The sequence below is a fragment of the Pipistrellus kuhlii genome, unplaced genomic scaffold (genome assembly GCF_014108245.1).
Source record: "Pipistrellus kuhlii isolate mPipKuh1 unplaced genomic scaffold, mPipKuh1.p scaffold_m20_p_52, whole genome shotgun sequence".
Taxonomy (NCBI): Eukaryota; Metazoa; Chordata; class Mammalia; order Chiroptera; family Vespertilionidae; genus Pipistrellus; species Pipistrellus kuhlii.
Genome location: NW_023425554.1, coordinates 191,489 through 263,577, shown reverse-complemented (window position 1 = coordinate 263,577; position 72,089 = coordinate 191,489). Strand labels below are relative to the sequence as shown.

Below are 72,089 nucleotides of genomic sequence, written 5' to 3'. Positions count from 1 at the left end.
CACCTTTGTATTTTCACAAATGTATGTGACTATATGTGCACTTATATAGGAAATAAAAGGAATATATGTTTCATGAACCACTGTTGCAAGGTAATATTTGAAACAAATATATTGGATAAGGATCTTTCTCATCAATATGGATAGGTAGTGGAATAAACCTCATGATAAAAATGCCTTCATTTGCCGGGACCGGTTTGGCTCAGTGGATACAGAGTCGGCCTGAGAACTGAAGGGTCCCGGGTTCGATTCCTGTCAAGAGCATGTACCTTGGCTGCGGGCACATCCCCAATGAGGGGTGTGCAGGAGGCAGCTGGTGGATGTTTCTCTCTCATCGACGTTTCTAGCTCTCTGTCCCTCTCAATTCCTCTCTGTGTAAAATCTATAAAATATATATATATTTTTTTTAAAAAAATGCCTTCATTTTACTAGACATTTCCCTATATCTAGCACTCTATTTTCCTACTTCCTTTTAATTGCAAAACTCATTGTACAGTGGTGCCTCACACAACGAACTTAATTCGTTCCAGGAGCAAGTTTGTTATGCGAAAAGTTCGTTATGTGAAACGCGTTTTCCCATAACAATACATGTTAAAAAAAATAATTCGTTCTGTAGCATAAAATATACTAAGATGACATAAAAAAAGATAAATTTTTTGTTGTTATTTTTATTTAGATACATCTAAAAACATAATTTTTAAAAAAAAAACATTTTTTTAATTTTAAGACAGACTAAGTAGAGTCTACCGAATCTTGCACATCTTCATCCATTTTCTGCTTTTTGGCCGATGATTTCATGAAAAACCTGTCCAAAGTCGTTTGTTTTTCTCTTTTCTCCAACATCTGCCGGAAATAACGGACAAGAGTATCAGAGTAAAGATCGTTGATCCTGTTTGCTTCAGCTGAATCCGGATAGTGGGCATTGGTAAACTCCTGAACTGCTTTCCATTTGACCAGGATGTTCTTGATGTCAGCAGTTGGGATTGGTTGATTGTTTGATTGTTGCTCCTCGTTATCAGATGACGCTTCCCTTTGAGCATTGTCCTGTTGCTGGACCAGAAGTGCTTGGAGCTCTTCAGTTGTCAGCTCTTCTTCGTGTTCCTCAATAAGCTCCTCTACATCCTCTTCCTCTACCTCTAATTCCAACCTTTGGGCCACTGTGATGATGTCCTTCACCACTTCTGTGTCATCAACTACTGTTTCTTCCTGGGTCCACGAAGGCACAAGCATCTTCCAAGCAGAAATGAGGGTCCTTTGTGACACTTCTTCCCAGGCCTTCTGTATAAGTCGTATTGCCATAAGGACATCAAATTTCTCCTTCCAAAACTTTCGGACAGTCATATTGTCTCCACCAAACTCGCATTCTTCAAACACCTTATTAAAGAGGGCTCTAGTGTAGAGTTTTTTAAAGTTCGCAATAACTTGCTGATCCATTGGCTGAAGAATGGATGTGGTGTTTGGTGGCAAATACTGCACCTTGATAAAAGGATAATTTTCCTGCAATATTTCCTCTAGGTCTTTTGGGTGAGAAGGGGCATTGTCAAGTATCAGAAGGGCTTTGAGCGGCAGTTCTTTTTCCAGCAAGAATTTCTTCACAGCAGGAGCAAAGGTTTCCAGAATCCATTCGTTGAAGATAACTTGGGTCATCCAGGCTTTTTGATTGGACTTCCAATGGACGGGCAGTTTGGACTTAATAACGTTATTTTTCTTGAAAATTCTTGGATTTTCAGAGTGATAAACCAATAGAGGTTTGATCTTGAGGTCTCCGCTGGCATTAGACGAAAACATAAGGGTAAGTCTGTCCTTCATGGCTTTGTGTCCTGGCAATTTCTTCTCCTCTTTTGTAATGAAGGTTCTGCTCAGCATTCTTTTCCAGAAAAGACCCGTTTCATCGGCATTGAACACTTGTTGTGGGCAGTATCCTTCATCCTTAATACATTTTTGAAAGTTAATAGAGAACTTTTCTGCTTCTTTCTTGTCAGCACTGCCAGCCTCACCATGCATAGTAACGCTGTGGATTCCACACCTTTTCTTAAATCTAAAAAACCACCCCCTGCTGGCTTTGAATTCTTCTTCATTATCTTGATTGCTGCTACTTCCAGGGACGTTTTTCTTTAGATCGTCATAAATTCTCTTGGCTTTGTGACAGATAATATCTTGGGTTGTTACGTCACTTTTCACCTGCCTGTCCTTAATCCAAATCGCTAATCTCCATTTCCTCGTGGATTGAAGACCTATGTTTTTCATGAAATAGTTTTGATACTCCTTTGGCTACTTTGGCTGATTTGATTGCATCCTTATTTGTCAAAATGGTGAAAATGGTGATCTTGCTGAGGCCAAACTCTTTGACGAGGTCACACTGTTTTACCCCACATTCACTCCTTCTAATTATTTCCTGTTTCATTTCAACAGAAATCACCTTCCTGCTTTTTTTAGAAGCCATGATATAAAAAAAATATTGAGTTTAACTTAAAAGGACGACTGCCGTGATACGTGCGTGATTTAATTCATAATGAAGAACGATTGCCGCGATAAGTGCTTAAGTTAAGTGCAGTGACCAACGACTGCCTGCAGTGCCTGCGCGGAAGGATGCAATACATCGGCAGCGATCGTGGAAGCTCGGGCGAAGCAGTCATGGAAGCTCGGGCAAAGCAGTCGTGGAAGCTCGGGCGACTTCGTTGTGTGAAACGAAGTTCGTTGTATGAATCATGAAATGAAGTTCGTTGTGTGCAGCGTTCGCTGTGTGAGGCGTTCTTTATGCGAGGCACCACTGTATATGTTCTACTTTTACTTGAAATACCTTATGCCTCCCATTGCCACCTTTAATTGGGCTTCCATCAGTTAATTGTCAACAATTATGCCTGTGTTACTGAGTTCCACGTTCACTTCTTTTTAGCACAATATATTAATCATTAATTAGTTGAACAGGCAAACAAACTACCATAGGCTGATGCCTGTCAAGAGACCTCAGGTACATGCTTGGCTTTGACCCTCTCTGACCCTTTCCTGTAGTACCTACTGGACTTCTGGACTCACCTGATTGGGAACTCTGAGGAGAAGGTCTTCAAGGAAAAGTCCAACCTCTTGAATGGCTGATGATGGAGACTGAAGCTCACTGCCCAGACAAGACAGCAGGAAAAGAGGCAAGCACATGTCTCTTACACAAACTTAGGATTCCAAAACCAAAAACAGGTCCCATCCAGCCCAAGGTCACACATGCTGAGAGACTGGAGATGAGGAGATATTTACAGCTCCCTATGTCTGTTCATTAGGTGCATTTCTGTCTTGTTACTCCAACTCCTAATCACCTGATTTCCCTGTGGGTCTGGACAGAAGAGAATGTTTTCCTGTAGATTCTGTGTTCCCAAATGACCATCTTAGAAGTCAAGTTAATCCAGTGTCTACTAGTTCTTCCTCATAAAACCTGTTGGCTTCCAGAGGACTATTCTCCCAGCACCTTATCCAAACATTGATTCAACATATTCTAGTCTGGATTAGAAAACTCTAATCTCCACATACTGGCTTTATGGCAAGGACACAGGCCCTGATATTTACATAAAATTCTATTTTTCTTTTTAACAAGGGGAAAAACCAACTTTCTTTGCTATAAACTTTGGGTGTTACTCAAGGGACTTCATGACACATTAGCCAAAACACCTCAGGTAAATGCCTTTACATTTAAACCTTATATTACAAGTTGAGAGCTGTCATTTAGTCCCTCACTACCAAATATTTGTTAATTTTTAAAAATACCAGAGGCCTGGTGCACAAATTTGTGCATCAGTGGGGTCCCTTGAGCTAGCATATGAGATCAGGCTGAAACCGGCTTTCCGACATCCTCTGAGGGGTTCTGGATTGCAAGAGAAATGCGGGCCAGGCTAAGGAACCCCACAGGTGCATGATCAGGGCCAGGGAAGGACTGCAGGAGGGCTCTAGGAAGTGTCCAGCCCATCTGGCTCAGTTCCAATCAGCCAGACTCCAGCAGCAAGCTAACCTAATGGTCAGAAAGTCTGTCCCCTGGTGGTCAGTGCATGTCATAGTGAGCTGTTGAGCAGCCTTAGCATATTATTAGCATATCGTGGTTTGATTGGTTGAACAGACAACAGGACGGCTGGACACTTAGCATATTAGGATTTTATTTTATAGGATACTTAGAATTTTTGCACCATAATCTAAGCTTGGAGTTGAAAAGTAAATAGATTCTTCCCTGTAGCTTTCAGAAGAAACCTGACCGTGCAAACATCTTGATTTTAGACCACTGTGTCCCATTTCCTATTTCTGACATCAGGAATTGTAAGAACACGAACAAGTTTGTTTTAAACCATTCAGGTGGTAACTTTACATTAGCATTGAACATAGACTTTTATTCAATAAAATTTTGTTGGGGACTGAGATTAAGTGTCTCAATTCATTCATTTTGCCTCCTCTGGGTAAAAGCATTGTGTGTCTTAATCCCCCCTTAAGTAGAAGAAATTTGTAATCATTTTGGAGATACTCATCCTTTTTAGCTGGTAGAGAATTTCTTATTGTATGAATTTAAATGTGCTTCAGATTTGATGCATTTGAAGTATTAATATAGAAAAAGTAATTCATCATTTAAATTCATGTCTACCATTTATTTGAAATCTCCATGTCTAATTAAAAAAAAAAAATTGGAAATTGGGGCCTGGTGGAAGCCCAAGGAAGGACTCTGCTTTGCTCTGGCCTTGCCATTCCTTTTTTTCAGGTTTGGGACACACTCATAGCCCTTAGGCAGGCAATTCCAGTAATAGCTCTGTGATCATCTAGGATTTACATAAGACTAAAAGGTGGAAGTTGCTTCAGCTACCTTTGACTCAACTAGACAGTGGGTGTATGGCTCTGACCTTTGTCAGAGCTCAAGGTCTCCAGCCTTCCTGGTTCCTCATCCACACCTCTCTGCTAGTGAAGACAATGGGCAGCTTCCCTCATTTCTTTTCCTTAAAAAATCTTGAAAAGTGAATGCTGCCTGAAGGGTGTCAGTCCTTTTAAGACTCTTCATTCTGCACCTGCAGACTAGAAATAAACATTTGAGAATAAAAATGAGACAAGCAATAGTGGTTATGCTGAGAGGCAAATGAATCAACCTGTAGTAAGTTTCTTTCTGGGCCAGTTTTTTGAGTCCCAATTTCAATATTTAACAGTTCCTTATGTATACATGCCAGCAATGATATGCAAGTTCTGATTTGTTCCTAGGCCACCTGCAGCAACATACAGCTGCTGTCTGCTAGTATGGCAAGGCGTCTTCACCATCTTCCATCTCTGGACTATTTCTCCTCTTTTCTTTGTGGCCTGAGCAAGCTGGTTAGTTTCTCTCTGGGGTCTATTGTTGCAGGAACCCACCCAGGCTTGGAGGAGTTTTATGGAAATATACAAACTTATTCTCAACCAAAGGTTAATAAAGGAATCTTTTCTGTAAACTAAACTTGGGATCCTTCCTTTTCATTATGCCCAAACCATTTTCCATTGACTTATTTTGACACCATGTGTGTTTTCAGGGTGTCTTGTCTTCAGCATTACAAGTGTAAAATAATTTTTAAAGTAAAAATTTTTCTTTATATAATTCACAGGGGATTATTCCACTATCCCCCTTCTGTTTTTGATTTAAATAATATTAAGAGGCTTTTGAAAATTTTGCAATGCAGTCTTGATAACTTTTTAATTTTGATTTTTTTTGTACAGAAATATGACTGCTTTGGATTCATTGCATGTTAAGCAGTTTTTGAACTATGAAATAAAGCATTACTAAAATTTAGTTAATGCTTCTGCCCAGTACAACAAAGTTTTTATGATTATTAATTTATTTTAATTAGCTAATTTAAATCAATCTGAAATAAGGTTTATTTTTTAACTTTGCATGTCCTACGTCAGTGGTTGGCAAACCTCGGCTCGTGAGGCACATGCAGCTCTTTGGCCCTTGAGTGTTCTGAGGCCACTTCTTCAAAATATAGTAGATTTGCCCAGGCTGAAAACAGACTTCTGCGCATGGGCTACAAAGTTTCAATCACACTGTACATGTGTGTCCCCACGTGGTATTTTGTGGAAAAGACACACTCAAGGGGCCAAAGAGCTGCATGTGGCTCATGAGCTGAGGTTTGCCGATCACTGTCCTAGGTTATGGACAGCAAATAATATAGCTTAATTCATTGACTTTTTAATTACTTTTTCCAGACTTTTGAAGGAAATCTCTTTATTTCCTTCCAGAATAATTTCTAGGCCAGCTTTTAGAGAGTTTTAATCTTTTGTCTTTCTTTTTTCTTTTTCTTTCTTTTCTTTTCTTTTCTTTTTTTATTTTTACTATTTTATTTTATTTTTTTTATACCACGCAACTTATAGGGCTCCTGCTAGGATACTGACTTATGCAGCTGAATAGTTATACTACAATGACTCTTTGTACATTATGTTGACTATTTATGATCAGATTTAAGGCTTAAATAATAATTTTTAGTTTATTCTGTATATATTAATAAAAGAGATTTCAAAAATTTAAAATTCCTCATTTTTATTAAGCTTAGAATTATATATATATTATTTTTAAATATATATATTTTACTGATTTTTTACAGAGAGGAAGAGAGAAGGATAGAGAGTTAGAAACATGAATGAGAGAGAAACATTGATTAGCTGCATCCTGCTCTATTAGAGATGTACCCACAACCAAGGTACATGCCCTTCACTGGAATCGAACCTGGGCTCAGTGCATGAAATTTTTGCACAGGGGTGGGGATTCCCTCAGCCTGGCCTGCACCCTCTGACAATCCAGGACCCCATAGGGGATGTCCATAGGGGATCCCTACAAGATTGGGCTTAAACTGGCAGTCTGACATACCTCTTGCATTCTGCTGGCTCCTACCTGCTCACCTGCCTGCCTGATCACTCCTAGTCACTCACCTGCCTGCCTGGTTGCCCCTAACCACTTGCCTATCTGCCTGATCACCCTTAACCATTCACCTGCCTGCCTGATCACCCATAAATGCTCTACATCCCAGTGTGATGCCCCTAACTGCTCACCTTCCTGCCTGATCCCTTCTAACCATTTGCCTACCAGCCTGATTTCTCCTAACCACTCTGCCTGCCTGCCTCATCACCCCTAACTGCACTCCTGCCTGCCTGATCATTCCTAACTGCTTTCCTGCCTGCCTGAATGCCCCTAACCACTTGCCTGCCTGCCTGTCTGGTCACCCCTAACTGCCTTTGCCTTCATTGCCCTGAACCACTCACCTTCCTGCCTGATTGCTCCTAATTGTTCCCTGTCTGCCTGATCTCTCCTAACCACTCTGCCTGCCTGCCTGGTTGCCCCTAACCACTCTGCCTTCCTACCGCATTGCCTCTAACCATTCACCTGCCTATCTGATCACCTGTAACCAGTCTGCCCGCCTGGCTGATCACCACTAACTCCTTGCCTACCTGGCTGATCAGCCCTCACCAACTCTACCTCAGACCCCACCACTGAGGTTTTGTCTAGAAGGATGTCTGGAATGATGTCCGGAAGGTCTTTTGGCTGTCCTGTGTAATTAGCATATTAAACTATTATTACTTAGATAATTTGCTTGTAGGATGGCTTGTCATATAGAAATAACTTATTGATATAACCAAGTGAACAGAAATGAGGACAGTAATAATATAGTGAAGATTATTGTTCTCATTTTTGAAGATGACATTCATGATTACTGTGTTATTTTAGTTTATTTCAGACAAGTGCAATTATTTTTATTTTTTAAAATATACTTTATTGAATTTTTACAGAGAGGAAGGTGGAAGGATAGAGAGTCAGAAACATTGATGAGAGAGAAACACCAATCAGCTGCCTCCTGCACACCTCCCACTGGGGATGTGCCCACAAACAAGGGACATGTGCTTGACCAGAATTGAACCTGGGACCTTTCAGTCCGCAGGCCAATGTTCTATCCACTAAGCCAAACCAGCTAGGGGCAGACAAGTGCATTTAAAACTTTCATTGACTGGTGCAGTCACTGTGGAAAACAATATGGAGTTTCCTCAAAAAATTAAAAAATGGAACTCCTATTTGACCAGTAATCCCACTTCCAGGAATATATTACAAGAAATCAGAAATACCAATTAAAGGGATATAATGCACCCCTATGTTCATAGCAGCATAATTTACAGTAGCTAAGATTTGGAAACAGCCTAAGTGTTCATCAGCAGATGAGTAGATTAAAAAGCAATGGTACATCTACACAATGGAATACTATGCTGCTGTAAAAAAAAAGAACTCTTACCATAAACAACAGCATGGTTAGACATGGAGAGCATTATGCTAAGTGAAATAAGCCAGACAGAGGAAGATAAATGTCATATGAACTCACTAATTTGTGGAATATAACGAGCAATATAAACTGATGAACAAAAATACATCCAGAGAGAGAGAAGCATCTAACAGACCATGAAACCTCAGAGGGCAGGCAGGAGAGGGTGGGAAGCAGGGAAGGGTAAGAGATCAACCAAAGGACTTGTATGCATGCAAGTCTGACCAATGGACACAAACACTAGGGGGTAGGGATTGTTTTGGGTGGAGGGTAGGAATGGTCAGGAAGAGGTCAATGGAGAAAAAAATGAGATACATGTAATACTTTGAACAATAAAGAATTTTTTAAAAAGAAATTCATCCCTGACCAGTTTGGCTCTGTGGATAAAGGGTTCCAGGTTTGATTCTTATCAAGGTCATGTACCTTGATTGTGGGTACATGCCCAGTAGGGGGCGTGCAGGAGGCAGCTGATTAACGTTTCTCCCTCATTGATGTTTCTGAATATATTCTTCTCCCTTCCTCTCTAAAAAAAGAAGAAAAAATTTTTTAAAAAGAAATTCAGTTTACAAATTAAGTCAGAAGAGTAAGGAGATTAGTAACAATGGAACTACATATACTATATATCCTCGAATATTGTTGAAACCCAACAAGCAGCAAAGATATTGTTCTTTTAAATATCAATAAAGATCTGAGAAAGATAAGAGAACAACTGAAGGACTTGTATACATATAAATACAACCAATGAACACAAAACTCTGGGGAAGGAGGACATGTATGGGAGGGGGGAGGGCAATGGTATATGTACAGAGATAATAATTTAATAATAAAATAAAATAATAAACATATTTATAACTGTTGGCTCAATCGTATGGTAATTTTCAAACAATTTTTAAAAAGAATACTAGAACCCAATTCTCTGACAACTGGAAAGATAAAAAAATTTTAATTCTTAAAAAATAAAAAAATTCTTCTATACATTCCAGCACATATATAAACTCTTCACAACAACAAAAAATTCATTTTACTGTATACTACTTTATTACAGTTAAATTTAAAAAATATTTTGCTTGTCTGGTCTACATGTCTCAGTGGTTGAGCATTGACTGATAAACTAAGAGGTCACTGGTTCAATTTTCAGTCAGGGCACATGCCTACATTTCAGGCTTGATCCCCAGTATGGGGCATGGGGGAGGCAGCGAATCAATGATTCTCTCTCATTATTGGTGTTTCTATCTCTCCCTCTCCCTTCTCTGAAATCAATAAAAATATATACTAAAAATAAAATAAAAACTGTCGAGAGTTCATTTCCCTATAGCAATGAAAGATGGAAAGAACATGCATGTTTGTGGAGGAAAACTGGTGATTCTGATTTACATGACTAAACAAGAATACAAGCTCTCTCGAGTTATTCTTTGATCATTAAAGATTAGTAGAATCATGAATATAATAGAGATACATATCCAATGTAACTGATAATAGTCATTCACCATCCCTTCCACGCTTATGGAAAATTCAGAAAGGAGGTTTTAATTATTTATAGTAATAAAGAGATTGATATTATAGGCAGCACTGAAAGTTTTCAAGAAGAAACATAAAGCTAATTCAATAAAACATAGAAAAACACCAGGCAATCTTGAATCATATATATATGAAAACTTCCTTACTAAAGTTTTCATTGTATTTTAAATTTAATGATTTTGTTTTTGGAATAATTAATATATGCAATTTTATTTTTAATTAGAAATATTTTCAAAATGAACAAAGGGAGAAACTTCACATTAGACAATAGATATATCTAGGGATATATATGTGTGTAGTTCATTTGGAATTACACACAGAAACAGACACAGAATTTTAGTTATATTTGCACAAAAATTAACATGTTATAAAATTCCCCCTTTAAAAACCCTGAGTAACCTAGACAACTGACCAAATGAATGACCCTGCTTTTCCTTCCCCTGCCTTAATTTCTGCTCTTGGGTCTTAAATAAAAAGCAAACCCAAAATATATAAAGTACTCATACAACTCAACAAAAGGAAGACAAACAGCCCAATCAAAATGGGCAGAAGATCTAAATAGACACTTCTACAAAGAAGGACACACAAATGGCCAACAGTCATATGAAAATACCTTCAAAGTTACTAATCATCAGAGAGGTGGAAATTAAACCATAATAAGGTGCCTCCTCATACCTGCCATAATGGCTACTATTAATAAGTCAACTAGCAACAAGTGCTTATAAAGATGTGGAGAAAAGGGAACCCTAGTACACTAATGGTGGGAATGCACACTGGTACAGCCAAGGTGGAAAACAATGTGGAGTTTCCTCAAAATTTTAAAAAATGGAACTGCCATTTGACCCAGTGATCCCACTTCTAAGAATATAGCCTAAGACGTCTGAAACACTAATCAGAAAGATTATATGGCCCCAGCTGGTTTGGCTCAGTGAAGAGAGCATCAGCCTGTGGACTGAAAGGTCCTGGGTTTGATTCTGGTCAAGTTCAAATGCCTGGGTTGTGGGCTCAATCCCCAGTAGGGAGCATGCAGGAGGCAGCCAGTCAATGATTCTCATCATTGATATTTCCATTTCTCTCTCCCTCTCCCTTCCTCCCTGAAATCAATAAAAATATTTTTTAAAAGAAAGAATATATTTTCCTCTATATTCATAGCAGCTTTATTTACAATAGCTAAGATCTGGAGACAGCCCAGGTGCCCATCCATTGAAGAATGGATAAAGAATAAATAAAACAAAACAGTGGGACATTTACACAATGGAATACTATGCAGTTGTGAAAAAGAAGGATCTCTTACCCTTTGAAGTACCATGGAGGGGCCTGGAGAGTATTATACTAAGTGAAATAAGTCAATCAGAGAAATGCAAGTATCACATGATCCCACTTATATGTGAAATCCTTGAACAAAACAAAGTGCCAAACAAAATAGATCCAGAGACATGGAAGCATATAACAAACTGGATCTTCAGAGGGAAGGGGAGGAAGAATAAATTAACCAAAGAACTTCTTTTTTAAAAAATTAAATTATTATCGGTGTACATAGTTTACCATTGCCCCCCCTCCCATACATATCCATCCTCCCTAACCAAAGAATTTCTATGAATGTGTGAATAACCCATGGACACAGATAATAGTGGGCCGAAGGCCTGGGGAGGGAAGGAGAGAGAGGAGTAGGATTAATGAGAGGGGCAGGGAAGGAAGACATCTGTAATACTTTCAATAATAAAGATACATTTTTAAAAAGCAAACTCACAGAACCATAGCCATCCTTCCCTTGATCCCCAATAGAGGCAGAGTCCTTCAGCCCAAGTCCATTTCTCAATCTTTCTTTCACACACACACACACACACACACACACACACACACACACGCACACGCATACACACAGCTTCCTGTGTGGCTTTTGGGCATCAGGACCTTATGTTTTTCTGGTTCCATGATGGTTGTTGTAATTATAAGAAGGAACACAAGAGTTCATCCACCCAGGACTTTGACTCTGGTCTGAGGAACAAGCAGTTGGAACCAGGCCAGTGGCCAGGCATTCCTATCCTATTGCATCACTCTCAATAGACGGAGATTATAGGGAACAACGATAAAATCTATAATATCAGGAAAAGTAGTTAAGGTCCCAATGTATGGAGAATGAGGAACACCTCATGAAAACTGAGGTTTCAGATTTTGTGGAATGAAATTATACAATGGATTAGGTAGCCAAGTTTTTCTACATGAGTAATATCACTTATTCCTATTCTACCGACAGGTCAGAATAAAAAGAGCAAGTCTGGCCTTGCCCATGTTTCTCAGTGGCTGAGTGTCAACCTATTGAACCAGGAGGGATCCATTGAATTTCTAGTCAGGGCTATTCAGGAGGCGGGCAATCAAGACTATTCTATTATCATTGGTGTTTCTCTCTCTCCCTCCCCCTTCCTCAATGAAATCAACAAAAATATGTTTAAAAAAAAATAAAAGGAGCAAATCTAAAAATCACAATGTGATTGAAGAGTCAATTTCTGGTTTTAAGTTGTATAGCCCCAAAATCAAAAGCACTTTTTACTCCAGGATGATTGGACCCTTGGTACCTGCCATCCCAAAGAATGTTTTCAGAACCCTCATTATGTCTTTGTTCCTGAGACTGTAGATGAAGGGGTTCAGCATGGGTGTGACCACAGTGTAGAGCACTGAGGCTGCAGCACTTGAATGTGAGCTGCGGGTAGCAGCAGATATGAGATACACTCCTAGGATTGTACCATAAAATAAGGAGACAACTGAAACGTGAGATGCACAGGTAGAAAATGCCTTATACTTCCCTTGAGCTGATGGGATTGCACGTATGGAGGACACTATCTTAGAGTAAGAGTAAATGATGCCAGCGAGGGGGCCACCAGCCAAAAGCACAGATACTAAATACATCACCAAGGTATTAAGAAAGGTGTCAGAACAAGCAAGTTGCACCACCTCTTTGACATCACACAAAAAGTGGGGAATTTCCAAGTTCATACAGAAGGACAATGGCAACACAATTAAACTTTGTAACAAGGAATTCAGGGTACCCATTATCCAGCACATTAGAACTAGCAGTCCACAGAGCCGGAAGTTCATGATCACCATATAGTGCAAGGGGTGGCAGATGGCCACATACCTGTCATAGGCCATCACAGCTAGAAGGAAGTCATCCAGTCCTCCAAAGAGTAGAAAAAAATACATCTGTGTGATGCAGCCTGCATAGGTGATGGTTTTGCTCTGTGTCTGGATGTTCCACAGCATCTTTGGGACGGTGGTGGAGGTGAAACCAATGTCCACCAAGGACAGGTTGGAGAGGAAGAAGTACATGGGTGTGTGGAGGTGGGAATCTGAGCTGACAGCCAGGATGATGAGCAGGTTTCCCAACACAGTGATCAGGTACATGGAGAGGAAAAGCCCAAATATGAGGGGCTGCAGTGCTGGTTCCTCTGATAATCCCAGAAGAAGAAATTCTGAAATCAGAGTATCATTCCCAGTTCCCATGGGTTGGAGGTGACTAGTAGGAAAGAAAAAAACAGCATGATTAGTTTTTATACAACAGGCCATCACAAGCACAGTTTAAATGCTACAATTACATTTTGTAATAAGGCAACAATTTTATTTTTGTACATCTCATCTTCAATGACATCTCTGATTAGGAACTTCTGTCCTCCTCAAATTTTTTTCCCAAGGTGGTCATGCATTACACTGTCTTCATGAGATATGCATTCATGCACTTGGAGAATATTTATTGACATTTCCCACCTCTAGGGAAAGTGTACAGGATGCTCAAAAACAAAATTCCTAGAATATAATGATAGTGAAAGAATATATACAACAAATATGTCATATGCCAAGTCAGATGGTGTCATGTGAATTAAAAAAATACAGTAGGCATTAAAAAGAGTGGATGGAGTGCTATTTTATACTGGGAGTTTGGGAAGCCCTGCAAACAAGGGGACAATTGAACAGAGACCTCAAGGAAGACAGAGGGGGTGACATGTGGTTACTTGGGGTAGGGGTTATGTAGCAAAAGAGGCAGTGTCAAAGTCCTGAGATGACACTTGTTTTAGGTATTTCAAGACTCAAAAAGGGTTCAGAATGGTGGAGTGAAATAGAGTCAAGAAGGCAGAAAAGAAAATATTAGAGTGCATGATACATAGTGAGAGTATATGGTTCCCTTTTTTCAGTGTGTGTATGGGAGGGGGTGTATGTGCAAATGATGCTGGATCACAATGTAAAAGGTATGTCTTGTTTTGGGACACAGTAAAAATAATCTGTAATTCACTGCAATAAATGGAAGAACAGCCAAAACTGGTTTGGCTCAGTGATAGAGCATCGGTCTGCAGACTGAAGGGTCCCGGGTTCGATTCCGGTCAAGGGCATGTACATTGGTTGCGGGCACATCCCTAGTAGGGGGTGTGCAAGAGGCAGCTGTTCGATGTTTCTCTCTCATCGATGTTTCTAGCTCTCTAACCCTCTCTCCTCCTCTCTGTAAAAAATCAATAAAATATTTTTTTTAAAAATGGAAGAACAGTTTAAAAGGCCAGTTCCTGCTGAAACCGGTTTGGCTCAGTGGATAGAGCATCGGCCTGTGGACTGAAAGGTCTGGGTTCGATTCCGGTCAAGGGCATGTACCTTGGTTGTGGGCACATCTCTGGTGGGGGTTGTGCAGGAGGCAGCTGATCAATGATTCTCTCTCATCGATGTTTCTAACTCTCTATCTCTCTTTCTTCCTCTCTGTAAAAAATCAATAAAATATATTTAAAAAATAAAAGTCCAATTCCTGCTAATGAGGGAAAATAATAAGAGTGAAGAGCCCAGCAGAGAACCAGGTGCACTGGTCCTGGGCACTTGATGCATGGCACCTGCTGGTCCGTGAGCATTCTCAGAGATCTCCTTCTACTCACTCTGTGCTGATGAGAGAAAGGCCCACAGAATGTAAGAAGAGTTCCCAGGTTCACAGGCACTAGCTGTACAAGAGTGAATTGGAAGTCACACCTCCGTGACTCTAAGTCAATACTTTTCTACTCTGCAAGGCTGCCTCACTCTGTCAATGCTTCACACACACACACACACACACACACACACAAAAAAAAAAAAAAAAAAAAAAGGAAAGGAAAGGCAAAGGTTGAAATTAAGCAAAATCCTGAGATCTGAGCAGATAGAAAGGAGAGTCAGTTCCTGCTGTGGGGGTAGAGAGGCCATGGATTTGTGCTCTGAGATGGTGAGAAGAAAGGGGCTGAGAAGGAATAAGTTGCAAGAAAGCCCTTCAGAGCTAAGGACACCAAATGTGCAGGATCCTTCACTATTTCATCAGCCTGACTGTTCCCCCAGAAGACAAGGTTATTACAAGCTCTACTTCTCCCCAGGAAGCTTTCCCAAAGTGGCTCACTCTGACACCCCAAATGGCATCACTCACTGGATTTGGCTCTTCCGGTCCTTCCTTCCTAAACAATTCATATGAAAAGGGCAAGAAATGCAGGTCAGGTTCTAGTTTTCCGGAGCAGTTGAACATCTTAGAGAGGATGCTCTTATCCATGGCTGAGGAACTGCAGGTGAGTCTTCAGAGGGAGGTCTGAGGCCGAATTCTCAGAGCTCCTCATTAAATAAATGGTTTTACTGTTGCTCAGTTCTCTAAGCAATTCAGCTCCCTTAAAGACAAGTGGCCATAAATAAAAGGCAACTTTTCTGCCAGTTTGGTCTCCATGGGTTCACCTTGGGGGCCAGATGCATATTCCCTTCCTACTGATGGGTCCACCTCCCCTGGAATGAACATATCCCCAGGGTATGTAAGCTCTCATGCAGGACACATGGACAGGATAACATCATGAGTTTCTGAGCTGCTGTGAGTCACATGGAGTGTCTGACCCAGAGATTCAGTGATGTCCCTGACCACACCCATCCAAACAGGAACCTCCCAGAAACTTCCCCTTGATCTCAACTTTGAAAACCAGAGATCAATTCTGAAGATGCACTTGATGAGGGGTAAATTGTTTTGGCTGCAGAGGTAGTTTCCTTTGTACAAGTTCTCCAAATGCAATTATTCAATTTTTTTCATCTGGAATAAGTGCATTCACATCCTTAAACTCACATAAGTACTTTTTATTTTCTGGGCAGCGAGGCTATTCAGAGCATTTCTTTATAATGAGAAAGAGTACTTTGAATATAAAACCAGCACCTGATCGTGACTTAGAGCAGTCATTGCCAAATATATTCTAAAGAGCTAAGTAAAGATTATTGTTGGACCATCAGTGCTCTGTTGCAGCTGCTTAACTCTGCCATTACAGTGTGAAAGCACTTGTAGACAATAACCACAAGGATGGGCTTGAATGTACAATAGGTATTTATTTTCTGTGGGTTCTGTAACAACTAAGCCCCATCTGGGTCACTTAAGACAACAGGAATTTATATCTCATCAGGTTCTTGATGTCAGAAATCTGAACTCGGGATGTCAGGAAGGCTGCACTCCCTGCAGGGGGTCTAAGGGAGGCTGTGCCCCTTGCCTCATCCTGCTATTAGTGCCTCCAAACATCCCTGCACTTTGTTAGGTCTGATATTAGATGATTTTTTTTTTTAAATATATTTTATTGATTTTGTACAGAGAGGAAGGGAGGGAGATAGAGAGATAGAAACATCGATGAGAGAGAGTCATCGATCTCAGGAGACATATGGTCTTCTTTTCTCTGTGCCTCTCCACTCTATATATTATAAGGAGCCTGGTCATTGCTTTTAGGGACCAACTGGATAATCCAGGATGATTTCATCTTGAGATCCTTAATTATATCTATAAAGAGCCATTTTTCAAATAAGGTCACATTTACAAGTACTGGGGGCTAGAATGTAGATATATCTTTATGGGGCTACCATTACCCTACTAATAATAAGCCTCTTTACAAAAACAGGCTGTGGGTGGGATTTGCTCTTTGGGGAGTACTTTGTTGACCCCTGATTTAAGTGTGTAGATTCAGACATGGGCAGTAACTAAATCAGATACCAAATTGTAAAACTAAAAGAAGTGTTAAATCTGGCTCTCTTCCTGTTAGTGAGAAGATCTAAGAAATCTACAGCATGCAGGCTCTGCTCAGTCTCCCCAGACCCTGGCTGATTTAACTGTCAGACCATCCACCATCCTGACTTTCCTCCCAGTATAACTCTCCCTAAGCCAGTGTCCACTAAAGTCAACCTGAAGTACCTCAAAACTTAGCTCTAGGAGAAATAGCTGAGTGGAGGGCCAGACATGAACTGTCCTTGGATTCCGCTCTTGGTTCCAATAACCTGACAATCAATTCTCTTCCAAAGGCACCCTTCAAGTCTATAGGATATTGTACGAAGTGCAGACTACCTGATTTAAATTATGAACAAAAGTAGTTCACCCATGAAAGCCATGAGCCTCTAATATTGAGAATATATTATCTTAGAATAAATTAATAGAAAAAGTATCTAAATATAATAGCATCATCTTAAAAAATATGAAATGATGTTATATAAAAACAGTTCTGAGAAAATGTAAGATTATTTTTTAACTATCATAAAATAGTTTCCTTCATCATCATCTAATATCAGACCTAACAAAGAAAATGTTTGAGGAATATTCATATTCAGACCTTTGCTTGAGGTTCATACAGAGGACAAATATGCCTGCTACTGTCATGTATGTCATCACTGTTCTGAAATTTCAAACAATGCAACCAAAGAAGAAAAACCAACCATAGATTCATGTATTGGGTAAAAGTAAATTTAATCACATTTTTAGATGACAAAATTGGCTACCTAAAATAAATTGGAAGGCTATTACAACTAAAAGGTAATTTTGGTCAGGCTAGATTAATAAACTACAATCAAAATGTAATATGCTAAGGTCACTCAACTGCTCACTATGACATGCACTGACCAACAGGGGGCAAACAATCAGTTGGCCAGTTGCTATGATATGCACTGACCACTAGGGGGCAGATGCTCCAACCAGTAGGTTAGCTTGCTGCTGGGGTCCAGCTGATCAAGACTGAGTGAAGCCGAGACTGGTTTGGCTCAATGGATAGAGCGTCGGCTTGGGGACTGAAGGGACCCGGGTTCGATTCCGGTCAAGGGCATGTACCTTGGCTGCGGGCATATCCCCAGTAGGGGGTGTGCAAGAGGCAGCTGATCGATGACTCTCTCTCATCGATGTTTCTATCTCTCTATCTCCCTCCCTTCCTCTCTGTACAAAATCAATAAAATATATTTAAAAAAAAAAAAAAAAAAAAAAAAAAAAAAGACTGAGTGAAAAGGACCAAACATGCCCTGGAGCACCCCCTGGGCCCTCCCCAGCTGGCTCACCTCCCACGTCTCTCCTTGGCTTCTGTGGGGTCCCTCTGCCTGGCCTGTGTCCTCTCGCAATCCAGGACCCTCAGGGGATGTCAGAGAGTGGTTTTGGCCTTATCTCACAGGGAGAGCACCGATCAGCCAAAAGCCAGGCCCACCCACAGCAGCACTAAGGATATTCAACTGGTGGCTTAGACCCACTGGGGAGTGGGCCTAAGCCATCAGTCAGACATCCCCCGAGTGCTCCTAGACTGTGAGAAGACACAGGCCCGGGTGAAGGCATGCTCTCCCCCTTTCCCCCGAGTGCATGAATTCCATGCACCAGGTCTTTAATTTGTAGATAAGGGAACAAGGGCTTAATCTTTTTTATTTGTCATGAGATAAATACTCAAGAGGCACATGTGAATTTGGTATTCATAAATTGAGCTACTGAGCCCAACATCTGACAGCCTAAAGCCAGACCTGAGTGTGTGATAAGGTTCTTATTGAAGAAGGCCAACAACTAATAACCCCTGACTCTAACATAGGACTATATCCTTGATACTCAGAGGTTCACAGACCAGGACCTGCAACTTTGAAATTAATTAGGAGCTAGTTACAAATACAGGATGTCTGGGTCAGCCGAGACCTTACAGATCAGAATCTGCATTTGAACAATATCCCAATTCATTTACACATTGATGTTAAGGAAGTTCTGGTCTAGAATATTCCTCATCTCTGCACTGTTGATACTTCTGTTGGGTAATTCTTTGTGGTGGGGCCATCCAACGCCTTATAAGATGTTAAGAGGCATCTCGGCCCTCAGTCCACTAGGTGCCAGTAGCATTTCCCTACTTGGGACAACTAAAAATTTCTCCAGACATTGCCAGGTGTTCTCTGGAGGGAAAATCAGCCCAGTTGAGACTCACTAGCCTGGAGTAAAGAACTAGAAACATCCTGAGAGAGTTCCAAACAAAGCCAATCCCTTTCTCATTTCACAACTTAAGGCACATTGTATCACTCTCTCAGCCCCATTTCTGCAGATATAAAATGGATTTCATAATAGTACTGACTACATACAAATAGAATTTTGTAAAACTAAAATAAAACAATTCATATAAGATTCTAAGCTCAATCCACAGTGCATAGAAAAAAAACCTAAATATATCTTATAAATAAACCTTTTTTAATATCACCTGAGGACATACTTAGAGAGAGGGAGAAACAGAGAAACATCAATATGAGAGAGAAGCGTCAATAGGTTGCCTTACACATGCATCCCAACCAGGGATCAAACCCATAACCCAAGCATGTGCCTTGACCAGAAATTGAACTGGCAACCTTTTGGTTCACAGGACAACATTCAACCAACTAAGCCACTCTGTTTTGGCTATAATTAAATGTTTTTAAGTGAAGGAATAAATGATATCTCTAGAGTAGGGCATCACCTAATTGTTTTGTCAAAAATGATATCATGGTCATTACTAAGGCTTTTAGAACGTAATTTCTCATTTGCCGTGAACATGACCACAAAACATTTTCCCAATGGGTTTTCTTTCTGCTATGTTGGTAGCATTGCTATGGTTAGCCTTTTGGAAACATTTTTTTAAAGTCATATCAATCAAGGATTATAACACAATTTGTTTTGTGGCAAAGGAATACAAGTCTCTCTCTCTCCTTAAAGAGGGGTTACCAATTTTCCTGAAGATATCAGGAGTTGTTCCCCACCACAAGTCAATACTGTGGAAGTCTGTGTCAAGACAGGTTCCTCCGTTGTAGATATGGTGAAAATATTAACTCAAGGTTACAATAAAGTGGATGGAGGTTAGCCCTCTAAAATAGGGGTGTCGAACTCAATCAGAGAAGGGGCCAAAATCTAAAATCCAGCCTAAATAGCGGGCCGAATGGTTTACTGAACAGTCATAAACTGTCATTGTGATGGAAACGCAGCGGAGTGCAGTGATGACAGCGCGGTGCGGGCCACATTGCAAGGCCTGGCGGGCTGGATTTGGCCCGCGGGCCTTGTGTTTGACACATGTGCTCTAAAAGGCAAGTGAGTTCACGGTGAAGGAATAATAAAAACTAGATTCACCTGACTACTAATATGGTCACCTGGGAACAATGAATCAGTAGAAAATTTTATTTTCCCTCCAGACCATTGCCCCATGGGAAACAATGTGCTCAGAGGTGGGAGTAACAATGAAAACAGTGCCTAATGAGCTGATGAAGGGAGCTGAAAATATATCCTCTGTTATAGACCATTAAAATGTATGCACCTTAAACAGGACAGAACATGGTGGAGTCCTAAGTCTGGTTGAGGAGCAATGCTTCACTCCTTCCTGCTTGCTGTCTTTGTGGGGTCAGAGCTTCAGTTTCCATCATCAGTGACCTGTGGAGGATATAAGACGTTCACATGAAGAATTCCCATTCAGAGATCCCATCCAGGTGAGTCTGAGAGCCCAGGAGGTGCCTCAGGAAAGATTCAGAGAGACTGGACCCTGAGAACTTCCACTTGAAGTCACCTGAGAGCCATACCAGCCTAACCCACAGCTGAGAGACTGCCATGTTTGTGTGCTATATTGCTAATTAAATTTCAAATAATTTGTTTAATGTTACAAAGAGAAGTTTCTGTTGGACTCAGCCAATACATCGGCAAATGTTGACAATTAAGTGATAAGAATGGGAGTCCAGTTGGATGAGACTGAGGAAGGAATTGGGAATATGAAGTCTTTCAATAAAATTAGAACATATTAAAGGAGGGTTGCAGTTAAGGGGAGTAGGCAAATAGAGTAAAAGAGAGCATCTTTTTCAACTATTTAAGATAGGATGTATTTGAGCCTGTTTTGTTTTGTTTTTTTTAAAGGTCTAGAAACATGGGTGTAAATATTACCTTGCAATAGCAATTCTTGAGGCATACATTTCACAGTACCATCATACATGTTGGGCATTGACATGAAAATTTCTATTTAAGATGTTAATGAGCATTGCTGTGCAATACTTGATTATCAAGAGGTGGGGAAGCAATGGAGACAATTGTGAAATAGGGCGAGGGTTGGGGGCCAAATCTTATCACCAGTGAGAACTATTGATAGTTCACGCCACACAGGGAGGAACTATGCTAAGCCTTAGAGGAGAATATTAATTTACAAAGATTAACTTAGAATGAATCTGTTGTCTCTCCAAGTCCAAGCAGCTAGCATGTGGCAGATCGAGATTGAAAACCGAGATTCAGTTTTCTGATTCAAAGAGATTTGCATCTAAAATAATTTAGAAAAGTCTTACCATTTATCTTTTCAAAATCCTCATCTCTTGTTGTACATTTGTTGTATATTTGCTGTTATAATTTGTGTGTTTGTTCCCTTTGCCTAGTTTTCTAGTGGATGTTCAGCTGTAATATATCTTGACATCAAAAAGATAGCACTCCTTTCTCTTTTGCATAAATTCCTTTCTCTTTTGCATAAATTGGTTTTTGCTGTTTTATTAGTTATTCTTGGCATCAGGAGATAGAACTGGGGTTAGAATTCTGCCAGAAACAAGGGGCTTTGTCCTCAGCGCAGTCTCTCAGGGGGCCTCTGAGCTTGTCAGATTTTGTTTTCCCCATGTCTACTTTTTTTCTCTCTCGCTTTTTTCCAAATGGATTTTAATTTGTTTTACACAGGACATAAAATGATCTTAATGGTATAATGGAGTCCCATGTTCATAGGAGGCTTACCAACTTGAATTGGGGGGAGGGGTGTATTTATACACTCTTCACAGTAAAGATAATTTTTTTTTAACAACCTGCCCTAAATCATTCCTAATTACTGTGGTTGTGAGAAGAGCAAGGCGTAACTGTTATATCACAAATCAGCGAGCTGAACAAGATGCCTAATGAGCCAATTAGTTAGGAATCATCTTTATTGTGCTCAGGTTCGGAGCAGATTACCTCTGTCAAATTCTGAACAAACACAGGAGTATTTCCTTTTTATATCCTACTAGTTCTCGGTGTAAGACAGCTTGTAACCTTGAATACATATTATATTTAATGAAACACCTGTCATATCTATACAGACAACTTATAACTTTGACTACATATCATATCTATATAGACACCTGGCATCAATATCAGCGTATCAGTTAGATAGCTAGCTTGCAAGATCAGACAATTAAGTTTATCTTTTCTATTATTCAAGCTAAAAACAAAGTTATTTTACAGTCCAAAAATAACAGAGTTGACCTACAGAATAACAGACTAAGAATAACAGAGTAGTTCAAACAGCAGTTTCAAACAGTTTTCCAAAGGAGGGATTACTATGCTTCATAACATGGCTCCAGGAGGACATGATGTGTGTGTGCGTGTGTGTGTGTGTGTGTGTGTGTGTGTGTGGATACATGTGTGTATTTTGTGAGGTATGAGCATTTCTCTGGGCTGATATACTCAAAATATGACCCTTTAAAAACAGACACTACAGCACTGGCCAGTGTGGATCAGTTGATTGAAGTGTCATCCTGTGCACCAAAAGGTGGCAGTATCGATTCCTAGACAGGGTACATACCTAGTTTTCAGAATCAATCCCCAGTCAGAACACATTCAGGAGGCAACCAATTGGGAAGCAACCAGATGATGTTTCTCTCTCCTTCTCTCTCTCTCTCTCTCTCTCTCTCTCTCTCTCTCTCTCTCTCTCTTTCTCTCTCTCTCTATCTCTCTTTAAAAAAATCAATAAAAAGCACATCCTTGGGTGAGAATTTTAAAATAAATAAATAAAACATTTTAAAAATAAAGACTACAATCTTAACCAACAGATGGAAATAAAGAAAAAACGCACATTTTTATCCATAGGAATCCTTTGAAGTAAAAGTTAAAAATGAAATGAATGACATGTATGCGAGGGACTACCTCTGTCTTGATTTCAGCAGCAGTGAGACCACATTCTTGTCCCACATTCTCTGATGCTCTCTCTCTCATCACTCTCCCTCTCGCTCATTTCCCTTCACACTCTGGCTTCCCAAGAACCATGTGATTTCACTCATATGTGAGATATAAAGCAACAAATGAACAAACTAGAAAAACAAACGACAACTCATAGACACAGACAACGGTGTGGTGGTTACCAGAGGGAATAGGGGTAGGGGGGAGAGCCTAGTAAAGGGTAAAGGGGGTCAAACATATGGTGATGGAAGAAGATTTGGCTTTGGGTGGTGGGCACACAAAGCAATAAACAGATGATGGATCTTAGAATTATGCACTTGAAACCCATATAATTTATTAACCAATGTGCTGCAATAAATGTAATTTATTTAAAAAGAGCCTTGAATATCTGAAACAAAGGCCACCCTCTGGGTCTTTGCACTGACTCTTCCCACAGCACGGCACACACTTCCCCCAGATAACTTCATGACTCCCACTCTGTCTTCCTTTAGGACTGCTGAAATGTCACTTTGTGGGTCTTTCAGAACTCTCGGTAAAATATAACACCTCCATTCACTCTATTTTATGCCTGCCTTTCTTTTTCATAGCATCTGTCACCATCCCACACAGCATGTTTTTCTATTTGGTAATTTATGTCCTTACTCCATCTATGGATTGTAGAAAACTATTCCTCAGCATTCTAGATTCTTACCCTAGAACCGTGGTCGGCGAATAGTGGCTCGCAAGCCACATGCCCCTCTTTGGCCCCTTAAGTGTGGCTCTTCCACAAAATACCATGGCCTGGGTGAGTATATTTTGAAGAAGTGGCATTAGAAGAAGTTTAAAAAAATAGGCTCTCAAAAGAAATTTCTATCGTTGTATTTTTTATATTTGGCTCTGTTTGCCGACCACTGCCCTACAAGATAGCCAATACTCAGCATAAATTCCTCAAATGCATAAAGAATTTTCCATTAAGACTGTATATTACATGACCTCTTGGGGGAAAGCTGAGTGTAGGACAAAAATTCCTAATCACAGTTGTCACAGCAGATCCCTTACAGGGGATATGATCAATATAAATATACAATTTTTTAACTGAGAAATATACAAAAATTCTAACATTTCACTATGTTAATACCCACATGTGTAAAATTAATCATATTGTTTTTCTTCCTAGTTATGACCACTACCACATGGTACAAGGCAATGATACACGACCTTCAGAATTTCTTCTTCTGGGATTTTCAGAGGAACCAGAACTGCAGCCCTTCATATTTGGGATCTTCCTCTCCATGTACCTGGTCAGTGTGTTGGGAAACCTGCTCATCATCCTGGCCGTCAGCTCAGACTGCCACCTCCACACACCCATGTACTTCTTCCTCTCCAACCTGTCCTTGGTGGACATTGGTTTCACCTCCACCACCGTCCCAAAGATGCTGTGGAACATCCAGACACAGAGCAAAGCCATCACCTATGCAGGCTGCATCACACAAATGTATTTTTTTGTACTATTTGCAGGGTTGGATGTCTTCCTCTTGACCGTGATGGCCTATGACCGCTTTGTGGCCATCTGCCATCCCCTGCACTACATGGTCATCATGAACCCCCGGCTCTGTGGGCTGCTGGTTCTGGTGTCCTGGATCGTGTGTATCCTGAATTCCCTGTTAGAAAGTTTAGTGGTATTGAGACTGTCTTTCTGTCCAATCTTGGACATCCCCCACTTTTTCTGTGAACTTAAACAGGTGGTCCAACTTGCTTGTTCTGACACCTTTCTTAATAACATGGTGATGTATTTTGGAGTTGGGCTGATGGGTGGTTGTCCCCTGGTTGGTATCATTTACTCTTACTCTAAGATAGTGTCCTCCATACGTGCAATCTCATCAGCTGAGGGGAAGTATAAGGCATTTTCTACCTGTGCGTCTCACCTCTGCATTGTCTCCTTATTTTATGGTACAAGTGCAGGAGTGTACTTTAGCTCTGCTGCTGCCCACACCTCGCACTCAATTGCAACAGCCTCGGTGATGTACACGGTGGTCACACCCATGCTGAACCCCTTCATCTACAGTCTCAGGAACAAAGACATAAAGAGGGCCCTGAAAAGATTAGTTGGGGCGGTAGTTATAAAAAGACCAATTATCCTGGGGCTTAAAAAGTGCCCATGACTGCAGGGCTGAAAACATTTGAGAACGCTAACCCCTATTTTGTAAACTACTGTTTGGAATTCTCTGCTGTTTTTCTTAAATGACCTCTTATTCTAAAAAAATAACTTTGCTTTCTAGCCTGCTTTAACCTGCTTGAATAATGAGGAAAATAAATTTAACTGTCTGACCTTGTAGGCCAGAGACTAGATATGCCCATAATTTCAATGTCATGCCAGGTGCATCTTTTAATTGGATAGAACTGTGTTGTTTTCAAGGCCAGCAGCAAGATAACTAAGTGCACAGAGTGCTGGCTCCTTAATAAAAAGGAAAGTTCTGCTTGTAGCCTTGCTTAGAATTTGAATTCATTTTCTCTAAGCCCACTCTGGTGAATAAAATGTGACTCCAAACTCTTGGGCATTGCTTGATTATTCTTGTTCTCTGTAACACATTAAGAGCCAGAAATGTCTATTATTTTATCAGATTAGATAAAGCACTTACTCCCTCTATTTCATGCCTGTAATTTCCATTTATTTCATTTTAAATTCCCTATACAGTTCAGTAACTCCCTTGATTGAGCTTTCTGCTTTGTGAGATATTTTTCTTTTCCTAGCCTCCCTGAGTGTTTTCCCACCTTAATTGAGGAAAATTTGAAAATGTACATTTCTCTTGTAGAAATAGATTAATGGATAAAGAAGTGGTACATATATACAATGGAATATTACTCAGCCTTGAAAAGAATGAAATTTGAAACAACATGGATGAATCCAGAAGGTAATATGTTAAGTGAAATATATCAGACAAAAATAAGGGTTGTTTTCTTTTCCATTGAGGTGAAGGATTGGTTACCATGTTTATGGTTTCTCTCTTGACTTAGCTTTCTATTTCTGCTTTAAAACTGACAGTGCTGAGTACTGATATAACTCCAAGGCTCTAAATGAAATATCTCCTCTTTTCTAAATTTTGTCATAACCACAAAATGGGCAGTGAATAACAAGATCAATATTATCCATGGTATGATGAAAGAATAAGCAATTAGAGAGTTTGATTTCCTGTCTCCTCATGTGGTTCAGGTACCTTTGTGAAAAGGGGCATATCCTCCCAGCTTCCCTGGTTACCTGCAAGTGAACCTCAATGGAATTACTTTTAACAAAGTAATCATGAATGCTATCTTCAAATATCTGTACAAATGACTAGAATGGGGAGAGGTATATTATTGTACTTGATCTTGTTATATTGCAAATCATCGAGTTTAATAGAAAAAGCCTTAGTGAGCCAATTGATTTGGAGTCTTTTATTACGCCAGCGGGCCCAGACTGCTTCTGAAGTCTGAGCAACGCAACATGGAGGAAGTTTTCCCTTTATACCCACCTCTCAGTCCCTTTGTCTCTCAATATGGAGTTTCTGGACCTTTGCAAGTTTTCAAAGAGCCCCATGTATGTTTAGTAGATATATTGCAGGAAGCCTTAGCCTTGAGTACAGCACAGTTCTATTTAAATAACTAAAACACCTGGCATGGAAGTATGGAAATATCAGTCCCAAGCCTACAAGATCAGACAGCTAAGTTTATCTTCCCTATTATTCAAGTAAGCTAAAAAGCATATGCTTACAGAAGCTAATAAGCAGAGTTAATTCACAAAATAAGGGACCATCTAAGAATAGCAGAGAATTTCAAACAGCAGTTTTATAAAATAGAGATTATTATGTTTTAATCTCAGTTTATGATTGTATCAGTTAGATATTGATTTATAAGGGCACTTGTTTTAATATAATAGATTTATCATCAAATGGGATTGTATGGTGGGAAGTTGTTTTGATCTCTTCTGGGCTCATCATGAGTCACTACATTATATTTCTAATGCTCTTTCATAGTGTTTTGTGTGTCTGTATTGCACTTCTTTCATCAACCAATATGTGGTGTTTTACATATATATATATAAATATATAAATATATAAATATATAAATATATAAATATATAAATATATAAATATATAAATATATATATATATATATATATATATATATATATATATATATCTGTGTTGATCTTATCATTTATGGGGAAAAATAGCTAATCAAATGTGAATTGCCTTAATTTAATATCACAGTTCTGATATTTATATCTGAAACCTTGATTCCTTCCCAGTAATAAGAATTATCTCCCACCATTATCTGGTGTGTCTCAACTCTCTGTGCTTTTGATGTGAGAGTATACATCACTAGGATTTTTAATCTAACTGATACAGGAATTTTGGAGGGCAAAAAAGACAGTTTTTAGGAAATTTTAGAAATTAAGGGGACCATGGAGGAAGCACATGGCTACAGAGCAGGAGAAGATGTATTTCCACAGAATAGGGAAGCTGAAAAGCTACAACACGTACATTTCCATAGAAAGAGAGAGCTGGGAATAGCAAAAGGTCTATATTTACAAAATAGAGAGAAGGAAGCCCTTCATCTAGAAGAAGTAGAGGAAAGCCCAAAGGGAATTGGAAAACAATAAGGAATGAGAGGGAGAGGGACTTCACATGTCCCATGTGAGGTTTGACCTTTGAGCCTAGGAGTTACTTTAGTAACCAGTCTAAGGGAATAGTGACCAATCAAAGGAGATTATCTGCAGCCTTTATAAGCCATAGGGAAAGGAACTCAGTGGGTCCCTTTTCCCCTCCCTACATGGAGTCCATTCTGTGGGACTCTTTCCCTTTCCCCATGTGGGAGCCTTTACTTGCTCTTCAATAAATCTCCACCTTTGCTATATCACTTTCTGTCCGTGGATTCATTCTTTGATTCCGGCAGACAAAGAATCTGGGTTCCAGTCCAAAAATTCCGTTTCAAAACTAATTTATTAGAGTGTAATTACATACAACAAACTGCACACATTTTAAATGTACAATTTGCTGAATTAAAGAAGCCATACATAAATTAAGAGTACATGGATGATGGGTCTATTTATATATAACTTGAGGGGATGCACAGTTTTTTGTTAAATTAGATCTTTATTGTTGAAAGTACATTTGTACACACCACCCCCACCCCCCATTTAACCTTTCTAGCTCACCCCTTCAACTGCCCCAGGCCTTCAGCATCTTATTCTCTGTGCCTATGGATTATGCATATGTGCATACAAGTTCTTTGGTTGATCTCTTCCCACCCACCAACCCACCTCCTCCTTCCCTCTGAGATTCCACAGTCTGTTCCATGCTTCTGTGTCTCTAGGTCTATTTTGTTCATCTGTTTATTTTGTTCAATAGATTCCACATATGAGTGAGATCATGTGATACTTATCTTTTCTGATTGGCTTATTTTGCTTACCATAATATTCTCCAAGTCCCTCCATGCTGTCTCAAAGAGTAAGAGATCCTCCTTTCTGCATAGTATTCCATGGTGTAAATGTACCACATATTTCTTATCCATTCATCTACTGACGGGCACTTGAGCTGTTTCCAGATCTTAGCTATTATAAGTTGCACTGCTATGAACATAGGGGTGCATACATTTTTTCTAATTGTTTTGGGTTTCCTAGGATAAGTTCCCAGAACACTGGATCTGCACAATAAGTTTTAACTGCATTACACTATTGTTAAAAAAAAACAAAAACAAAAAAAACTCAAGTAGGCTTCAGTTTTCTTTTTTCTGAAGATAATATAGAATAATAAAACCTTACTTCAATCAACTGTTGTAAGAGACAAGTAAAATGTTAAATAAAATATACTTTTTTGAGTCCAAAGAAAATGTTCAAGAGTGAGCATTGTGTGTATGTGTGTACACTTGTATACATATTTCATATACACACTCACACATATTATCGCACATGCACACATGCTCATTCATAATCCCACCTATTATGGGAAATTTGGAAAATAAATTTTTTCAATGTTTCAATTAACATAAAATATATAAAAGTGTAAAATTTTTTACACAAAGAAAGAAAGTAAAACATATGACCTAAATTTTAATGAATTATTTTTCTACCTTAATGCCTCAAAGTCAGAACCATGTTTATATTGACACAGTGAGAAATTCTTTGTTCCATCTATGGGACCAAATATCTCTAAATTAACTCTAATATTTTCTATGTGATGTAGAATTTTAACACAAAATACCTTTGCCAAGGAAAGCTAGCTGAATGATTTGAGAGGCTTAAACTCAATTCCCTTGAATAATATCGCATTGGATAAATGTCTGTATCACTTCCCCATTGCTGTGATAGCAAATTAGCAACTTTCTAACTTAAAGTTCTAGGTGACTGAAATGGGCCTTAAAAGCCTTAGATCAAAATTATTGTGGGGCTTGAATTTTTTTGGCTGATCCAAGAGAGAGTGCAATCCCTTTCCAACTATTTTCCTATTCTCAATTCCTATTCTGTATTCTAGAGGCCTGCATTCCTTGGCCAATGGCTCTCCCTCCATCTTCAATACCAGCAGCATGGCATCTTCAAACATCTCTCTGACTGCAATTCTTCTTCTCCTCTCTTCCACATTTAGAGGACACTTGTGATGACATTAGTCCAACCTGGCTAATCTGAGCTAATCTCCTTAGCTAATGATTTTATTTCATCTATTGCTCTGTGACTTAACATTCCAAAGTTTTCCAAACTAGTATGTTGACATCTTTTGAAGCCCTTATTCTGCCAACTGCAAAGATCTTTCCAGGTATAAATTACTTAATGTCACCAGTATCCCTAATATAAAAGAATCAAACACAGAATGTATCTTCCTCTTTAGAGTGAGAGAAAAACTTGTCTTTCAAAATTACAATCTCAGAAGAATCCTGGTGGAGGAGACCTAAAATTACCTACACCAGACTCTGACACACAGCCACAGCCCCCCTACTCCAAGTGTGGTCCACAGACCAGGAGGACTGATGGAAACACATGCATGCAATTGGCACCAAGAGCTCTATATTCATTGCACATGTGCGAGTCAAATTAGCCTTTTATAGATATAGAATAAACTTACCATACATCACCTGGGAGCTTGTCAGAAATGCAGTCTTTGGATCCCTGGAGACTTGATCCATCAGAATTTGCATTTTACCTACAAAGTTTGGTGATTTATTTGCCTAGTGAAATGGAGAGGTGCTGGTCTAGAATAGGTGTTCTCATCTTTTAACTGGTGACACTTAGAACTGGATAACTAATTGTGCTGGGTGCTGTCCTGTACATTGTAGGAGTTTAGCAGTCTCCTTCAGACATTACAATGTCCTCAAGGGCAAAGTCATCTCTGATTGAGAACCACTGCCCCAGAATCTCAGAACTGGAAGTGTCCTCAGAACTGCATCCGTTTTGTGGCTTATCCCTTTGAGTACATTAAATCTCTCTGTTGCCCAGCTGGTGTGCCTCAGTGGTTGAGTTCGGCTTATGACCCAGGAAGTCATGGTTCAATTCCCAGTCGAGGCACATACCCAGGTTGTGGGCTCAATCCCCACTGTGGATGTGCAAGAGAATCCAGGTAGGAGACATGCAGGAGATCCCTTGTAAGGGATCATCATTGGTATTTCTCTTTCCCTGTCCCTTCCCCTCTGAAATCAATAGAAATATATATTTTATAAATCTCTTTGTGCCCCATTTCTGTATTGAAGAAGGTAGTTTATAATTTTTTGTAAAACATACATTTGACAATTGTTATAATGTGCTAAGCTGGTTATGGTGCACAGAATCTATTATAAATATATCCATATTTAATAAACATTATAGTGAGGAACTAAATGGCAGCTCTTAACTTTTACTATAACTGTGAAATTCCTCATTGTTTTGGCTAAATGAAGCCAAGGAGTATAGAGCCCAAGGCTTTATATTAAAGGAACAAATATCTTCACTTTCTTAAAGAGGGAAATAGTCATTTTCTAGAGATATGGGGGATTGTACCCCACCATAAATGAATGCTTTGAAAACCCAAAGAACAGTCAGAAAATTGTTTTTTTATACTTCTTTTAAAAGGTCTTACATATTTATTACTGAACCAACCTACTATTGCATGGCGGGGAAAATCAACAGGGCAAAATCACAGATCCATTAATTATCCAATTAAAAATGCCCCAACTGTCCAGACAATAGCATCTTCTTGATCATTTAAAGGTGTAGGCAACCTGGATACAGCATAAATATTTGAATCATCTCTCATGTGTGATTTCTCATAGGCCCAATTTGGTTCTTCTCCAATGTTTCCTCTTAGAATTGTACCTGATTTTATTACCAGTTTTCATCCAAATCCATTGGGGAATGGGCCAATTTTGCTTTTGTTTCTTGACGAGGAATGTCTTGATCCTGAAAGTCTTGTGGGAAGACATAGTAAAGGAGAAGCAGACACACATACCTTGATGCAGAGAAAGAACTCTTTTAGACTTTTTTCCCACTATTATTTTGTATTGGTTTCAGGTGTACAATATAGTGGTTAGACTATCATACACTTTACATATGTTCACCTCTGATACCCATTATTACAATATCATTGTAATATTATTACAATATTATTGACTATGCTAGTGGCACAGTGCATGAATTGGTGTACATTGAAAGGAAATTAATTAGAAGAAATATTTCAATATTGCTACTTACCCTTTCTCTATAATAGAAATGTCAACCAAATTCAAGATTGACAGTGACTGACAGAAACACATGCATGCAATTGGCACCAAGAGCTTTATATGCATTGCGCATGTGCGAGTCAAATTAACCTTTTATAGATATAGAATAAACTTACTTAATTATAATTGCTTTCTGATGTAGCTAAACTTTTTCCAGCCCAGTGAAGCACCCCAAATTCTCTTCCAGGTAATTGTCAGCAACACAGCAGTAAATATCAACACAAAGCAGATTATTATTGTAGATCATGCAGGGAAAACAAAGGGTAAAATATTTAACTGCCACAGTGTTTGACTATATTCTGCACAGTGAGAAAACCTGAAGTCATTTTTAGGATCCACCATTTCTTACTTCTTTTCAGTCAGGTCAAGTTTTTAAGCTTTCTAAATCTCCCTTTTCCAGCTAATGAAAAGAAAATAGGATTACACTGAGTCTCCTCTCTACCTATTCAGGACTTCTGTGAGGATCAAATGAGATGAGGCAAGGGAAAATGCTTCACAGACATTTGGTTACAGTGTAAAGTGTTTCCACCTGGCTATAAAGCAAGTCGTCATAGTGACAAATTGGAAGGTGGGAAGGACACTTAGTATATTAGCCTTTTATATAGATAGATTCTCTTTGCTATACTTGACATCTGTGACTATTTTAAAACGTCCAATTTGTACTTCTTAATCCCTTCACTCTCTTCTCCCAGTCACCCAAGGTCCTTCTCTGGCAACCACCAGTCCATGAGTGCATTTCAATTTTGTGTGTGTGTGTGGGGGGGGGGGGGGGGGGGGATTGTTTACTTTGCTCTTTAGATCCATAAATAAGTGACATCCTATGGTATTAGTCTTTCCCTGACTTATTTCACTGAGCATAATACCCTCAAGGTTTCCATGCTGAAACTTTACCTTTCAATTGAGATAAGGTGCTGGAAATTGGAGACATCAGGAAGCAGGGCATTTAGTGAAGGACTAATCACAACTGCATTCACCTGGCTTATTATATAGTCTCATGGGAACAGAGAATAATCGGGAAATTTTTCTAGTCTATCGAGACCAGTGTCCCCAGGGGAAACCATGTGCTTAGAGGTTAGAGTAACAAGCAGTAAATATGCCTAAAGAGCAGACACAAAGCATGTAAATAGCAATTCTATTGCAGTCCCTCAGCATATGCAATCTTTAGCTGAATGTTATGTCACCTAAATCCGTCTGGGAGACCAATGCTTGAGACCTTGTTGTCCTGTCTGCATCATCAACCATCCAAGCAAGAATTTGGACCTCCACAAGGAAACCTTCCTCTCAGAGTTCCCATGCAGGTGAGTCCCAGAGCCCAACAGACATGGCAGGAGAGGATCAGAGACACTGAAAGCCAAGACCTTGTCCCTCAAGTCACCTTAGAACCATTCAAACATAGCCCAGATACCAATACATTTCTAATACATTAATGTGTTATACATGATGCTCAAAGGAAAGTGAACATTGCACTCAGAATGTATGTTCCAGTGTTGACAATTAAATGGTAGCAGACAAATTCAGAAAGGGCATTGGAAATGTAAAGTCTTCTCAGGAGAAGTAGAACATAAGTTCAAGAACTTTATCTATTGACAGAAATGGACAAAAGGTAATTACCAGTGAAAGAATATACAGTGATGTGAGGGCATTTTTTAAATTTTCTGATGGGGCATATCAGACTATCTTTCCATATGAATGAGAAAGGTCCAGAGCAAGAAAGGCTGCAAATACACCTTGCACTAGCAGTGCATGAGACATACATTTCACAGTATTTTCCCTCACCTTGTCTGTTCACATTTTAAAATTTTATTTGGTAGATGAAAAAGAGTAAGTAATGAGATTCACTTTGTAATTATTTTATTACTTATGAGGCTGAGTAATGAAATTCATAAGTTTGTAAGCCATTTAGAGTCTCTGTTAAAATTTCTCTGTGTAACTTTTTTCCTTTATTTGTTTATTAATTTATTTATTTTAATTAAAGTATAGTTGGCTTTATAAGTAACTTTCACTATATTACTCACCTGAAAAATTATTTGCTTTTGGACAGTGTTATCAAAGTGTTTTTATCCCTTTTTTGTTTAAGTATAGTTTGTATACAATATGATATTAGTTTCCAGTATACAATATATTGATTCAACATTTATATACATTACAATGTGATTGCCACACCAAGTCTAGTAACGAACTTATTAACATACAGACTTATCACAATATTATTGACAATATCATCTTGTTCAATTTTTTTATTGGATTATTTTTGACAAAGAAATGGAGACTTTCACACAAAGTGACAGTTTTCCATTTAGTTCTTTAATGTATGTAAAAGTGTTTTGTGGAGAATGTATAAAGTTCATAAATTTTAGGTGGTCCAATCTGTCAATCAGTCCTACTGTGCTTTCTCCATTTGTTGTAAACATTTTTCATTGAAGTATAATTGGCATAAAACATTATATTAGTTTTTTTAGGAGTACCACCTATTGATTCCGTATTTGTATATATTGCAATACGACCTCCACAGTAGGTCTGTCACCACAATAGTTAACAGTTTGTTTGTTTGTTTTATAAGGACTTTTAAAATCTAGCCTCTATCTACTTTCCTTACACAATACAGTATTATAAACTACAGACACCTGCTGTGCTTTACATTCCATTCATTGCTTTTTATTTTTATTTTTCGCATTGAAAGAACTAAGACAAGAATTCTTCATCTGTCTTCACATGGAAAAGGAAATTCTAATGAGAAATGGCCCTAAGGATGTCCCAAAGGAGACCAGACCATAGACCAAATATGGAAATTATTTCCTTTATGCTAGGTTATTGATGCTTGCTTGTGTGAAAATTAGTAATGTCGCTTTTTCTGTATTATGGTAGTTACCTCCACCACATGGACAAGGGAACCTAACAGGATTTTCGGGATTTCTTCTTGTTGGATTATCAGAAAAACTAGAACTGCAGCCCCTCATATTTGGGCTTTTCCTCTCCATGTACCTGGTCACTGTGTTGGGAAACCTGCTCATCATCCTGGCTGTCAGCTCAGACTCCCACCTCCGCACGCCCATGTACTTCTTCCTCTCCAACCTCCTTGGTAGACATCTGTTTCACCTCCACCACCGTCCCAAAGATGTTATGGAACATCCATACACAGAGCAGAGTCATCACCTATGGAGGCTGCATCACACAGATGTATTTTTTCATACTCTTTGCAGTGTTGGACAACTTTATCCTGACCGTGATGGCCTATGACCGGTTTGTGGCCATCTGCCACCCCCTGCACTACATGGTCATCATGAGCCCCCGGCTCTGTGGACTGCTGGTTCTGCTGTCCTGGATCCTGAGTGCTATGGTTTCCTTGCTACATAGCTCAATGGTGTTGCGTCTGTCCTTCTGCTCAGACATGAAAATCCCACACTTTTTCTGTGAACTCAATCAGGTGATCCAACTTGCCTGTTCTGACATTTTTCTTAACAATATTCTAATGTATTCTTCAACTGGGCTGATAGGGGGTGGTCCCCTTGCTGGGATCCTTTACTCTTATTCTAAGATCATTGCCTCCATATGTGGAATCCCATCATCTCAGGGGAAGTATAAAGCATTTTCTACCTGTGCGTCTCACCTCTCAGTTGTCTCCTTATTTTATGGTACGAGCCTAGGAGTATACTTCAGCTCTACTGCTACCCACAGTGCACACTCAAGTGCAACAGCCTCAGTGATGTACACTGTGGTCACACCCATGCTGAACCCCTTCATCTACAGTCTGAGGAACAATGACATAAAGAGGGCCCTGCAAGGATTCTTTAGCAGGTAAGTTTTTCAAGGGCCAACTTTACTGAAGAATACCCAGGAATTTAGGTTTCACGCATCAGAGTCAGAAGTCTGACACAAATTAATCCAATCTCGGGAATATAAGAAATTGGAAATACTCATTTATCTCATGAGTTAACATAAATTAATTTAGCATAATTTATTCTCTTATCACATATATCATTCCAAATAAATTTTCTATTGTTTTCCTGAAAAAATAGTTATGAATTATACTACCCCTAGGGACAAACTATACTTGCTTAGTAAGGTCATTTACATAATTTTATTGTAGGAGAAAATCTGAGACCTTAGTTTTCACTTATATGTTCATCATTATTTTCTATAGCACCACCTTTACTGCTCTTCTTGATAATGCAGACTTCAACATGCTAGTATGTTTTATAGCTGGTCTTCTGGTTTTATATATTTCATTCTGTTATTCAACTGTGTGTCCACATGCCTACCTTAGCCACTGGCAAAAAATGACTACTCAATACAAGTCTCCAAGAAACATCTGCATGGATACATACATTTTAATAAATAGACTGATATAATATGGTTAGAGTCAGAGATAACCTAAAAAAAGATAAAGCAAAAAACAGCCATACAACTTATTCATCTACAAAAATATTTTTCATGTTGCACATCATTAAAGTATGGAATATTGACTTGGCCCAATGGCTCATTTGGATGAAGCATCTTGTATACCACAAAAAGTGTTGTGTGTTTGATTCCAGGTCAGAGCATGTATCTAGGTTGTGGATTCCAACCCAGGTGGGGTGCATTCAGGAGGCAGTCAATCAATGTTTCTCTGTCACATTGATGCTTCTGTCTCTAACTATCTATCTATCTATCTATTATTTATCATTTATTTATCTATGTCTACTTCTGTATCTATGTCTCTCTTCTTCTCTCTCTAAAAAATAAATCAATAATAAAATAATATTAAAAATAAAAAAGTAAACTGTGAAATATGATGTCCATGTGTAAGTTTCTTTATTCATTTGGGTGAAGAATTACATGCAGTGTTTTTTGTGTGTGTTTTTTAACTATTTTCCTATTTCTGTTTGAAATTTTTCAATATGCTTCATAAATTTGTGACTCCTTCTGAGTGCTCTAAATTAAATATCTCCCTTTTTTTAAATTTTTTCAAATCCACCAAATGGACAGTGAGCAAACAATCTAAATATCTTATATATATTAAGGAATATCTTCCCTCTCAGAAATATCTTCAATCCTTATAATCAAAGGATGAAAAACTCATAAAGGGCTGCTGACACCTTCCTCCAACCCTCTACCTCTCCCAGGCCCAGGACTGCATCCTCGGCTATGCCAAGGGCTGCCCCATACAGAGCCCAGGAGCCTGGGGGAGGAGCCATCTATCCTCCATTGACTCTGAAGCTGGAGGAGATGGGAAGGGGCCTAAAGGACACAACATGATCAAGTGTTAGTTTTTGCAGAAGGATACCCATGGTTACTTTATGATCTTCACACAACCTAGTGAAAAAGCAGCAATTAGTTGCCTGTCTCAAAATGACTGGAAGTTAGATATTATAATGGACCAATTTTTCCCCCAAATCCGGAATCATATATATGAGACAGTATAAAAGGATCATTGGACAAGAAGAAGTTAGAACATCTATACACTAGATACAAAGATCCTCAAAGTCAAAATAAAATTGGGATAGATGGAAAACAGCAGTTCTGTGATGATCCTTTCATGGAAATTCAGAGCAACAACACAGTGCAAGTTCTCCAAAGAAGAGTTCATGCAGGGACTGCCAGAATTAGGAAGTGACAGCACAGAAACCCAGATACCCAAGATGGAACAGGAATTGAAAGGACCAGCATGACTTAAGGATTTTTATCAGTTTACTTTTTTTTCCAATTTACTTTAACCAAAGGATTTGTTTGCATGCATATTAACATAACCAATGGACACAGACACAAAGGCAGTGAGGGCTTGCCCTCGGGGGTGGGAAGGACAGGAGGGGGCGGGGAGCAGGGGTCAATCAGAGACAAAGGAAACATATGTAAAACTTTAGACAATAAAAAATAACAACTATGATGCATCTACACACTGGAATACTATGCTGCTATAAAAAAGAAAGAACTCATCATTTGCAACAGCATGGATGGATCTGGAGAGCATTATGCTAAGTGAAATAAGTCAGTCAGAGGAAGATAAATATCAAAAGATGTCACTCATTTGTGGAATATAATGAACAATATAAACTGGTGAACAAAAATAGACCCAGAGTCACAGAAGCATCGAATGGACTGTCAAACCTCATGGGAAAGGCAGGAGAGGGTGAGGTGGGAAGAGGTCAATCAATAAACTCATATGCATATATGCATAACCAATGGACACAGACAATAGGGTAAAGAAGGCTTGTGGGGAGGTGGGGCTGGAAGGGTTGGGAGAGATCAATGGGGGAAAGGAGAGACATATATAATTCTTTCAACAATAAAGATTTTTTTAAAAAAAGATAGAAATCAATCAATGTAATGCATGATATTAATAGAAGGAATGGGAATAAAAGTTCATGGTCATTTCAAAAAGAAATATTACTTAATAGAATGGATGTTCTTAAAGATTCAATCAGGCAATTTATATAAAATGATAAGCTCAGGTCATGTGACATAAAAATACCTAAATGTATCTCTAATAATTAAATACTTTAATATGTTTTATTGAAATTTTAGAGAGAAAGAGAAACAAAAACATCCATGAGAGAGAAGCCATGATGGGACTGCCTCCTACACAATGCCTACTGGGGATCGAGCCTGCCAAACAGGCATGCCAACAACCTACAGGTGCATGGGACAATGCTCAACCACCTGAGGCACACTGGAGAGGAAAACTAATCAATATTTTGTGAGGCTCTAAATAACTTTCAACTGGTGATATAAGTATAAAATCTCTAATTATTTTGACAAATGTGTCAGGAAGCCAAAGAGTGTGGTACCGGAAATTGCACATCAAAGAGCGCAATTCTGCCATATTGAAGAGGAGAAAAGCAATTCTCTAGAGACATCAGGGTTGTGTCCCACCCCCAACCAGACTTTGAAGAAAAAAGGAAGTCAAGGATGGAATAGGGTAGTAGGTCTTCTGGCCCCTAGAAAGCAGGTGAGACCAAGACAAGGAGTCATAAAAACTAAGTACACTTGATTTACTCTCTGGTCTCTTGGGATCAGAGAATCATTAGGAAAATATTCCTTTCTGTTTATGCCAGAGGCCCAGAGGGAAATCATTGCTTAGAAGTTGGAACAACACAAGGGAAATGTGCCTGATGAGCAGGTTTAGAGAGAGATGTAGATATCTCCTCAGTGCAGTCTCCAGCTTGTACAGTGCTGGGGACAGCACATGGCTGCTGCTTTTGATTCCTAAGGTGGCTCAGGAGCTGATGCTTAACTCCTTCCTGCTGTCTCATGCAGGACACAGCTTCGGTCTCCATCACCAACCATCCAGGGAGCAACTCAGACTTTCACACAGAGACCTTCCTCTCAGAGACCCATCCAGGTGAGACTGGGAGGCCAATGGGTACAGCAGGAAAGGGTCAGTGAGGATGGAACCTGAAAACTTTTACCTGAGTCACTGTGTCTAATCAGCCTAGCTCAGAGACAAGAGGTGCGCAGGGCGAAGGGCGAAGGGGAGGATGTGTTTCTTTCTAATGCCTTTCAGTGTTGCTGGCTGCCTGTATTCCATAGCTCATGTTCCTTCCTCCATCTTTAAGCCAGCTGTGTAGCATTTTCAAAGTCTCTCTGAGTCCAATTCTTTTGTGGTCTCTCTTCCACCTTAACAGAACCACTGTGCTTATCTTAGTGCCACTTGGATAAGCCTAGCTCATTTTCTATCCTGAAGTCAGCTGATTAACAAAACTGTTCCACTTGCTACCCTAATCCTTCCCTTGCTAAAAGATATACCATATTTGTGTGCTTAGAGGTTGGAGAAACAAGAGAGAAATGTGCCTGCAGAGCAGGTGTGGAAATTTATAAATATCCCCTCATCTTCAGTCTCCCATCATGTGTAAACTTAGGCTGGGAGGGCATGGTTATGTTTATTTCTCACTATTATATCTTTGTTTGTAGCCCCAACTCTGGCTGGGGACTGACACTGTACACCTTCCTGCTATCTTGCCTGTGAACAGAACTTCAGTCTCTATTATCAGCCATTCAGGGAGGAATTCAGACGTCCCCACCATGACCTTCCTGTCATAGATCTTATCCAGGTGAGTCCAAAACCCAGTTGACCCTGCATGAGAGGGTCTCAGAGAATGAAAGCCAAAAACATTTATCTGTTGTCACCTGAGAGCCCATTCATCTTAGCCCAGAGGCAAGAGATTGCTGTTTGTGTGCTCAGTTACTTAATGTATTTATTTCAGTGGCTACCTAAGAATTCATAGTGTGACTGCTCCTCACACTTGATTGTCTTTCATACTTGTTATCATTACATTGTAATCATGTCAGTGTTGTTAAAATATGTTTAAATTATGAAATTAAAACTGTGGTTCTAATCATTGGTAATCACCCCCCCCCCCCCACAGGAGACATTGAGCTACGTCCTGACAGATTTGTGACTGTCACACTGGAGAGGGGTGAGTGAAGGCAGATATGCTCTAAACAACCTTCGTTTCACAGGACAGACCTCACCACAGAGAACAGTCTGTCCCAGAATGCCAACTGTGCTGAGGCTGAGGATCTCTGAGTTAAATAGCATCACTATTTGGACAGTATCATGTCATTAAAACAGTTTTACTTCCTACTTTCCAATTTGGATGCATTTTAAGTTTTCTTATCTGATTGCTGTGTCTAGGACTTCCAGTGTTATTTTGAATAAGAGTGGTGAAAGTGGACATCCCTATCATACACGGGTTCTTGGGTAAAATGGTTTTAGTTTTTGCCTTTTGAGTGTGATGTTTGCTGTAGGTTTGTCATATATGGCCTTTGTTATATAGAGGTATAATCCCTCTATTCCCACTTTGCTGAGAGTTTTTATCAAAACTAGGTTTTGTGTTTTTTCAAATGCTTTTTCTGCATCTACTTATAGGCTTCTGCTATTTTTGTCTTTCAGTTTGTTTATGAGATGTCTGACATGTATTGATTTGTGAATATTGTACCAGCCTTGCACCCCTGGAATAAATCCAATGTGGTTAGGATGTGTGATCTTTTTAATATGTTGCTGAATCAGATTTGTCAATATTTTGTTGAGGATTTTAACATCTATGTTCATCAGGGATATTGGCCTGTAATTCTCTTTCTTTTTCTCATTTTATTATGATGATAATGCTGGCCTCATAAAAAGAGCTTTGGGGCTTCCTTCCTCTTAAAGTTTTTGTAATAGTTTGAGGTCGATAGGTTTTACTTCTTTGAAAGTTTGGTAAAACTCCCAGATGAAGCCATCTAGCCTGATGCTTTTGTTTCCTGAGAGTTTTGTTTGTTTGTTTGTTTTGTTACTGTTCCAATTTAATCAGCTGTTATTGGCCTATTCATGTTTTCTGTTTCTTCCTGATTGTTTTGGAAAATTGTATGTTCCTAGGAATTTGCCATTTCATCCACAATGTCTAGACTGTTGACATGTAGTTGATCATAGAATTTTTTTTTGCAATCCTTTACTCTGTTGTGTCAGTTGTTACTTCACTACTTCTGTTTCTGATTTTATTTATTTGGGTCCTCCCTATTTGTTTCTTGATGAGTTCCCTAAAAGTGCATCAATATTGTTTATCTTTTCAAAGAACCAGCTCTTGGTTTCATTGGTATTTTACATTGTTTCTTTAGTCTCTACATCATTTATTTCCACTCTGATCTTTATTATTTCCTTCTTTCTACTTACTCTGAGCTTTTCTTGCTGTTTTATTTATAATTTTTTAGGTTATAGGGCTAAATAGTTTATTGGAAATTTTTCTTGGTTCTTGGGATAGTCCTATGTAGTGCTACAAACTTCCCTCTCAGGACTGCTTTTCAGGGGTCCCCTAGATTCTGCGTTGTTGTGTGTCCATATTGTTGAGAGTATTTCCAGGATTTTTTTTTCCTTGCTCTCATTGGTAGTCCATTCATTGTTTACCAAAATGGTATTTAACCTGCGTGTGTTTGAAGGTTTGGGGTGTTTTTTGTAATTCATCCTAGTTTCATGCCATTGTCATCTGAGAAGAAGCTTGATATGATTTCATTCCTCTTGAACTTGTAGAGACTTATTTTGTGTCCTAACATGTGATCTATCATTGAGAATATTCCTTGTGCACTTGAAAAGAATGTATATTTTGCTGCTTTGGGTGGAATATAATTAATTAAATCCATTTGTTCTGGCGTGTTATTTAAGGTCACTGTTTTCTTATTGAATTTTTGTCTAGAAAATCTATCCACTGATGTCAGTGGGGTGTTATAGTTCCCTACTATGATTGTATAGCTATTAATTTCTTCCTTTAAGTCCTCTAGAGGTTTTTGTTTTGTTTTGTTTTTTTAATATATTTGGTTTTCCCTATATTGGGTGCATATATGTTTAACAGGGTTATATCCTCTTGTATCAATCCTTTTAGTATTATATATGACCTTACTTGTCTCTTATTATAGCCTTCACTTGTCAGATATGAATATTGTTTCCCAGGATTTATCTTCATTTCCATTTGCAAGGAAATTTGCTTTTTCCATCCATCAATCTCATCCTGTGTGAGTCTCTTGCAGACAGCATATATTTGGGTCTTTTTTTTATTCATTCAGCTACCCTATGTCTTTTGAGTCAAGCATTTCATTTATTTACACTTAAGATTATTATTGATAGGTACCAATTTATTGCCATTTTTATTCTTTATGCCTATTATGTTTCTCTATTTCTTATTATTATTAAGGTAGTCTCTTTAACATTTCTTGCAATGCTTGTTTCGTGGTGTTAAACTCCTTTAGCCTTTTTTGTTTTTTGTCTGGGGAGCTCTTTACTTCATAATTGATTTTGAATGAAAGCCTGGCTGGATAGAGTAGTCTTGGTTTCAGAACCTTGCTTTTCATTACCTTGAATAATTCATTCCATTCACTTCTGCCACAGTGTTTCTGTTGAGAAATCAGCTGAAAGCCTTATGGAAACTCCTTTGTAGGAAACTAACTGTTTATCTCTTGCTCCCTTTGAGATTATTACTCTGTCACGAACCATTGCCATTTTAATAGTATGTGTCTTTGCGTGGTTCTCTTAAATTCATCTTGATTGAGATGCTGTGCTTCCTGAGTGTGTGTGAATTTTTCTTTTAACAGGTTAAGGAAATTTTCTATCGTTTTTCTACTAACTAGATTTATATCCTTTTTCACTTTCTTTTCCTTCTCTACTTCTCTGATGTGTATATTGTTACATTTGAAGTTTTTCCAAATTTCCCTTAAACTATCCTCATTATTTTAAATTCTTTTTATTTTTATTTTTGTTTCTCTGCTTCATCCAGCTTAATTTTTATTCCTTTCAGTGTATTCTTAATGTCACATATGGTGTTCTTCATTTCTCTTAAGTATTTATTGTTGAGAGTATTACAGATGCCCTCCTTCCTCCCTCCCCTATTGCCACCATTCACTGGGTTCTGGTCCTACCCGCAGCCTTCAAAACTTTATCAGCTGCATTCATAGGTAAGGCATATATGCATATAAATTATGTAATTGAAGTTTTCTCCTCTCCCCTCATCACTTCCCTCTGAGATTCATCAGTCTGCTCCATTGTTCCCATGCTTCTATTTTATTCATCAGTTTATTTAGAGTCCATGTTTGTTATTTTTATTTTTAGATTCTTATTGATAGGTATGTATTTATTGCCATTTTATTGTTTATATTTTCTCTTTTTCTTCTTCCTCTTCTTAAAGAATATTCTTCAATATTTCATATAATACTGGTTTGGTGGTGATGAACCCCTTTTGCTTTTTCTTATCTGTGAAGCTCTTTATCTGATTTTCAATTCTAAATAATCACTTTGCTGGGTATAATAATATTGGTTGTAGGTCCTGGCTATTTATCACTTTGAATATTTCTTGCTATTCCCTTCTGGCCAGCAAATTTTTTGTTGAGAAATCAGCTGACAGTCATATGGGTGCTTCCTTATAGGTAACTAGCTGCTTTTTTGAATCTCTCTTTGTCTTTAATGCTTGGCATTTTAATTATGATGTGTCTTGGGGTGAGCCACTTTGGGTTCCCATTGTTTGAAACTATTGTGCTTTCTGGACTTGTAAGTCTATTTTTTTCACCAGGTGGTATTCTTCATTTCTGAATTGTTCTTATTCATGGTTTCTATGTCCTTTTTCATGCTGATGTGGTTCCCACTAAGTTCCTTGTAGTTTTCATTATGTTCCTTGTAGTGTTCACTAAGTTCCTTGAGTATCCTTATAACTATTACTTAGAACTCTATGTTGATAAATTGCTTGCCTCCATTTTATTTAGCTTTTTTTCTGGAGATTCCTCCTTTTATTTCACTTGGGAATTGTATATTTTCTTTGCAAGTTATTTCTTTGTGTTCGTTTCTATGTATTAGATTAAAATGCTATGATTCCCAGTCTTCATGGTCTTTCAAAGGAAGTATCCCGTAGGGCCCACTGGTGCAGCTTCCTTTATCTCCTGAGCTGGATGCTCTAGAAATGTCCCCTGTGTGTGTGCTTTGGGGGCTCTTCTGTTGTAACTGGGTCATGATTGTTGTTGGGCCATTTGTGGGTAGGATCCATCCTCAGGCTGCCTGACTGTGAGGCTCAACCCCAACAACATTGTGTGAGCTGTTTTATAGGTGCTGATAAAAAAAATTTTAAAAAAACATACAAAGGAGCCCAACAACAAAAACAACTACAAAAGAAAAAGGTAGCCGAAACAGGTTTGGCTCAGTGGTAGAGCATCGGTCTATGGACTGAAAGGTCCCAGGTTCGATTCCGGTCAAGGGCATGTACATTGGTTGGGGGCACATCCCCGGTAGGGGGTGTGCAAGAGGCAGCTGGTTGATGTTTCTCTCATCGACATTTCTAACTCTCCCTCTCCCTTCCTCTCTGTAAAAAATTAATAAAATATATTTTTTTAAAAAGAAAGAAAAAGGTAAACAAGAATAATAAAAGAAAAAATTATAAGAAAAAAATGGAGGGAAAGCATGTGAAAAGAAAGAAGGAAGAAAAAATATGAATAAAAATATGGAGAAAAACAGTGAAAAAGAAAAGAAGGGGGAAAGTGAAAGAAATTTTTAAAAATGAATAAAAAAGGAAAGAGAAAAATAAGAGATATGAAAAAGAGAGAGAGAAAAAATAAAAAAACAAAGCAATAACAAGAAAATAATGAAGGGGGGAAAAAAGTGGAGTTCATCTAGGCAGAGTTTAGTGTGCTCCGGGGATCTCCCTCTGTATCCTTCTCTTGTGTTGCCTGAGGATGACTGTTTTGTATGTTGATTCTAGGTCTCCTGGTAGGGACTTTGGTGCTAGCCAACATCAGAAGCTGCCCACATTTGGTTCTCAGCAACCTATTTGAGGCTTGAAGTGACCCCCCTTTTGTGGTTGCCTCCACTGAGCTTCTCTGCAGAAGATGGAGCAGGCTGCTCTCCAAGATCAGCTTTACAGCAGAGTGGGCCTCAAAGGTGGGTCAGCAAACATCCCAAGACACGTTAGGGTCTGCCTTGTTCCACCTGCATATGCCCACTTGCTATCAGATTTAGTCACTGAAAAAAAACTGTTTCTGAAAGGGCTGTTGGCAGAATCGGGATGATGGGACCTCTATATCTCCCATGAGGGGGTGATGCCATTCAGACTTCAGGGAAGATGGTGGGTGTGTTTCCCTATCGCAGAGCCACACACCTGAGACACTCCCAGAATACAGTGTAACCTTGGTTCTCAAACTTAATTTATTCCAAAAAACTGCTTGACAAGAGATTTGTTTGAAAACCAAACCATTTTTTCTCCATTAGAAATAATGTATTGATAAATTGGATTTCTTTGTTCACAATGGAATACTATGCAGTTATAAAAAAAGAAAGAATTCTTACCATTGGCAATCATGGAGATGGAGATGGAGAGTACTATGCTAAGTGAAATAAGCCAGTGAAATAAAGACAGGTATTACATAATCTCACTCACATGTGGAATCTAATGAACAAAATAAATTGACAAATAAAACTGATCCAGGGGCATAGAAGCATGGCACAGACTTTTGAACCTCAGAGGGAAGTCAGGGGAGGGTGGGTGACTAACCAAAGAACTTATAGGCATACTAGAGGTCCGGAGCACAAAATTTGTGCATGGTAAGGTGGGGGGTAAGGAAGCTTTCCCTCAGCCCAGCTTGCACCCTCTTCAATCTGGCCCCCTCGGGGGATGTCCAACTACCAGTCTAGGCCCAATCTCAGGGATCAGGCCTAAACCGGCTGTCAGACATCTCCCTCACAATCCAGGACCACTGCTTCCTAACTGCTGCACCTGCCAACCTGGTTGCCCCTCACTGCCTCTCCCCATCCCCCAGGCCTGCTTGCCCCCTGCAGCCTGTTGTTCAGTCATTTGGTCATCCCGCACTAACCCCCCTGCCGTCCTTGTCACACCACAAAATCTGCTATTTGGTTGTTTCTATGAGGGTGTCCTGACCAATACCCTTTTATTAGTATAGATATGCATAACCCATGAACACAGAGAATATGGTGATGAAGGACTGGGCTGGAGGACAAGGAGCAGACTGGGAAAGGTCAATGGGGGAAACAAGGGAGCATATGTAATGACTTTCAACAACGAAGACTTTTAACGTAAAAAATATATATATAAGTAAATAAAAACAAAGTGGCTTTATCTCCAGCAGGTTCCATCGCCCTCTGCTGGTAGAGGCCCTACTGCTTTTTGCTGATGGATGCTATGAGGGCAGGTGTTCCTGGCTCTGGCCCTGGAAGCTGGAAAGCCCAGCCTGGAGTACAGGCCTCACTGCTCTCAGGAGGAAACCCCCACAGCTGAGATATTCCTCCTCAACTTGGCCTGCCTTGTGGGAGTGGTATCAGCCCCTCCTGTGACCACAACCTTCCTATCACTCTCAAGGTGATTTCAGCCCTTCCTTCTTTAAAAGTCTCCTCTTCAGATAGTTTTCAGTTGATAATTCTGGGTAATATTCCCTAATTTACTTTTATTGCCAGTTTGGTTCTGTGAGGAGATACAAGAAAAATTCACCTTCATGGTGCTATCTTCAAACTCCTGAGCCTTCATTTTCTAAAACAAACATCTTCCTCAGGGCCTTTGTACTGGCTGTTCCTTCTCCCTGGGAAACACTTTCCCACTTAGTCTCTCTCAGTGTTCAATGAGGAGTGTGTTAAGTGTCAGCCATTAGCAAGTATTGGCTAAACTCTATGAAAAATAACACCCTCTATTTACTCTCTCCATTTGATGTGATTTACTTTATAGCAACTCCACCATCGGATATATTATATTATCATTTTTATTTGATTATATTATTGCTCCATCATTAGTTTGTAGACTTCTGTTTATCAGCGTCCTATACTCTGAACAGTGCCTAGAACATAGTCTATAGTCAATATATATTTCTCACGTGTAGAAAAGATATCCTAGTAAAATCTCAGTATATAATACATTACAGGTTGATGTTACAAAAGGAAATTCTAATGAGGAATGCCAATAGAGATACCTTAATGGGGACCAGATCACACAACAAAAAATGGGAATTATTTTCCTGATTCTAAAATATAAATGTGTCATTTATTCTAAGTTACTAATGCTTGCTAATATGATAATTTTTTTTTTTTTTTTGTAGTCAGCTCTGACACATGGAACCAGGCAATGGTACACAAATTTCAGAATTCCTTCTTCTGGGACTTTCACAGGCACTGGAACTGCAGCCCCTCATATTTGGGCTTTTCCTCTCCATGTACCTGGTCACTGTGTTGGGAAACCTGTTCATCATCCTGGCCGTCAGCTCAGACTCCCACCTCCACACACCCATGTACTTCTTCCTCTGCAACCTGTCCTTAGTAGACATCTGTTTCACCTCCACCACCATCCCAAAGATGCTGTGGAACATCCAGACACAGAGCAAAGTCATCACCTATGAAGGCTGCATCACCCAGATGTATTTTTATATCCTCTTTGCAATGTTGGACAACATAATCCTGACTGTGATGGCCTATGACAGGTATGTGGCCATCTGTCACCCTCTGCACTACATGGTCATCATGAATCCCCAGCTCTGTGGACTGCTGGTTCTGGTGACCTGGATCCTGAGTGTCCTGAATTCCTCACTAAATAGTTTTATGGTGTTGGGTCTGCGCTTCTGCTCAGACTTAGAAATTCCTCACTTTTTCTGTGAACTCAGTCAGGTGGTCCAAATTGCCTGTTCTGACACCTTTCCTAATAACATTACAATGTACTTTTCAGCTGGACTGCTAGGTGGTGGTCCCTTTGCTGGGATCCTTTACTCTTATTCCAAGATCATTGCCTCCATATGTGGGATCCCATCATCTCAGGGGAAATATAAAGCATTTTCTACCTGTGCATCTCACCTCTCTGTTGTCTCCTTATTTTATGGTACGAGCCTTGGAGTGTACCTCAGCTTTTCTGCTTCCCAAAACTCACACTCAAGTGCAGCAGCCTCGGTGATGTACACCGTGGTCACACCCATGCTGAACCCCTTCATCTACAGTCTGAGGAACAATGATATAAAGAGGGCCCTGCAAAGATTTATTGGCAGGTAAACTTTTAAAGGACCAACTGTAGGAGGCTGAAGAATTGCCCAGGAATGCAGGTTTCTAGCCTCAGAGAGAAAAAAAAGTCTGGCAAATTAATCCAATCTTTGAACCATGAGGAACTGAAAATATTCATTTATCTCATGTATTACTTCAGTATAATTTGGTCTCTCATGACATACATCATTCCAATTAATTTTTCTATTATTTTTCTGAAAGCATAGTCATGAATTATACTTCCCTTAGGGACAAACTATACTTGGCTACTAAGGTCATTTACATAATTTTATTATAGGGGAAAATCTGAGACCAAAGTTTTCACTTACATGTTCATCAATATTTTCTATACCTCTACCTTTACAACTCTTCTTGACATTGTAGACTTTAACATGCTAGTATGTTTTATAGTTGGTCTCCTGGTTTTATAGTCTTCATTTGGGTATTCAACTGTGTGTCCACATGCCTATCTTGGCCACTGGCAAAAATTGACTACTCAATACATGTTTTCAAGAAGTGTCTATATGGATACATACATTTTAATAAATAGAGTGATCTAATACGGTTAGAGTCAGAGATGACCTTAAATATGATGAAGCAAAAAAACAGCCATATAATTTATTACTCTACAAAAATATTTTTCATGTTGCACATCATTAAAATGTGGAATATTAACTTGGCTCAGTTGGATGGAGCATTTTTTTTGTACTCCACAAAGTGTGTGTGTTTGATTCTAGGTCAGAGCACATATCTGGGTTGTGGGTTCCATCCTAGGTGGGTTGCAAACAAGAAGCAATCAATCTTTCTCACATTGATGCTTCTATCTATCTATCTATCTCTCTATCTATTGTCTATCATCTATCTATCTATCTACTTCTGTATCTGTGTTCCTTATCTCTTTCTCTTAAAAAAATCATAATAATAAAAGGCAACAGGTGTCATGACCAAAATGACCAAATGATTGGGCACCATGAAATACATGAAGCATCTCTCATTCCCTACCCTCGGCCCACAGGCTCTGACTGCAGAAAGGCTGGTGGCCAGCAGGAGGTGAGGCAGTAGGCTGGTGGGTGTGATGAGGCAGGCAAGCTGAGGTGCACGCAGATGGTCGGGGCCACGCATTTTTGTGCACTGGAACTTTAGTCCAGCGTTTTTCAACCGCTGTTCCGCGGCACACTAGTGATGTTGCCTGGTGTGCCGTAGGTGCAGACAAGACAAGAATTTTATAATTTTTCACTATTTTGTTTACTTAATATTTCATAATAAAGTAATTATAAAATACTTTCTTTGTGTTTATTTGATTCCTATTCAAGAGAATTACTTTATATATAGTCAATATAGGCACAGAGTTAAATTTTTTAACATTTTCTAATGGTGGTGTGCCTCGTGATTTTTTTCATGAAACAAGTGTGCCTTTGCCCAAAAAAGGTTGAAAAACACTGCTTTAGTCAATAATAAAATAATAGTAAAATAAAAAATAAACTGAAATATGATATCCATGTGTGAGGTTGCTTATTCACTTAGGTGAAGAATTACATAGAGTATTTTTTTCTGAACTGTTTTTGTTTCTGTTTGAAATTTTTCAATGTGCTACATACAAAAGTGACTCCTTCTAAGTGCTCTAATTAAATAGCTCATCTTTTCTAACTTTTTTCAAATCCACCAAATAGTGAGAGAAAAAATCTAAATATCATATATTTACACTCAGGAAATACTTTACACTCAGGAATATCTTCAATATTTATCATCAAAGGATGAATTACACAAAAAATGATACCCTTTCTGACATGTGTGGGGTACTATCTCCTTGTGTTTTTTATTTCCCTGATAATTTATGAGGTTGAGCACCTTTTCTTGTGTCTGTTCATCATCTGTATGTCTATTTGGAGCAATGCCTGCTCAGGTCTTCTGCCCATTTTTAAATTGAATTGTTTGTTACTTACATTGAGTTGTATGAGTTACCTATATACTTTGGATATTAAGCCCTTCTCAGATATATTATTTGCAAATATCTTCTTTCATTGAGTAGGTTGCCTTTTTGTCTTGTTGATGTTGATTTTATGTGCAAAGCTTTTTTATTAATTTTCTACCATTTGTTGATGTCTGCTTTAGATACCTGACTTATTTTATCTTAAAGTCAGCTGATTAACAAACATATCCTATCTATTACCTTAACCCTTTGCTATGAAAAATGACATGTTACAATTTTCTGGGGCTGAGATGTTAGCATCTTTTGGAGGTGCTCACTCTGCATACTATAAATTTTTTCAGTAATATATTATTTGTTTCTCGAGGACATTTACATAAAAGAACTTAAAAATGCATTTCTCAGGAGTATAAAATATGATATCATTAATATATCCTTATATGGAATAAGTGGACAATGAATTTATACAGCCTTCAGAATGAGTGACTACCTTATTTGCACAAAATTACAGGCAACTAAGATATTTTTATTTAAAATATCTAAAACTATCTGCACCTGACTCTAACAGAGAATCACAGCCTTCTACTCAAAGAGTGGTCCTCAGACCAGGACCTGCAGCACCAATATCACATGGATGATGGTTTGATTCTCACCATCTCAAGCCCACCAGGTCCTGATAATTCAGATTCTGCATTCAAGCTAGACTCCTGGGTGACTCATATGCATAGAGAAATTGGAGAAGGGTTTAGACTAGGTGATCTCACCTGTTCATCCAGACAACTGAGGCAGGATAACTACTTATGTTGGGTATTGTCAGTGTTCAGCAGATCCTTCAGGCATTGCCAAATACACCTGAGGCAAGCTCATCTCTGAGAAGGAGAAGCACCCTGACAGAATCCTGAACAAAGCCCCATGTCTTCTCAGTTTCAGCTGTCATCAGATCAGTAAACACTTTCTAGCCCCATTTCTGAAATGGAGAAGAGAGTTCATAGTATTACTCATGCAATGGATCTTTCTAAAGTTACATCAGATAAATTCCATAAAATGGTAATCTTTGTGACATAAATATATCTACATTAGCTCTTATAATTTATAGATTTTATGAGGCACCAAATGACATCTCTTAACTTGTGATATAGGTGTAGCATTCCTAATTTTTGATAAATGTGTCTGGAGGCCAAAAAGTGTGGTTGTGCCCTAACCGGTTTGGCTCAGTGATAGAGCATCGGCCTGCGGACTGAAAGGTCCCAAGTTTGATTCCAGTCAAGGGCATGTACCTGGGTTGCTGGCACATACCCAGTGGGGTGTGTGCAGGAGGCAGCTAATCGATGTTTCTCTCTCATCGATGTTTCTAACTCTCTCTCCCTTTCCCTTCCTCTCTGTAAAAAGTCAATAAAAATATATATATATATATATATATATATATATATATATACACACACACACACACACACACACACACACACACACACACCCCGTATTTTTCGGACCATAAGACGCACTTTTTTTCCCCCAAAAGTGGGGGGAAAAAGTCCCTGCGTCTTATGGTCAAAATATAGCCTACACATATACTTTTAAAAAAGTTTTTTTACTTGCCCGGCTCTGTGTGGTCTCTGTGTGCTTGCCCGGCTCTAAAATGGTTCTAAATGCTGCTGTTTACTTTACAGGGTTGATTACATGTGTTTATGACTGTGATGTTGGGTTTTAATGCACATAAAATATTTTAGGACACTATTTGTTTCAGAATCTTTTTTTCTTCATTTCCCTTCTCTAAAAACTGGTGCGTCTTATGGTCTGGTGCGTCTTATGGTCCAAAAAATACGGGGTGTGTGTGTGTGTGTGTGTGTGTGTGTGTGTATATATGTGTGTGTGTGTGTGTGTGTGTGTGTGTATGAGTGTGTGTGTGTATATATATATATATATTATATATATATATATATATATATATATTTACACACATATATATATATATATATATATATATATTTACACACATATATATATATTTTTTTTAAAGTGTGGTGGCAATGATGGCAACTCAAAAGAACACAATTTCTGCCTGTTAAAAAAGGAGAAAAGCAACGTTCCAGAAATATCAGGTCTGTGTCCCATCACAAGTCAGACTTTGAAAAAAACATGAAGTCAGGAATTGGATAAGATTAGGCTCTGAAAAACATGTGAAAACGAAGCTGAGGCACAGCACATGGCTGTTGCTTTTGATTCCTAAGCTGACTCAGGGACTGACTGATACTTCACTCTTTCCTACTGTCTCGTGTCGGGACAGAGTTTCAGTCTCATCATCAGCCATCCAGGTGGTCATACATTCTCTTCTTTTAATGAGAAAGTCTGGCATGCACTCGGGGGATACAAACTGAGGACTGACCAACTTCTAGGCAAAGGCATAGGGAAGGGCTGAGTAAAAAAGTCACTATAGTTATATGGATGGAGAAATAGAGGTTGCCCATTGTACCAAGACAAGGTGTCATAGAAAGTGAGTTCATTTGACCTCTATCCTGGTCTCCTGGGATCAGAGAATCATTAGGAAAATTTTTCTTTCTGCTTATTCTAGAGGCCCAGAGGGAAATCACCTGTTTAGCAGTTGGAATGGCATGAGGGAAATGTGCCTGATGATGAAATATAGAGAGAGCTGTAACTATCTCTCCTGTGCAGTCCTCAGCTTGTATGAAGCTGAGCACAGCACATGGCTATTGCTTTTGATTCCTAAACTGGCTCAGGGACTGACTGATGCTTCACTCCTGCCTGCTGTCTCATGTGGGGAGAGAGTTTCAGTCTCATCATCAGCCATCCAGGGAGCAATTCAGACTTCCACACGGAGACCTTCCTCTCAGAGACCCATCCAGGTGTGTCTGGGAGGTCAGGAGGTAAGGGTCAGGAAGGATGGAACCTGGAACTTTTACCTGAGTCACTGTGACCCTAATCAGCCTAGTCCAGAGACAATAAAGTATTGTGCCTATATTCTTAGTTAAGTAACTAATATGTAATTAATTTAGTTAATACATTAATAAAGACGTGTTTGTTTGAATCTGCATTACAAGGACCTTATTTTTCAGCTCTTCTGCTTGGTGGCGGTTCTTTCGCTGGGATTCTTTACTCATACACTAAAATAGTGTCCTGCATACGTGGAATGTCATCAGCTCAGGGGAAGTATAAAGCATTTTCTACCTGTGCCTCTCACCTCTCGATTGTCTTCTTATTTTATTGTACAAGCCTAGGAGTGTACCTCAGCTCTGCTGCTATCCACAATGCACATTCAAATGCAACAGCCTCAGTGATGTACACTGTGGTCACACCCATGCTGAACCCCTTCATCTACAGTCTCAGGAACAAGGACATTACACAGGCTCTGAAAGCATTCTTGCAAAGGAAAGTACAAACAGGTCAGTTGTTTTAAGTGCTGGAAAACAATTTCACTGGAAAGAGATGCTGACAGGAAGCCAGGAAGGATGGTCCACAACCTTAATTGCTGTAACCACTCACCCTTTAGTTGAGACATTGTTAGCGGAAGCAGCCTCCACCTTGTTTGTCCCATGTAGGTTTCTGTTATTTTCTGCCTAAGGGCTACATGTAAATTTCTGTTTATGTTGCCTAAGATGTTTTCCCCAAAGTCTTAATAAAAGGGGATGGCAGGGCCAGAGCAGGTGTAGTTCTCCCACTAGAATTGGACCACCGCCTGGCCTCCCATATCGCCAGGTTGAATTTCTTCAAGTCTCAAGTCTTTTCATTTGTGTGCAGCCCTTCTCCAGAACCCGAACCCTGAATTGGAACTCTTTCCACACAGGTCATGAAAGAGATTCCTACACTAAGACTGAAGATATGCCCATGATGGCAGAGGTCTAAGGCTCAGAGTTTGATACTGTGATTATTTTCCTACTATGGAAGTAGAACCTTTTTCCATTGATTTCCTGGAATTTCTATTTTTCTGACCTTATTTTCTCTATTCAATTTATGTAAGTCAATTAATCTTTCTGCTCTCTCAGATATCCAACAGCTTATCTCTTTGCTGTTTTCCTACTTTCCCAAATTTATTTCCACATAGATCATATTTGGACAATCTCATTTGTCTAATGGGCAACATGGATTTTTGAGAATACTTTTTCTCGCCGAAACCGGTTTGGCTCAGTGGTAGAGCGTTGGTCTGCGGACTGAAAGGTCCCAGGTTCAATTCCGGTCAGGGGCATGTACGTTGGTTGCAGGCACATCCCCGACCGGTAGGGGGTGTGCAAGAGTCAGCTGGTTGATGTTTCTCTCTCATCAACATTTCTAGCTCTCTATCTCTCTCCCTTCCTCTCTATAGAAAATCAATAAAATATATATTTTTTTAAAGAATTTTTTCTCAAATGACATTTATCACGTCAAATAATTTTTGTACTGAAAGAGTCATCCTGAATGGTATTCCTATGGGGAAAATACTACAGTTAATGAACCCACTGGTGTTGCTCAGTGGTTGAGCCTGAACCCATGAACCTAGAGGTCACGGTTGGATTCCTAGTCAGGGCACATCCCCTGATTACAGGCTCCATCCCCAGTAGGAGAAATGCAGTAGGCAACAGATCAATGATTCTCTTTCATCACTGATGTTTCTATCTCTCTCCATCTCCCTTCCTCTCTGAACACAATAAAAAAATATTTTTAAAAACCACACTTAATGACCAAGGCAATACATACAACTGTAAAAGAGAGGAAAATCTGAGACGGGTTTTTCACTTTTATGACTGTCATACTTTTGTATATCACTGTCTTAACTGCTCTTCCTGATAACGTAGACTCTGACACACTTGTGTTTAATAGCTGCTCACCACGTTTAATTCTCCCCATTAGAATCCTGTTCTTTTTCATCCCAGTGTTTACAATCACTAGCTGAGCCACTTGCAATATGATTATCAAATCCATGTCTCCAAGAGGACTCTTTATTGAAAGATAAATGTTAATAAATAGTTTGACCTAATACCACCCTAAAATTACAGATTCATTTCAAAATAATAAAGCAAATTTTAATCACATATTTTATTACTATGTAAATATTTATTCTTCATGCTATACATCTATTCATTGGGATATGGAGGGATGATGCCCTTTTGTAAGGGAATATATATATATGATTCAAGATTGGCTGGTATTTTTCCATGTTTTATTGGATTAGTTTTATGTTTCCTCTTGAAAACTTTCAGTGCTGCCTATAATATACAATAGATCTTTTTATTACCATAAAGAGATTACCCCTTTCTGAATTTTCCATAAGCGTGGAAGGGATGGTGAATGACCATTATCAGTTTCATTGGTTATGTATCTCTATTATGTTCATGATTCTACTCATCTTTAATGATCAAAGAATAACTCAAGAGAGAGCTTGCATTCTTGTTTAGTCATGTAAATCAGGGTCACTGGTTTTCCTACACAAACATACATGTTCTTTCCACCTTTCATGGCTATAGAGAAATGAACTCTCAATGAAAGTTTTTATTTATTTTATTTTTAAAATATATTTTTATTGATTTCAGAGAAGGGAGAGGGAGAGAGATAGAAACACCAATAATAAGAGAGAATCATTGATTCGCTGCCTCCTCCATGCTCCATACTGGGGATCAAGCCTGTATTGTAGGCATGTGCCTTGACTGAAAATTGAACCAGTAACCTTCTAGTTTATCAGTCAATGCTCAACCACTGAGACATTCCAACCAGACAAGCAAAATATTTTTAAAATTTAACTGTAGTAAAATAGCATACAGTAAAATGGACTTTTTTGTTGTTATAAAGCATTTATATAAGTGCTGGAATGTATAGAAGGATTTTTTTAATTTGCAAGAATTAAATTTTTTTATCTTTCCACTGTTTTCAGAGAATTGGGTCCTAGTATTCTTTTTAAAAATTATTTGAAAATTACCATATGACTGAGCCATCATTTATAAATATGTTTATGAATATTTAAAAGGATAATATCTTTGCTGCTTGTTGGGCATCAACAATATTCAAAGATATCTAATATATGTTATTAATCTCCTTACTCTTCTGACTTAATTTGTAAACTGAATTTCTTTTTCTTTTTTCTTTTTTCTTCTTTTTTTAGAGAAGAAGGGAGAGGGATAGACATTGTAGTTCTGGGCAATGAAGGCAAAGACAATGAACTCAATAGAAAGTCAGAAACATCAATGAGAGAGAAACATTGATCACCTGCCTCCTGCACACCCCCTACTAGGCATGTGCCCACAATCAAGGTACATGCCCTTGATCAGAAGCAAACCTGGATCCCTTCAGTCCGCAGGCTGACGCTTTATCCACTGAGCCAAACCGGTCAGGGATGAACTCTCAATGACAGTTTTTATTTATTTTATTTTTAAAATATATTTTTATTGATTTCAGAGAAGGGAGAGGGAGATAGAAACACCAATAATGAGAGAGAATCATTGATTCTCTTTTTTTAATTCTTTATCTTTCAAAGTATTATATGTGTCTCCTTTTTTCCTCCATTGATCTCTCCCCAGCCACTCCCTCCCTCCACCCAGAACACTCCCTCACCCCCTAGTGTCTGTGTCCATTGGTTATGCATGCATATAAGTCCTTTGGTTGATCTCTTACCCTTCCCTGTTTCCCACCCTCCCCTGCCTGCTCTCTGAGGTTTCATGGTCTGTTTGATGCTTCTCTCTCTCTGGATGTATTTTTTATATATATATTTTATTGATTTTTTTACAGAAAGGAGGAGAGAGGGATAGAGAGCTAGAAACGTCGATGAGAGAGAAACATCAACCAGCTGCCTCTTGCACACCCCCTACCGGGGATGTGCCCACAACCAATGTACATGCCCTTGACCGGAATCGAACCTGGGACCTTTCAGTCCACAGACCGACGCTCTACCACTGAGCCAAACCGGTTTTGGCTGGATGTATTTTTGTTCATTGGTTTATATTGCTTATTATATTCCACAAATGAGTGTGTTCATGTGATATTTATCTTCCTCTGACCTGCTTATTTCACTTAGCATAATGCTCTCCTTGTCTAACCATGCTGTTGTGAATGGTAAGAGTTCTTTCTTTCTTACAGCAGCATTGTATTCCATTTTATAGATGTACCATTGCTTTTTAATCCACTCATCTTCTGATGAGCACTTAGGCTGTTTCCAAATGTTAGCTACTGTAAATTGTGCTGCTATGAACATATGGATGCATTATATCCTTTCTGATTGGTGTTTCTGATTTCTTGGGATATATTTCTGAAAGTGGGATTACTGGTCAAATAGGAGTTCCATTTTTTAATTTTTTGAGGAAACTCTAGTGACTGCACCAGTCAATTAAAGTTTTTAAAAGCACTTGTCTGGCCCCAGCCAGTTTGACTCAGGGGATAGAGCGTCGGCCTGCTGACTGAAAGGTCCCAGGTTCAATTCCAATCAAGCGCATGTCCCTTGTTTGGGGGCCAACCCCAGTGGGAGGTGTGCAGGAGGCAGCTGATTGGTATTTCTCTCTCATCAATGTTTCTGACTCTCTATCCTCCTACCTTCCTCTCTGTAAAAAATCAATAAATGTATTTTATTGATTTTTTACAGAGAGGAGGAGAGAGGGATAGAGAGCTACAATAGAAACATCAATGAGAGAGAAACGTCGACCAGCTGCCTCTTGCACACCCCCTACCGGGGATGTGCCCGCAAACCAATGTACATGCCCTTGACCATAATCGAACCTGGGACCCTTCAGTCCACAGACCGACGCTCTACCACTGAGCCAAACTGGTTTCGGCAATAAAATACATTTTAAAAAATAAAAATAAATGCACTTTTCTGAAATAAACTAAAATAACACAGTAATCAGGAATGTCATCTTCAAAAATGAGAACAATAATCTTCACTATATTATTACTGTCCTCATTTCTGTTCACTTTGTTATATCATTAAGTTATTTCTATATGACAAGCCATCCTACAAGCAAATTATCTAAGTAATAATAGTTTAATATGCTAATTACACAGGACAGCCAAAAGACCTTCTGGACATCATTCCAGACATCCTTCTAGACAAAGCCTCGGTGGTGAGGGCTGAGGCAGAGTTGGTTAGGGGGTGGTCAGCCAGGTAGGCAAGCAGTTAGTGGTGATCAGACAGGCAGGTAGAGTGGTTACAGGTGATAAGGCAGATGAATGGTTAGGGGCAATGCGGTAGAAAGCCAGAGTGATTAGGAATGATCAGGCAGACAGGGAACAGTTCGGAGTAATCATGCAGGCAGGTGAGTAGTTCTGGGCAATGAAGGCAAAGGCAGTAAGGGGTGACCAGGCAGATAGGCAGGCAAGTGGTTAGGGGCAGTGGATAGGCAGGCAAGGGGCAATTCGGCAGGCAGACAAGCAGTTAGGGGTGATCAGGCAGGCAGGCAGAGTGGTTAGGAGCAATCAGGCAGGCAGGCAAGTGGTTCAGAGTGATCAGGCAGGCAGGGGAGCAGTTAGGGGCATCAGGCTGGGAAGCAAAGTGGTTAAAGATGATCAGGAAGGTGGGAAGAAGTGGTTAGGGGCTATCAGGCAGGCAGGCAAGCAGTTAGTTGCGATCAGGCAGGCAGGCAGGCAAGTGGTTAAGAGTGATCAGGCAGGCAGGCGAGCAGTTAGGGGCATCAGGCTGGGAGGCAGAGTGGTTAGGGGAGATCAGGAAGGCAGGCTAAAGTAGTTAGGGGTGATCAGGTAGACAAACGAGCATTTAGGGGTGATCAGGTAGGCAGGTGAATGGTTAGGGGTGATCAGGCAGACAGGCAAGTGGTTAAGGGTGATCAGGCAGCAGGCAAGTGATTAGGAGTGATCAGGCAGGCAGGCAGATTGGTTAGGGGCTATCAGGCAGGCAGGCAGGTGAGCATTTAGGAGCCAGCAGTACCAGAATGCAAGAGGGATGTCTGACTGCCAGTTTAAGCCCAATCTTGTAAGGATCCCTATGGACATCCCCCAAGGGGTCCTGGATTGTGAGAGGGTGTAAGTCAGGCTGAGGGAAACCCCCACCCCTGTGCAAGAATTTTATGCACCTAGCCCAGGTTCGATTCCAGTCAAGGGCATGTACCTTGGATGTGGGCACATCTCTAATAGAGCAGGAGGCAACTAATCGATGTTTCTTTCTCATTCATGTTTCTAACTCTCTATCCTTCTCCCTTCCTCTCTGTAAAACAATCAATAAAATATATTTTTTAAATTTTATATATATATATATATATATATATATATATATATATATATATATATATATATAAAATTTCCAAGCAGCAGACCTATAGGTTGTTTGGTATAAAAAGAAAAAGAAAAGAAAAGAGAAAGAAAAAAGAAAAGAAAAAACTTTTAAGAGGAACTCTCTAAAAGCTGGCCTGGAAATTATTCTGGAAAGAAATAAAGAGATTTCCTTCAAAGTCTGGGAAACAGTAATTAAAAAGTATTAAGCTATGTCATTTGCTGTCCATAAACTAGAACAGTGGTCGCAAACCTGGACTCGCAAGCCACATGTGGCTCTTTGGCCCCTTGAGTGTGTTTCTTCCACAAAATACCGCATGTGGGCACGCATGTACAGTGTGATTAAAACTTCGTGGCCGATGTGCAGAAGTGGGTTTTCGGCCTGGGCGAGTCTATTTTGAAGAAGTGGCTTATAACACTCAAGGGCCAAAGAGCTGCATGTGCCTCGCGAGCCAAGGTTTGCCGACCACTGAGGTAGGACATGCAAAGTTAAAAAATAAATCTTATTTCAGATTTATTTAAATTGGCTAATTAAAATAAATTAATATTCATAAAAACGTTGTTGTACTGGACAGGAGACTGTTTCTGAAGCATTAACTAAATTTTAGAAATGCTTTATTTCATAGTTCAAAAACGGCTTAACATGCAATGAATCTAAAGCAGTCATAGTTCTGTACAAAAAATTAAAATTAAAAAGTTATCAAGACTGCATTGCAAAATTTCCAAAAGCCTCTTAATATTATTTAAATAAAAAACAGAAGGGGAATAGTGGAATAATCCCCTGTGAATTACATCAAGAAAATTTTTTACTTTAAAAATTATTTTTCACTTGTAATGCTGAAGACAATACACCTTGAAAACATACATGGTGTCAAAATAAGTCAAAGGAGAATGGTTTAGGCACAATGAAAAGGAAGAATCCCAAGTTTAGTTTACAGAAAAGATTCCTTTCTTTATTAACCTTTGGTCTAGAATAACTTTGTATATTTCCATAAAACTTCTCCAAGCCTGTGTGGATTCCTGCAACAATAGACCCCAGAGAGAAACTAACCAGCTTGCTCAGGCCACAAAGAAAAGAGGAGAAATAGTCCAGAGATGGAAGATGGTGAAGACGCCTTGCCATACTAGCAGTCAGCAGCTGTATATCACTGCAGGTTGCCTAGGAACAAATCAGAATTTGCATATCATTGCTGGCATGTATACATAAGGAACTGTTGGACATTGAAATTGGGACTCAAAAAACTGGCCCAGAAAGAAACTTACTACAGACTGATTCATTTGCCCCTCAGCATAACCACTATTGCTTGTCTCCTTTTTACTCTCATATGTTTATTTCTAGTCTGCAGGTGCAGAATGAAGAGTCTTAAAAGGACTGACTCCCTCCAGGCAGCATTCACTTTTCAAGATTTTTTAAGGAAAAGAAATGAGGGAAGCTGCCCATTGTCTTCACTAGCAGAGAGGTGTGGATGAGGAACCCAGAAGGCTGGAGACCTTGAGCTCTGACAAAGGTCAGAGCCATACACCCACTGTCTAGTTGAGTCAAAGGTAGCTGAAGCAACTTCCACCTTTTAGTATTCTGTAAATCCTTGCTGATCACAGAGCTATTACTGGAATTGCCTGCCTAAGGGCTATGAGTGTGTCCCAAACCTGAATAAAAGGAATGGCAAGGCCAGAGCAAAGCAGAGTCCTTCCTTGGGCTTCCACCAGGCCCCAATTTCCAATTGTGGGTTTTTTTTTAATTAGACATGGAGATTTCACAGGAAAAGTCTGATCATGGACATCACCTGATATAAACTCTTCTCTGATTCTAAAATTAATTTCAGAATCATATGTCAATTCTGTCATCAGAATGAAAGGCTCTCTGCTAATGGGCAGCTCTTTCCTCACCAGGCCCAAATTTCAGTATTCATCCCTGGCCTCACATCACTGCTCAGATAGTAATACTGTTTTTTATTTCCTAAAAAAACACAACACCCAGTTTATTTAATCGCCTCATTTACTGAAGTCCTTCTGGAGTACTCTCACATTTTCCCCACCTAGAAAAATTCCACATCTACGTCACAGCTCCGGATACTTATAAACTTGACTGTGACGCCTTTACTAATCTTTCCAGGAAAAGTCTACTATTGTATTTTAGGACTCACTTCCCCAAAATCAAAGTATCATATCAGGATATTGCATTGCTTATATTTATCTGTCTCTTCCCCAATTTAGACCACAAGCACTGTGGAAGAATGCACAATATTTTATTAACTTCCTTATTCACAGAATATATTAGTGCCTATCATGCAGTAATTTCTCAGTAAATATTTATGAACTAGAGGCCCAGTGCATGAAATTCTTGCATGGGGATTGGGGGTGGGGGGTGTTATCCCACAGCTCAGCCTGCACCGTCTCCAATCTGGGACTCCTTGAGGGATGTCCGACGGCCCGTTTAGGCCCGATCCCACTGAGCTCTCACAATCCAGGACTGCTGACTCCAAACTGCTTGCCTGCCTGCCTTCCTGATTGCCGCTAACAGTTTCTGCCTGCCAGCCTGATCACCCCCTAACCACTCCCATGCCAGCCTGATTGATGTCTAACTGCTCCCTTGCCAGCCCATTTGCCCCCAACTTCCCTCCTCTGCCAACCTGGTCACCCCTAACTACCCTCCCCTGCAGACTTGATCACCTCTAACTGCCCTCCCTTGCAGGCCTGGTTCCTCTCAACTGCCCTCCCCTGCTGGCCATCTTGTGGTGGCCATCTTATGTCCACATAGGGGCAGGATCTTTGGCCACATGGGAGCAGCCATATTGTGTGTGGGAGTGATGGTCAATCTGCATATTACTATTTTATTATATAGGATAGAGGCCTGGTGCAGGGGTGGGGGCCAGCTGGTTTGCCCAGAAGGGTGTCCTAGAACAAGGTGGGGGTTCCTTTGGAGCATGTGGCAGCCTGCATGAGGGTCCTATGGTGGTTTGCAGGCCAGCCACACCCCCTGGTGACCCAAGGGGAGGCCCTGGTATCTGGAATTTATTTACCTCTACAATTGAAACTTTGTAGCCTGGAGCGGAGCCAAGCCTCCTGCTTGCTCTGTGGCCAGCAGCCATTTTTGTTTGGATTGTTTACCTTCTACAATTGAATCTTTGTAGTCTTGAGTGGAGGCTTAGGCTGGCCAGGGTGTGCTTCTTTCGTTGCCTGGGAAACCCAAGCCTCCCTCCTGCTCTCTGTGGCTGTAGCCATCTTGGTTGGGTTTATTTGCATACTTGCTCTGATTGGCTGTTGGGGATGGCTTGTGGAGCGGAGTGATGGTTAATTTGTGTATTACTCTTTTATTAGGTAGATTAACTAAAAAAAAAAAACAACTGGGTGAGTGACCTTAAAAAGAGATATCTATAACAATAGGGGGTGTTCTGAGAGGGTTTGGGGCAATGACAACACAGTGACTGCGACAGCCACCTGCATGCATCTTTCTGCCTCAGGAGGCACTGGGAAACCTACTGGAAAAGCGGCCTGGACACTGGATTTCTACGTAAACCGCAGGTGAGAGTGGGAGACTGTGGAAACAAGCATCCTTGGCTCAGTGGAGAACTCCCAAGTCAATAAATCAGTTCCCTGTGTGTGACATTAGCCACCTTTATGTCAAGTGAGGATTCATAATCATCATTGAAGCAGATGACTATGAATATTAGAAGTGCTTGACATTTTCTTTACACAGAAGTTCATTTCTTCATAAATTTGTTTTATTTTGAGCAGGGTTTTACTATTATTTCCTGATGCTAAAGACAGTTGCTGAAGTCACTGCTAAAGGCAGTACCGCCTCATCCCTTTCATCAATTATTCCCTAAAACAGAGAGCCGAGGGCTGTTTGCCAATGCAGCTCACAGCCACAGCTCCTGCTGCACCCATGGCCTTTTTTATTTTTATTTTTAAATATATGGTGGATTGAAGACTTCTTAACGGTGAGATGGGATCTTATGTTTCTTTTCTGTTCCTCTCAGTGCTTAGAGAAGTTCTGGATCCTAGTATATCAGGAGAATGAACTTGTGGAAGGAAGGAAGGAAGGAAGGAAGGAAGGAAGGAAGGAAGGAAGGAAGGAAGGAAGGAAGGAAAGAAGGAAGGAAGGAAAGGAGGGAGGAAGGAAAGATGGGGGGCGGGGGTTGTCTCAATTTGAGAAAAAATAAAAGAACCTATATAAAATTAGAAACATCTCAAATCCAAGGTTCTAAAACACCTTAATTACATACAATAAAAAACAAGATAGTCTTTTCCATAGCCAATTTACTTTATTAAAAATAAAGAGAAAAAAAATATTAGGAATAAAAAGGAAATAGCAAAACAACTGAACATGTAGTTAAGAGAGGAAGCCCTGGAATTGATAACTAACATCAGTGGGAGTAAGAAGGCATTTTAGCATATCCAGAATTTGGGATTTAAATTTGCCAGGATTTTGTATCCTCAAACTTTTTATCTTTTTATATCACAAGAAGTTACTACCAATAAAGAGTCCTATGTACCATTACCACCACTTCACAAAAGGAAAATAATCCAATTAAAAATGGGCAAAAAAAAAAATAGACAGTTCTCATAAGTGGACATACAGAAGACCCAGAGGCATATGAAAAAAAACGCTCCAAGTCACCAATCACCTGAGAGATGCAAATCAAAATACAATGAGGTACCACCTCACACCTGTCGGAATGACTTCAACAAGTGTTGGAGAGGATTTGAAAGAAAGGGAACTCTCATACACTGCTGATGGGAATGCAGACTGGTGCAGCCACTGTGGAAAACAGTATGAAGTTTCTTCAAAAAAATTAAAAATGGAATCCCAATTTGACCCAACAATTGCACTTCTAGGAATATATAGCAAGAAATCAGGAACACCAATCAGAAAGAATGTTCATAGCAGAGCAATTTACAATAGCTAAGATTTGAAACAGATGAGTGGATTAAAAACTGTGGTACATCTATTCAATGAAATACAGCTATAAATAAAGAAAGACCTCTTACCATTTCCAACATCATGGATAGACCTGGAGAGCATTATGCTTAGTGACATAAGCCAGTTAGAGAAAGATAAATATCACATGATCTCACTAATGTGTGGAATCTAGTAAACAATAGAAACTGATTAACAAAAATAGATTCAAAATCATAGACGCTCTGAACAAATTGTCAAACCTCAGAGGGAAGACAGGGGAGAGTGGGTGGATGGGAAGAGATCAACCAATGAACTTGTATGCATATATATGCATAACCCAGAAACACAGACAATAAGGGAGGTGAAGGCCTAAAGTGGAATGGGTGGGTTGAAAGAGATCAATGGGGGAATAAGGAGACATATGTAATACTTTCAACAATAAAGATTAAAAAATAATAATAAGATATAAAATGTTACTTAAGTGGAATGTCAATACCAGCTTTATTAATTTGAGATTATGATATGAATACAGTTAAACAATTCTGTGGAACTTAAGTAAATTAAAAGAAAAAAATTAATATAATATTGGGGGAATAATAGAAATAACTAAATTTGCATGATTCATTGATATTCACAAAGGAGGATATGAAGGATATTGTTTTTTAGGTATTTTTAGTAGACCATATAATGTGTCTGTTCCTTTACCTGTTTTTGTGTGTGTGTTTTTCTCATTGAATTCTCCAAATAGCGTCAGGAAAATAACTATTCCCATATTACAAAAACGTTTAGGGATGCATGTGCTAGATATGATAAAACCACGAACTGCAAATTTTCTAACCTTCCTATCTCAACAAATTCTCGTTTGACTAGAATCCCTGAAATCAATAGGGAAAAGCAAGAATGAAAAAAGAGTAAGTCATAGCACTCAAGACCCCGGAGAGAAAGCTCAGTAAATATGAGTTAGGCAATGGTCTTACTCTTGCTCAAACAGCACTGGACTGTCTTACTGGCCCCAGGCCAATATATTTACCATTTTAGAAAGATCCTCTACATAGAGTCAGCATCAGGCTTTAATCATCAGGAATTAAGAAACATCAGCAAGGAGGCTGGCAGTCCAAATAGCAGAAGTTAAGCAAAGAATAAGAAGCAGAATATAGAGATCTGGTGAGTTTAAATTGGGTGGGGGAATTTTGGTAGGAAATTCCAAACCTACTGAAAAGTAGAAAAACAGGCAACTGAACCCTTGTGTGTCAGTCACCCTGCTATCACAATCATTAATTTATGGCCACTTTTATTTCATCTGTACTTTTACTCACTACCCACTGGATTATTTTAGGCAAGTCATCCCTTTCCCAAGAGAATTCTACAGTACACGTCATCGGCTTCAACAGGAAATGTTATTGGTTCAGAGGTCAAGATAAAACTCCCCTACTGCTCAGGCTTCTTGTGTCTACACAATGCAGAGATTTTTATTTTATTTTATTTTATTTTATTTGCATTTTATCCAGGTTGGTATAATTGTGAGGATCTTTCATTAAAACCATTTGAGTGCTCTTTATCCTTTGGAGAAATATCTATGTCTTCTGTTTGATTCCTAGCTTGCTCTTACATTAGTCCTAGGATAATGACAAAAAGGAGCAATGTTTTGCTGTATTAACCTCTCAAAGAAGGAAGTGATTTGAACGTGCAGCCAGGGGAGAAAGTGGGTTTATTGTGGGATTTCTTAATTTATTATCTACTAGAGGCCCAGTACAAGAAAACTCATGCACTGGAGTGGAGTCCCTCAGCCAGGCCTGCCCTCCCCGCGCCCTCCCGCCCCCTACAGTCCAGCAGCACAAGCCTCAGCCATCCCTGGTTACCTGAGCCTCAGGCAACCCTGGGAGGCTAGGCAGCCACCATCTGAAGCTTGCCTGCACTGCGAGCCGGCTCTGGGTGGATGGAGGGATGAGGGGACTAGGGAACTTCGGAGGCAGGTGCACAGAGTGGGCCTGGCCTTGCAGCACGTCTGCTGCCCCCACAGGGTTGAGGGGACTGGGAGCTACTATCTTGTGGCTGTGGATGCCACCATCTTTGAGGGTGGAGCACTCAATTAGCATATTCTCTCTTTTTTTACTGTGGGCACCACCATCTTTGCAATGGTGTGAAGGTCAATTTTAGGGAGCCATTATAGGATTAAGACTTGGACTGTCCTGCTGGCAAAGCCAAAAGCAAGTCCCAGCTTAGAGGGCAAAGCCCTCTTAGCATAATTAAGCTTGATCTTGTGAGGCTCCCTAGATCTTTCCTGGGTAGGTAAAGGGCTGTGGGAGGTGCAGCAAATGCTGCCAAAATAAGTAAAATTCACAAGAACATTATAATTATGGTGACCCCTACCTTGTTTATCTCTGGTTATAAAATAAAGGCTCAGCTTGCTGTCTGGGTCTGTTCTGCGCTCTCAGTCAGGCACAGTAGATCCATCTTGTCCCAGCTTATTCTCTTTGTCTTTTCTTCATCCTTCACCGGCCCTCCCTCAGGCTCACCAAAGGAATCCTTGGCTATGCTGGCATGGCACAATCAATTAGCATATTCCCTTTTTATTAGATAAGATAATTTTTGTTATTACCTGTAAATATTTTTGTTATTAGAATATGTCCTAAGAAGTAATAGGATGCCTATAACTTGCCTCATATAATCCAGTGGGTAGTGAGTAAAAGTATGAGTAAAAGTGGCCACAAATTAATGATTGTGATAGCAGGGTGATTGATAAAAGAGGTTCAGTTGCCCGTTTTCTACTTACTCTGTTTCCCCGAAAATAAGACAGTGTCTTATATTAATTTTTGCTCCCAAAGATGCGCTAGGTCTTATTTTCAGGGAATGTCTTATTTTTCCATGAAGAAGAATACGGTACACATTTATTGTTAAATGAAAATAAAGGAAATTTATTACCTGTATACGATACGGTAGTACGGTAGTTGTCAACACAAACCAGACAAACTGTGAATCCTACAGTATCAAGAATTTAGTCATTTATTCAATGACAATCATGTCATCATCTTCTGGAACATCATCATAACAATCCAATTCCGGAATTTCCTGGTGAATTTTTTGTGACTCCATTTCTTTCAGAATCAGTGGACCAAATCTCTCATGTTTAGCCTAGGGGGGGACCTTGTTTTTGGGGGGATGACTACTTAATAGTATTTTTTTTTCAGAGAGATAAATATATTTTGAAACTAAATAGAAGTGGTGGTTGCCCAACACTATGAATCTGTTAAATATACCTAAATCGTTCAGTTTAAAAATGGTTGATATTATTATGTGAATTTTCACCTCAATAAAAAAAAAAGATAAATTAATACATGTAAAAACACGTAGGATGTTGCCTTGAACTTGATGGGAAGTCAATACATTTTAATGTTGATGATGTTGTTGTTGTTAATTAGTCAAAGACAGAGGCAGTACAGTGGAGGAGGAAACTATGGAGAGTACCACCCAAAAATCAGAGATTTGGAATGTTCTGGCAACTCTAGCAATGGTTTGCAGGGAACTCCATTTAACCCAGAATCTCAGTTCCTACTACCCTCCCCCTTGGCAACCATCACATTGTCCTCTGTATCTATGACTATTATTCTGTTTTGTTTTGTTTATTTGTTTTGTCTTCTTAGATTCCTCATATAAGTGAGATCATGCATTATTTGTCTTTCTCTGTCTGACTTATTTCATTTAGCATAATACCTTCCAGGCCCATCCATGCCATTGCAAATAGGAAGGTTTCATTTGTTTATTGTTGAATAAGTACCACTCCATACACTTTTAAGAAAATATTAATACAAGAGAACCGAGATGGCAGCATAGGTAAACACGTATACTTGCTGCTTCTCACAACCACATCAAAATTACAACTAAAAGGCAGAACAACTACCAGCCAGAACCATGGGAAAGCTGACTGAGTGGGAAGTTCCACAACTAGAGATGTGTAGAGAGCGCAGTGAGACTAGTAAGAAGTGCAGGGGTGTGGAAAGTGCTGGCACCTGGATGTGCTGCTCTTTTAATCAGGAGGGAGATACAAGCTCCCACTTGCTCTGAACTCCAGCTCTGGGTGAGACTCTGGGGAATCTGGACACATACAGGGAGAAACTGGACTGAATGGCATTGGGACAGGAACGCAAGGGTAGCTTTCTCTCAGAGGTGCTCCCAGTTATCATTGTTTCTTCATGGGGGCATGGGATGCAGAGACCAAGGGACCTCTCTGGTGCAGGGCTGACTGGCAACCATTGCTGTGTGCTCCAACCTAGTGATTCCCAGAGGCTCCATCCCTTCCAATTTTAAACCTCACCCAAGCTGTGCACAGAGGCTTTTGCATATGAATGGCCTAAAACCTCTCAACTGCAGCTGGGTCAGAGAGCCCTAGAGCTTCCAAAAGAAAGTCCAAGGTCCAGCAACAGGCTTCATTGCTTCACAGTTGGGCTTCGTCTGGGCATTTTCAAACACCATGGAAAGAGGAGGAATCTGCATATTTCTCTATAGCTCCTGGTGGGTGGCTCCAGACAGTGGCTGACCTTGAACCTCCTTGGAGATCCAAGACCAGTGTACCCAATGGGCAGAGTGAGACCATACTGGATTACAACTCTTCACATCCATAAGAGACACACTCAAGGGGCAGACCCAGTGAGCACCAAAGCCTTCCCCACAAGGATGTCACTTGCAAAACAGATCTTCCAGTGTTTTCACAGCTGGTCATCACAGCCAATTGGCCTGGAGGTCAATTCCTAACAGTGCTACGAACAGCAATTAAGGGTTAACTACAGCAAGACTGTGCAAACAAGCCACAAAGGGGTATACCAAGAGCATCTACCTCAGGTGACTGGGGAGGCTGAGCCACTGGGCCCTATAAGACACCTACCATATAAGGCCATTCTATCAACTCAAGGAGTCTCAGCAGTTACCCCATACATAGAAACAAACACAGGGAAGCAGCCAAAATGCTTTTAAGACACAAATGAAAGAAATGGGTGAAAGCAAAATACTAGATATAGAGTTCAAAAACACAGTTATGACATTATTCAAGAATCTTCTAGAAACCTCCAAGAAATTAAGTGAGACCCTCAAGGATATGAAAAAGGACCAATTAGAAATTAAGCATACACTGACTAAAATAAAGAATAATATACAGAGATCCAACAGCAGACTAGAGGATCCCAAGATCAAGTCAAAGATTTGAAATACAAAGAAGCAAAAAAACACCCAACCAGAAAAGAAAAAAAAATCCAAAAATATGAAGATAGTGTAAGGAGCCTCTGAGACAACTTCAAGACTACCAACATCCAAATTATGGGGGTGCCAGAAGAAGAGAGAGAGCAAGATACTGAAAACCTATTTGAAGAAATAATGACAGAAAACTTTTCCTACCTGGTGAAAGAAATAGACTTACAAGTCCAGGAAGTGCAGAGAACCCCAAGCAAAAAGAATCTAAAGAAGACCACACCAAGACACATCATAATTAAAATGACAAGGGCAAAAGACAAAGAGAGAATCTTAAAAGCAGCAAGAGAATCTTAAAAACAGTTGCCTACAAGGGAGTACCCATATGATTGTCAGCTGATGTCTCAACAGAAACTATGCAGGCCAGAAGGGAGTGGCAAGAAATATATACAAAGTGATGAATAGCAAGAACCTACAACCAAGATTACTCTACCCAGCAAAGCTATCATTTAGAATTGCAGGCCAGATAAAGAGCTTCCCAGGTAAGAAAAAGCTAAAGGAGTTTATCATCACAAAGCCAGGATTACATGAAATGCTGAAGGATATTCTCTAAGAAAAGGAAAAAGAAGAAAAAGGTAAAGATAAAAAATTATGGAAAACAAAGTGACAACAAATACATATCTATCAACAAGTGAACCTAAAAATCAAATGAATAAAAAACCTGATGAACAGAACAGACTGGTGAATGTAATAGAATCAGGGGCATGGAAAGGGAGCAGACTGACAATTCTCTGGGTTTAGGGGTTATTGGGGGTGTGGGAAGAGATTGGACAAAAATCTTACACCTGTGGACGAGGTCATTGGGGGGAAGGCCTGGAGTGGGGTGGAACCGGGTGGAGGGGATCTATGGGGGGAATAAAGAGGAACATCTGTAATAATCTGAACAATAAAGATAAATAAATAAATAAATAAATAAATAAATAAATAAGAAAATATTTCAATTCATACTATCCATTTTTATCATTTATGTAGTTGTTTGAATAATGTTTTAAAGTATTTGAAATAACTTAGAGACGGGTATTTAGTACTTACAAAGAGAAAAGTAAAATATTAAATATATAAACATTAAGAAGTGTGTTAATAATATATTTGCTTTGAAAAGCAGGATTCACTTTTTCAGATTTATCTATTTATTTAAATTTATTGGGGTGACATCGGTTAATAAGATATAGGCTTCAAGTGTTCAATTCTATGCTGCTTCCTCTATATATACACATCAATTTACTGACAGCATTATGCTGTTGATAAGCTGTTGATTCACCATCTCTAGAGGAGAGAAACCTCTGGTCTTCAATTAAGGGGGACTCTTCTCACTTCACTGTCTAAGTTATAGATGGAAGAAGCTACAGTAAATATTGTCCGAGCTCCACTCTACTGGTCTCTACATTAGCAAAAGAGGATCACATTTCTCTACTAATTGGAAAAGAGGAATATAAGTTTGTAGCTAATTCATTTTAATAAACCCACACTTACTCAACACTGTAACCACAATGACATAGTTTCCTCATTTCTCTGAGAAGAATGAACTTCCCCTGAGTGAAGAGAGAGCAGACAAGTTCAAGATATTCTGAGGCCTGTGGGTATAGCATTTAGATCAGGCCTACAACCTACCCCTTGCATTGTGGGCAATACTGGGGCTTCCCTGCAAGGTAGAGTTGTGTTAGAGCCACAGAAGCCAGTGGAGTTGGGGGCTTTCTGAGCCGGATAATTATGTACCAGGTTACCCATCAGATTCCTGCCAACACCACTTGGCTGGAAGTAATTTCCAGATTCACGGATGGACCATTGTATTTGTTGCCTGTTGCTGATAGAACAAATCACCACAAACTTAGTGGTTGAAAATACACTAGTAAATATGTTCTCTTATAGTTTGGGAGGTCAGAAGTTTTAAAAGGCTTCTTTTAGAGGCCCAGTGGGGAAACCTGTTTCCCTTGTCTTTCTAGTTTCTAGAGGCTGCCTGCATTCCATGGCTCCAGGCTTCTTTCTTCCTCTTCAAAGCCATCAGCTTATCTTTATCATCTCCTCTCATCTCTAACCTCTTGTCTCCTGCCCTCTTATAAGGACCCTTGTGATTATGCCAGGTGCACCCAGGTCATTCAGGATTGTAATTTCCCATTTTATTACCCTTAATCCCAAAGTTCAAAAATTCTTTTCACTTACTGGGGGCATATTCATATTTTCCAGAAGTTAGAACTTGGACTGTACAGAAACAGGCAGCAGACAACAGGAGCCATAGTTTTGACAACCCCTGCCTTGAGGTGTTTGGAGTGTAGAAAGTACCACCACAAGATGGTAACATTTTCAGCTGTGATGGACCCCTTGACTTCTGAGCTTGAGGAAGGTGGTGAAGGTAGTAAGGCTGGGGTTGATGAGTAGAGGGAGGCATTAGCAATACTGGGATAGAGGACTGACCCTCTTTTTTATGTCTGCAGATGTGGGTTCGTGCAGCTTGGGACAACACCAATGCTGCAATTCCACCTACTGCATCAATGTGAGGGGAACCTACAGAGGCTGCTGTCACCATGACTGGGTGGCCAGGTCCAGCTCTCTGAATGGTGTGAAGGTATATGATCCTGACACACACATGCATACATGCATATGCACACATGCATGCACATGCATGTATGTATTCAAAGCACATTGGCATATGTGTATACACATGTGCATATTCACAAAAGGCAAATACACAC

At 39.5% G+C, this 72,089-nt stretch overlaps 4 protein-coding genes, 1 non-coding gene and 1 pseudogene across 5 annotated transcripts; 4 read left to right on the top strand and 2 right to left on the bottom strand.

Moving 5' to 3' along the window:
* Window positions 1-12,347: 12,347 nt before the first annotated feature.
* On the bottom strand, window positions 12,348-13,307 carry LOC118706500 (olfactory receptor 7A10-like). The gene is made up of 2 exons (XM_036415853.1): window positions 12,848-13,307; window positions 12,348-12,562 (listed from the first exon to the last, which is right to left on the bottom strand). The coding sequence occupies exons 1-2, from the start codon at window positions 13,299-13,301 to the stop codon at window positions 12,348-12,350; spliced, it is 669 nt and encodes a 222-aa protein (XP_036271746.1). The 5' UTR covers window positions 13,302-13,307.
* Window positions 13,308-15,227: 1,920 nt separating this feature from the next.
* Window positions 15,228-31,392, bottom strand: LOC118706593 (60S ribosomal protein L39-like). The gene is made up of 3 exons (XM_045573557.1): window positions 31,192-31,392; window positions 19,415-19,421; window positions 15,228-15,239 (listed from the first exon to the last, which is right to left on the bottom strand). Exon 1 carries the CDS (start codon window positions 31,390-31,392, stop codon window positions 31,237-31,239), a length of 156 nt encoding a protein of 51 aa, XP_045429513.1. The 3' UTR covers window positions 15,228-15,239; window positions 19,415-19,421; window positions 31,192-31,236.
* Window positions 19,556-19,684, top strand: LOC118706623. Its single transcript, XR_004984079.1, has one exon. It is a non-coding gene; the product is annotated as a small nucleolar RNA SNORA32 (small nucleolar RNA).
* On the top strand, window positions 24,147-25,130 carry LOC118706592 (olfactory receptor 7A10-like). The gene has a single exon (XM_036416012.1). It carries the CDS (start codon window positions 24,162-24,164, stop codon window positions 25,128-25,130), a length of 969 nt encoding a protein of 322 aa, XP_036271905.1. The 5' UTR covers window positions 24,147-24,161.
* A 3,273-nt stretch (window positions 31,393-34,665) lies between the features above and the next one.
* On the top strand, window positions 34,666-35,513 carry LOC118706499 (annotated as a pseudogene).
* Window positions 35,514-47,224: 11,711 nt separating this feature from the next.
* LOC118706606 (olfactory receptor 7A10-like) lies at window positions 47,225-48,148 on the top strand. Its single transcript, XM_036416041.1, has one exon. It carries the CDS (start codon window positions 47,225-47,227, stop codon window positions 48,146-48,148), a length of 924 nt encoding a protein of 307 aa, XP_036271934.1.
* Window positions 48,149-72,089: the final 23,941 nt, after the last annotated feature.

Excerpts from the sequence above, each read along its gene's own strand:
- LOC118706593 (XM_045573557.1), bottom strand. The coding sequence starts at position 31,392 with ATGTCTTCCCACAAGACTTTCAGGATCAAGACATTCCTCGTCAAGAAA.
- LOC118706500 (XM_036415853.1), bottom strand. The coding sequence starts at position 13,301 with ATGGGAACTGGGAATGATACTCTGATTTCAGAATTTCTTCTTCTGGGA. Across the intron at positions 12,563-12,847 it reads TCTAATGTGCTGGATAATGG|TTGTCTCCTTATTTTATGGT; the intron begins GTACCCTGAATT and ends CTCACGTTTCAG.
- LOC118706592 (XM_036416012.1), top strand. The coding sequence starts at position 24,162 with ATGGTACAAGGCAATGATACACGACCTTCAGAATTTCTTCTTCTGGGA.
- LOC118706606 (XM_036416041.1), top strand. The coding sequence starts at position 47,225 with ATGGAACCAGGCAATGGTACACAAATTTCAGAATTCCTTCTTCTGGGA.